Source organism: Pan paniscus, chromosome 3 (assembly GCF_029289425.2).
Source record: "Pan paniscus chromosome 3, NHGRI_mPanPan1-v2.0_pri, whole genome shotgun sequence".
In the NCBI taxonomy this organism is placed as follows: domain Eukaryota; kingdom Metazoa; phylum Chordata; class Mammalia; order Primates; family Hominidae; genus Pan; species Pan paniscus.
Window position 1 is genome coordinate 46,927,574 of NC_073252.2, and position 69,385 is coordinate 46,996,958.

General features: G+C 41.9%; 1 protein-coding gene and 1 long non-coding RNA gene across 3 annotated transcripts; one reads left to right on the plus strand and one right to left on the minus strand.

The window, feature by feature from the left end:
* Positions 1–20,230: 20,230 nt before the first annotated feature.
* LOC134730267 (uncharacterized) lies at positions 20,231–35,936 on the minus strand. Its single transcript, XR_010111962.1, has 3 exons — positions 34,132–35,936; positions 26,443–26,590; positions 20,231–24,120 (listed from the first exon to the last, which is right to left on the minus strand). It is a non-coding gene; the product is annotated as an uncharacterized LOC134730267 (long non-coding RNA).
* Positions 29,713–54,936, plus strand: PLAC8 (placenta associated 8). Of its 2 annotated transcripts, none has more exons than XM_003832248.5 (5): positions 29,713–29,865; positions 36,560–36,706; positions 39,470–39,594; positions 50,820–50,933; positions 54,655–54,936. In XM_003832248.5, the coding sequence occupies exons 2-4, from the start codon at positions 36,589–36,591 to the stop codon at positions 50,922–50,924; spliced, it is 348 nt and encodes a 115-aa protein (XP_003832296.1). In that variant the 5' UTR covers positions 29,713–29,865; positions 36,560–36,588; the 3' UTR covers positions 50,925–50,933; positions 54,655–54,936. The 2 variants fall into 2 exon arrangements, with proteins under 2 accessions (XP_003832296.1, XP_054967302.1); XM_055111327.2 differs by lacking the exon at positions 29,713–29,865 and adding an exon at positions 36,086–36,208.
* Positions 54,937–69,385: the final 14,449 nt, after the last annotated feature.

Below are 69,385 nucleotides of genomic sequence, written 5' to 3' on the forward strand. Positions count from 1 at the left end.
GCCAGGCTGGAGTGCGGTGGTGCAATCTCGGCTCACTGCAACCTCCGCCTGCCAGGTTCAAGTGATTCTCCTGCCTCAGCCTCCCCAGTAGCTGGGACTATGAGCGCCCGCCCCCACACCCAGCTAATTTTTTGTATTTTTAGTAGACAGGGTTTCACCATGTTGGCCCAGATGGTCTCCATCTCTTGACCTCGTGATCCACCTGCCTAGGCCCCCCAACAGGCGTGAGCCACTGCGCCCGGTCTCATTTTTGTATTTTTAGTAGAGATGGGGTTTTGCCATGCTGTCCAGGCTGGTTTCCAATTCCTGACCTCAAGTGATCTGCTCCCGTTGGCCTCCCAAAGTGCTGGGATTACAGGCGTGAGCCACCGTGCCTGGCCTCTAACTTGGTTTTAAATGACAATTATTAACAGTTGTGTCTCAGCCTGAACAAACAAAACCATAAGCTCTCTCCTCCAGCAGCCATTCCTGAGTCTACAGGCCAGACTGAAAAGACCTGATAAGCACTGTCTCCTGAAAGACAGCAGATTGGGGGTAAAACAGAGGATAAAGGAGCATAAAAGGATAATCATTTAGGGGAAAGGGTATTGGTTTCTGTTCTTCAAATTTAAAACTGGAGATCCATCAGCCTCAGCATCTCAGAATCTAACACATCTGCTCTGTTCTGTTTCAATCAATAAAAACAAAAAGATGAACAATGAGACATTTTTGGTCATACAAATGTAAGATCAGTCTCTGTCCCCCACTTCCTGTCTTTGGGAACTTTCTGGACTTTATGAAGTTGTCCAAAGGCAATTACATCAGATTAGAATATTAAATATACTGTTTAATAATCTAGAAGTCTGTCCCCTGCTGGTGGTGTGGGAGCTTGGTGAGCAGGGGAAGGAGTACAGCAGGAAGATGTTTTTCATGAGATGCCATGAGGAGGAGGAAAAGACTAAAACTGCCTTTGCAAAGATTATGACAGCAAGAGAAGTCTAGCATGGCTGACTCCATCTTGCTTCTAGTCTCACTAGGTGACTGTCCTCACTCATTCCCCAGCATACACCAAGCTAACCACAGGAGGAATTCAGTTTATAGTTTAACTTTGAAGCAAGGATAACAGTCTCTCCCTAAAACTAGCCCCCTCCTTTCTCAGGGACTATGACCACCTTTGTAAGACTAATGAAAAGCCACACGATTAGAATTATGGGAGGGACTTGAATTTTGCTAAAACGTAGGCGTGGTTAAAGAATAACCAGCCCTTGTTTTTCTATAATCCCTTACTAATCCCTTACTGCTCAGGAGTCATGAAGCCAGAGTTCACAAGACTTGTGGCTTCCCAGATTGCTCCTATGGATAACATCACTGGCTGACCCCACCTGGACCCATGACTCATGACTCAGCTAGTACTGTGGCCTCTACCCAAAGGCAGACTTAACACATGAGGACTGTTTTCCACATCCCTATGATTCCATCCTCAACCAGTCAGCAGCACCCATTCCCTAGCTCCCTGCCTGACAAATTATACATTAAAACCCTTGCCTCTAAGTTCTTGGGGAGGCTGATTTGAGTAATAAACTCTCATTGGTTGCTTGGCTAGCCATGTGTTAATTAGACTCTTTCTTTACTGCAATAGTGGTGTCTCAGTGCATTGGTTCTATCTGTGCAGTAGGCAAGAAGAACCTGATGGGTGATTACAAAAGGAGGAGGAATTCTGGAGGTCCTGAACCTGGGAGAGGACAGAAGAGGGAAGAAATGCTTTAAGGGAAGTGTGGGGTTCCTGGGTTCTGGCTTTTATTTTTCTCCACTGAACAGTGCTGTAGGGAGGCTTATTTCTGAAAACAAGGACATGCCATTGAACTGCTTATTTGTAAATGTCCTTGCTCATTCTTAAGCTCATACTATGTGCTGTGTGGCTTTGAAGGCAGGCACCTCACTGCTTGGTGTTTCTGCTGAAATCACATGGTCACCAACTGTCTATGAACACGGCCCCTAAACCCTGTCATTCTGCTGCCAGGCCCTCTCTGTGGGCTGTGGCTTTGTAAGGGAAGAGGCAGTCAGGATTCTCCTCCAGATGCAAATATTCAGCCCTCACTCTGACATGTTTCACAGTTTAATTTCTTTCACTACTATCACTGGGTCAAAATTCTTGAAACAAACAAAAGGATATAACCTGACAAATTATTTTGCAGACAAAGTCCACCATGCTGCCAGGCTTTGCTGCTTCCTGAAAATACTGTTTTTTGCTTGCTTTTCTTCCAAATGATAAGCAGATCTCAGATTACATATGTGGCTTTGCTATTATTGTCTTCTTTTCCCTCTTGACAAATGAGAAGTTCAATGCTCATTGAAGCTCTTTGTAAAGCTGTGCTATAAGAACTGGCATTATGGAGTACAGGTCTTTTCCCCGTTCACAGTGTTTGTGACCAAACTCAGGTGAGATTTTAGGCCCAAGAGATTACTGACGCTTAGTGGATTACACTTCGCATTTAACAAACCCTGTTCCTACACCAATATATCATCTCTTTTAACAAAATCTAGGAAATAGTAGGAAGGCCGTATTTCCACTTTTTTTTTTTTTTAAGAGACAAGGTCTTGCTCTGTCACCCAGGCTGGGGTGCATAGTTTACTGCAGCCTCAAACTCCTGGGCTCAAGCAATTCTTCTGCCTCAGCCTCCCAAGTAGCTGCGACTACAGGTGCATGTCACCATGCCTGGCTAATTAAATAAAAAGTATTTTTTTGTGCAGAGGGAATCTTGCCACGTTGCCCAGGCTGGTCTGAAACTCCTGGCCTCAAGTGATCCTCCTACCTTGGCCTCCAAAAGTGTTAAGATTACAGGTGTGAGCCATTGCACCAGCCCTTATCTCCACTTTAGTGGTGAGGAATCTGCAGCTGAGAAAGGCCAAGCAATATGCTTGACTTCACACACTGGCAAGGGGATTGGTGAGGCGTGAATTCCTCTCCAGGCTCTTCTGCCTTTGCCAGCCCCTGCCTATGGGGCCACCCTGGGCTCTGACCATGGCCCCTGCTCTCCACACTCTCACACTGCCCCTGAGCAATCTCATCCTCTTACAGTTTTAACTGTCAGCTGGATGCTGATGATTTTGAAATGTATATCTCCATCCCAGACCATTCTGAGCTCCTGTGTTCAAATTTCAGCTAAATGTCTCTACTTGGGTGTCTCATGGGCGTCTCAAACTCAACATGTCCCCAAGCAAACTCTGAGTTATGTGTTGCACTCAAGCTTTCTCCTCCTCCTATATCATTTCCTCTCCTCCTTCCCTTCCTCTCTCTCACTCTCTCACTTCATTTTTATTTCTGAGAATTTGGGGTTTTTCTGCCTGATTACTCTTCTTAGTTTCAATTTCAGGACTTTAATAGATGAGAACATATGGAATTTTTGTTTAAGAATGGTAGAAAGTGGATGGGTGCGGTGGCTCACGCCTGTAATCCCAGCACTTCGGGAGGCCAAAGTGGGCAGATCACAAGGTCAGGAGATCGAGACCATCCTGGCTAACACAGTGAAACCCCATCTCTAATAAAAATAGAAAAAATTAGCCGGGCGTGGTGGTGGGTGCCTGTAGTCCCAACTACTCGGGAGGCTGAGGCAACAGAATGGCGTGAACCTGGGAGGCGGAGCTTGCAGTGAGCCGAGATCATGCCACTGCACTCCAGCCTGGGCAACAGAGCAAGACTCCATCTCAAAAAAATAAATAAATAAAAGAATGGCAGGAAGTAAAAACATCCATTTGAGGAAAAACAAAGCAATCGAACTTTAAAGACTAGATATTACAACTCTGAAACACTTAACAAAAAGTAAATTCACCATGAAAGTACTAATTTGTCATTTGAATACAAAATGTTTATCACTATAAACTAAGGGGAAATGACTAAATTTATATGTATGTGTGTCCTCTGTAGATATGTCCTGTTCTCTGACACCTGTGGGAAGTAATTGTCCGCTGTTTAGCAGAAATTCTGATTTGCCTCATTTTTTCATTTCTCTCTTACCAAAAATAACTCTTTTTGTTCCTGTTGTTTTCTCCTGACATTTACTTTTTAGGGTCTAGCTTTATCCAGATCTGAAAATCCAGACAATCCAGCTACTTCTGTCTGTATCAGGAAACAGAGGCCTGGGTCTAGAGACAGGGTCTTGGTGAGGGAAGGACTCAAAACCATGGGATACAGCATGACTGGGCAGCACCACAGCTGTGGAAGGTGAGAAAGTTTGGCAGCATATGAGTCAAGGCATATGGATCTACATAGAGAGGAAAAGTATCCTGTCCTTGGGTAGGAGAGCTGGGTTGGGCATTAGTTGGTAGTTTTGTGTTTACTGATCTCATCTTGTTAAAACCATTTCATGATGGTTGTAGATTCTGGGGACCCAGAGTGTGGAGGGCCTGGAGAAGTGGTGATATGGTTTGGCTGTGTCCCCACCCAAATCTCATCTTGAGTTTAACTCTCACAGTTCCCACGTGTCATGTGAGGAACCCAGTGGGAGGTGATTGAATTTTGGGGACAGGTCTTTCCTGCACTGTTCTTGTGATAGTGAATGAGTCCCCCAAGATCCGATGGTTTTAAAAATGGGAGTTTCTCTGCACAAGTCCTCCCTTTGCCTGCTGCCATCCACATAAGATATGACTTGCCTTCCACCATAATTGTGAGGCTTCCTGAGCAACGTGGAACTGTGAGTTCTCCATTAAACTTCTTTCTTTGTAAATTGCCCAGTCTCGGGTATGTCTTTATCAGCAGCTTGAAAATGAACTAATACAGTAAATTGGTACCAGTAGAGTCAGATGTTGCTGAAAAGATACCTGAAAATGTGGAATCAACTTTGGAATGGGGTAACAGGCAGAGGTTGGAACAGTTTGGAGGGCTCAGAAGAAGATAAGAAAATGTGGGAAAATTTGGAACTTCCTAGAGATTTGTTGAATGGCTTTGACAAAAATGCCAATAGTGATATGAACAATAAAGTCCAGGCTGAGATGGTCTCAGATGGGGATGAGGAACTTGTTGGGAACTGGAGCAAAGGTGACTCTTCTTATGTTTTAGCAAAGAGACTGGTGGCATTTTGCCCCTGCCCTAGAGATTTGTGGAATTTTGAACTTGAGAGAGATGATTTAGGGTATCTAGCGGAAGAAATTTCTAAGCAGCAAAGCATTCAAGAGGTGACTTGGGTGCTGTTAAAGGCATTTAGTTTTATAAGGGAAGCAGATCATAAAAGTTTGGAAAATTTGCAGCCTGACAATGCAATAGAAAAGAAAAACCCTTTTTCTGAGGAGAAATTCAAGCCAGCTGCAGAAATTTGCATAAGTAATGAGGCGTCGGATGTTAATACCCAAGATAACAGGGTAAATGTCTCCAGGTCATGTCAGAGGTTTTCACGGCAGCCCCTCCCATCACAAACCCAGAGGCCTAGGAGGAAAAAGCAGTTTCATGGGCTGGGCCCAGGGTCCCCATGCTGTCTGCAGCCTAGGGACTTGGTGCCCTGAGGCCCAGCCGCTCCAGCCGTGGCTAAAAGGGGCCAACATAGAGCTCAGGCCGTGGCTTCAGAGGGTGCAAGCCTCAAGCTTTGGCAGCTTCCACGTGGTGTTGAGTCTGTGAGTACACAGATGTCAAGAATTGAGGTTTGGGAACCTCCACCTAGATTTCAGAAGATGTATGGAAATGCCTGGATGTCCAAGCAGAGGTCTGCTGCAAGGGCAGGGCTCTTGTGGAGAACTCTTCTGCTAGTGCAGAAGGGAAATGTGGGGTTGGAGCCCCCACACAGAGTCCCTACTTGGACACTGCCTAGTGAAGCTGTGAGAAGAGGGCCACCATCCTCCAGAGCCCAGAATGGTAGATCCACTGACAGCTTACACTGTGCACTTGGAAAAGCTGCAAACACTCAACACCAGCCCATGAAAGCATCTGGGAGGGAGGCAAAAGCATCTAGGAGGGAGGCTGTAACAGGGGCTGAACTGCCTAAGACCATGGGAACCCCCCTCTTGCATCAGTGTGACCTGGATGTGAGACATGAAGTCAAAGGAGATCATTTTGGAGCTTTAAGGTTTGCCTGCCTTGCTGGATTTCGGACTTGTATGGCCCCGGTAGCCCCTTTGTTTTGGCCAATTTCTCCCATTTGCAATGGCTGTATTTACCCAATGCCTGTACTCCCATTGTATCTAGGAAGTAACTAATTTGCTTTTTATTTTACAATCTTTCCAGCTCATAGGCAGAAGGGTTTTGCCTTGTTTCAGATGAGATGTTGGACTGTGGGCTTTTGAGTTAATGGTGAAATGAGTTAAGACTTTGGGGGGACTGTTAGGAAGGCATGATTGGTTTCGAAATGTGAGGACATGAGATTTTGGAGGGCCAGGAGCAACATGATATGGTTTGGCTGTGTCCCCAGCCAAATCTCACGTTGAATTATAACTCCCACAATTCCCACATGTCATGGGAGGAACCCAGTGGGAGGTGATTGAATTATGGGGATGGGTCTTTCCTGCACAGTCCTCATGATAGTGAATGAGTCTCACGAGATCTGATGGTTTTAAAAACAGGAGTTTCCCTGCACAAGTTCTCTTCTGTTGTCTGCCTCCATGTGAGACATGCCTTTCACCTTCTGCCATGATTGTGAGGCTTCCCCAGCCACATGGAACTGTAAGTCCAATAAACCTCTTTCTTTTGTAAATTGCCCAGTCTTAGGTATGTCTTTATCAGCAGCATGAAAACAGACTAATACAAGTGGGCAGAACTGAATAACAAACAGAGAAAGAGGAGTGGGGGGTCCTCCACCATACAGGGATTGTATCCACTTCTGAATCAAGGTGAAGGTAAACTGCAACAGGTCATAGTCCTTAGACCCCAGGACTAAGAAGAAAATTAAAAAACTATGCTTACAACACTCTAGTTCTAGGTACCAGGGTTTTTAGTGCTGGGAAATGCCAGTGAAAACATATGAAAACTTTCAAAACTAAGCCCAATCAGTGGTTCAGGGGCAAGAGGGTTGATATAAGAACATTTTGTCATCTGTTTTCCAAGAGTTAGAACAACCGACTAGGGGGAATAACCTTGGCTGTGTCATATTAAGAATATCATGGCCAGGCACAGTAGCTCACACTTGTAATTTTGGGAGGCTGAGGCAGGTGGATCACCTGAAGTCAGGAGTTCAAGACCAGCCTGGCCAACATGGTGAAACCTCATCTGTACTAAAAATACAAAAAATTAGCCAGGCCTGGAGGGGGGTGCCTGTAATCCTAGCTACTCAGGAGGCTGAGGCAGGAGAATTGCTTGAACCTGGGAGGAGGAGGTTGCAGTGAGCCAAGATCATGCTATTGCACTCCAACCTGGGTGACAGAGAGAGACTCCGTCTCAAAAAAAAAAAAAAATTCTGCTGCAGTCCGCCACTTTTCCCTTTTCGGACACCTCTCTCACGAGAGAGAGGGGGCTGCTCTCCTCTATCCTTTCTTCTGCCTATTAAACTTTCCACTCCTCAGCACACTCAGTGTGTGTGTCTGTGTTGTTAATCTTCTACGGGCGAGATGACGAATCCCAGGTATTTACCCCAGACAACGGTGCTGCTTCACTATGACAGGAAATGTCCTCTCCATAGGGCATAGACCAAGTAAACGACTTTGTAACTTTCCTTCAATCTCTTCATTTACATAGAGCGTACAGCAAGCAACCAATGGAATCCTCTAGATGGTATTTAAACTCCCAAAAATTCTGTAATGGGGCCCTTGAGCCTCTATGCTCAGGACCACTCCCACACTATGGAGTGTACTTTCATTTTCAATAAATTTCTTCATTCTTTCCTTGCTTTGTGTGTGCATTTTGTCCAATTCTTTGTTTAGGATCCAAGAACCTGGACACCCTCCACTGGTGTCCAGTACCGATGACACCCTGGAGCGCCCTGCCCTGATCTCATCCTCTCTTTCAGAGGCAATCTGAATTTTGCACTACAATTTCCTTGATTTTCCTTACAGTTTCACCACATATGCAGGTATTGCTGACCAACATACTTTTGATTTAAAAGTATATGTTATCATATAACATGTATTCATTATATGGAATTTCTATAAACATCATCAAATACCATATGTTTTCCTCTGTCTTGCTTTTTTCCACTCATTGTTATATTTTTGAGCTCACCCATATTGATCCGGAAAGCTAAGGTTCATTCACTTTCACTACAATATAATATTATTTGTCTGATATTAATATAGCCACAGCAACTTACTTTCAGTTCATTCCCTGGTAGACCATTATCCATCTTTTGACCTACTAAGGTTCTATGTAGTATGCTGGGGCAAATCTTGATAAGAACATACAGCTAGATGTATTTGTTCACTTTTAAAATCTGATATGGCAATTTTTGTGTTTTAACTGAGGTATTTAATGTGATTGCTGTTACGTTTGGGGAGAAAAATCTGCCATCTTATTTTGTGCTTTCTATTTATTTCTTTTTCTATTTCTCTGTCTTTCCCCTCTTCTTTCTTGACTTCTTTAGACTTGATTGAGTCCCCACTTCTAGTTCACCCCACAGATAGGAAATTTTCAAAACACAGAATTTTAAATGTAATCAAACTATAAAATGAAAGGGAAAAATAGAAATATGTTCAGACACAGAAGGACTCAGAAAATGTACTTCTCACTCCCACCCCGTCTTAGGAGGTCACATTCATACGTCACCCAGCCAAATGAGAGAATAAACCAATGAAAGAGGATGTCTAGAAATCTATATAACCCCAGGAAACAATAAAGAAAAGTTTCAGATGGACAGAAGCACAGCAAGTCTAGAGAAGAATCCATCCAAATTGGAGCAAGAGGGTAGAGGTTTCAGGGAGAAGCTATGCAGGGAAAACAATTCCAAAGATTTGCAACTAGCATTGAGGAAATGATTAAGATGGGTAAGGTAAGGAAACAAAGAAAAAGGATCTGAAACTTCAGAAGAAAAAAAATGTCCTGACCTCATCAGTTAACTTTATTGTTATTTATTATTAATCTTATTTTATGAGCTGTGAAGCAACTTGCCCAAGGTTAATGCTTCCTCACAGGGCTATTGTTGAGGATTGAGTTAGTTAACAGAGTAATTAGAAGAGTGTCCCACAATTAATAAAGGCTACATAAGTATTTATCAAATAGATGATGGGAAATGAAGCTTGGCTCTGCCCTTAGCAATAGTCACATAGTCACAATAATGTTACTATTGCTTTTTAAACTAAATTCAGCCATGAGGCAAAGCACAAATGACTTAATTATGGTTACAGAATGAGATGTAAAGTTTTATCAACTTTGAAAATATATAAAAGCTTTGAATATATAATATAAAATATCAAAAACACAGATGACAGAAGTTGGGCAGTAGAAATGAGGGTAAGAGAAGGAAGGGAAGGTAAGGACACTGCTCACCTCCTAAAATGGGAAGTCAAGGGATACTGTCTAAAGTAGAAGAAGCCAAGGATAAAGGTCCAGTCAGGTATTTAAAGTTATAAGGGAATTGGGTGGAGTGCAGTGACTCACGTCTGCAATCCCAGCACTTTGGGAGGCCGAGGTGGGCAGATCACTTGAGGTCAGGAGTTTGAGACCAGCCTGGCTAACATGGTGAAACCCCGTCTCTACTAAAAATACAAAAACTAGCCACGTGTGGTGGCGCACGCCTGTAGTTCCAGCTACTCAGGAGGCTGAGGCAGGAGAATTGCTTGAACTCAGGAGGTAGAGGTTGCAGTGAGCCGAGATTGCGCCACTGCACTCCAGCCTGGGTGACAAAGCGAGACTCCATCTCAAAAATAAATAAATAATAAATAAATAATAAAATAAAATGAAGCTATAAGGGAATTAAAGTAGGAATTAAAAATAGTGCTGTAGTTTTATTGGGGGGGAGAAAGGTGACTCTGTAAATGAGCTTAATCTTCCTCTATCATGCAGAAAGTCATAGTTAACATCTAAAATTATTAACCAAGACATAAGAGTATAATATGTTATTCAGAGACATGAAGATAAATCCCAGAAAAACTAAGAAAAGAAACAGAAACAATTAAAAGAATTAAAAGTAGTTCCCTCTATGTAGCAGGATTGAGACCATGGAAAAGTAGGGGAGGAGACTGCTGCTTTTCATTATAAATCCTTCTTTATTATTTGAAAATATTTAATCATTTATATGTACTACTTTAAAGAAAAATGAAAACTTTTTTTTTCTGAGATATGGTCTTGCTCTGTCTTCCAGACTGGAGTGCAGTAGCATGATTTTAGCTCACTGCAACCTCTGCCTCCTGGGCTCAGGTGATCCTCCTACCTTAGCCTCCTGAGTAGCTAGGATCACAGGCGTGCACCACTATGCCTGGCTAATTTATTATTATTATTATTTGTAGATATGAGGTGTCCCTATGTTGCCCAGGCTGGTCTTAAACTCCTGAACTCAAGCAATCCACCTAGGCCTCCCAAAATGTTGGGATTACAGGCGTTAGCCAAAACACCTGGCCTAAATCTTGCAATTTTTAAGTTTTTAAGTAGTTACTATAATTTACCATCATTCGTATCCTAAATTGTTTTCAACTTTTTTTTTTTTTTTTTTTTTTTTGAGATGGAATCTCACTCTCTCGCCCAGACTAGAGTGCAGTGGCGCAATCTCGGCTCACTGCAAGCTCCGCCTCCCGGGTTCACGCGGTTCTCCTGCCTCAGCCTTCTGAGTAGGTGGGACTACAGGCGCCCGCCACCACACCCGGCTAATTTTTTTGTATTTTTAGTAGAGACGGGGTTTCACCGTGTTAGCCAGGATGGTCTCGATCTCCTGACCTTGTGATCCGCCCGCCGCGGCCTCCCAAAGTGCTGGGATTACAGGCGTGAGCCACCGCGCCCGGCCTTGTTTTCAACTTTAAATAAAGATTAAATTTCTCCATGATATTGTAGAGAAAAGGCTGGAATGTTGAACAAATATTTTTAAGTTTTAAAGTGTATCAAATTACTAGCTTCCGTAGGGAGCCTTTAAGCCTTGGTCTCTCGTTGTTTTAATTATACTGTTCTTTTTTTTTTCCTTGGTCAAGAATTGGCAGGTTTGCACAATAATTAAAGTTTTCAAAAGCCTCTGGAAACTTCCATCATAGTTACATTTTCTCACATACACCTTGGTTTCCTTTCCTGGTTGGGGTGGGAAGGAAGGTAAGAAGAATCAGGAGGCTTCCTTGATATTGAAGAGGAGGTTCAAGATCTCTGGAGGGTCCAGGGTCCAATAACAGAACCGAGTCCAACAGTATCAGTGGTATGATGTCAGTCAAGTTATTAACACATAGCTAAGATCCCAGGTTCCTACTAAGCCAATGGACAAGGACCAAGGGACACTCTGGGGCAACTGCACCTGCATCACACTTTTCCCAAGTGCCAGACAAGCCCGTGATGTCACAGGCTGAATCTTTGCAGTTTCTGCTCCAGCCTATAGATAGGAATCCTGTCATTTTAAGTGACTGATTACCCAGGGCCTTAACACTACTCCCTATTTCAGAAAAGCCAGTCGGCAATTAAAAAGAACAAACACAGGTAGTCCCAACCCTGTTCCAGTTCCTGGTTCCAGTCATTTATAAGGGCTATTTATATCTCTGCCCTTAGACTTTTGTTTCTTTCTATCTTGTTTTGCTTAGGTGGGAGCGGGGAGGGAGTACCTAAGTGGGTTTCTATTTCATAGCCTCTCCCTAACAAGAGTTCCCAGATTTCATGAAGAAAGCACAGCCTATCTACAACTCCACAGCTATTGAGTACGGAGACAGTGTCCCCCATCACCAAAATGAAGTCTTCCATCTGGCTGCAGAAGGTGGTCAGGAATTTAATCTGTAGTTAGGGGCTCCACAATAAAGATATAGCTGCAATTTTAATTTAAATTGTAGATAAATTGTTTATCTACAATTTAATCTACAATTGTAGATATATCTACAATTTTATAACAAATGTCATAACTTCTTCCATAACACATACTCCTAATCATAAAACCATATTCTCAGTTGTAACCTTCTGGGAAGATACTTCCATCAGACATAAAGTGACTCAGGTTGCTGGCATGAGCTTGAATTTCACCAGAATCTAACCACAGAAATAGGTTTCCACAGACGTTACTATTGCAATACATATCTTCTCCTTTACCAAGTGAGTTGTAAATGATATGGTCTTAGACTGGGCATAACGGCTCATGCCTGTAATCCCGGCACTTTGTGAGGCCAAGATGGAAGGACTGCTTGAGCCTGGGAGGTCAAGGTTGCAGTGAGCCATGATGGCGCCACTGCACTCCAGCCTGGGCAACAGAGTGAGACCTTGTCTCAAAAAATGAAAGGAAAAGGGAAAGGGAAAGAGAAAGGGAACGGGAAAGGGGCAGGGAAGGGGAAGGGGAAGGGGAAGGGAAAGGGAAGGGGAAGGGGAAGGAAGGAGGAAGCAAGGAGAGAGAAAGTACAAAAGAGCATATAAATATAGCAGCCACTTGCCATATTGGCATCAACCCTAGAGTAAGAAAAGGCAGATTTTGTGACAGTGTAAAAGTGCTTTATGTAAATATAGACCACAGATTAGTGATGACAGAAAAAGAATATATCATAATTTCTTTACATTTAGATTTCTTTGGATTTAGATTTGGAATTTAGATTTAGAATGGATAATAGTATGGAGTGAATTTTTTCCCTTTTCAATTTTCTTTTTTTCTTTTTTCTTTTTTTTTTTTTTTTTGAGACAGAGTCTCGCTCTGTCACTCAGGCTGGAGTGCAGTGGCGCGATCTTGGCTCACTGCAAGCTCCACCTCCCAGCTTCATGCCATTCTCCTGCCTCAGCCTCCCGAGTAGCTGGGACTACAGGCGCCCGCCACCACGCCTAGCTAACTTGTTGTATTTTTAGTAGAGACGGGTTTCACCATGTTAGCCAGGATGGTCTCGATCTCCTGACCTCATGATCCGCCCGCCTCAGCCTCCCAGAGTGCTAGGATTAGGCGTGAGCCACCGCGCCCGGCCTTCCCTTTTCAATTTTCATGTCATTTGTTTGTTTGTTTTGAGACGGAGTCTCGCAGTGTCGCCCAGGATGGAGCGCAATGGCATGATATAATCTCACTGCAGCCTCCGCCTCCCGGGTTCAAGAAATTCTCCTGCCTCAGCCTCCTGAGTAGTTGGGATTACAGGCACACACCATCATGCCTGGCTAATTTTTGTATTTTTAGTAGAGACAGGATTTCACCATGTTGGCCAGGCTGGTCTCGAACTCCTGACCTCAAGTGATCTGCCTGCCTCGGCCTCCCAAAGTGCTGGGATTACAGGAGTGAGCCACCGTGCCCAGCCTTCATATTGTTTTTTAAGGCTATTATTCATGGTGAACTGGAGTCAGCAGGAAGAAATTTGTTCAAGTGTGCCAAATTCCTGTTTCATAATGAAATTTTTTGAGAAATCTATATTATATTGTTTGCCTTTAGTTTTATCAGTTATCTATTTCTGGAAACAAACCACCCCACAACTTAGTGGCTTAAACCACCAACCATTTATTTTGCTCACAAATCTGCAATCTGTGCAGAGCTCAGAGAGGACAGTATATCTACTCCAAATAGCATCAGCTGGGGTCGTTGTACAAGGAGGAGCTATTACCAAGATGGCTGGCAAGCTGGTGCTGACGCTTAGCTGGGAGTTCAGCTGGGGATGTGGTCTGGGTTTCAGCTTTTCTCCACATAGGCCTCTCATGGGCTGCAGGGTTCCAAGGGCAAGCATTCCAAGAAACAGAAAGTAGAAGATGTTAGTTTCATAAGGCTGGCCCAGAAAGGGGCACAGAATCAGTTCTGCTGTTTTCTATGGCCAAGAAGCCACAAAGTTCAGCTTCAAGGGGAAGAGGGCATAGACCTCTCCTTTAGATAAAAGAAGTATTAGGCCGGGCGCAGTGGCTCACGCCTGTAATGCCAGAACTTTGGGAGGCCGACGCAGGCAGATCACTTGAGGCCAGGAATTTGAGACCAGCCTGGACAACAAAGCAAGACCCTCGTCTCTAATTAAAAAACAAAACAAGCTGGGCGCAGTGGCTCATGCCTGTAACCCCGGCACTTTGGGAGGCTGAGGCAGGCGGATCACTTGAGACCATGAGTTTGAAACCAGCCTGGCAACATGGTGAAACCCTGTCTCTACTAAAAAATACAAAAATTAGCCAGGTGTGGCAGTGCACTCCTGTAATCCCAGCTACTCAGAAGGCTGAGGCACGAGAATTGCTTGAACATGGGAGGCTGGGGTTGCAGTGAGCAGAGGTTACACCATTGAACTCCAGCTTGAGCAACAGAGGGAGACTCGTCTAAAAAGAAAAAAAAAAATGAAAGAAGCATCAAAAGAAGTAGTGAAGAATTTGGGGAACATATTTCAAAACTGAAACACCAGCTCTTCCTTTTTTTTTTTTTTCTTTTACATGGTATGCTAAGTCTACATGGCCTGTTCAGAAAATCTAGTGCCAAGAGGAAAAAACATATATAGACATATGTCATATATCCAACTTCAGAGCTGTAAAGTGACTTTAGGGTCAAAGTGAGGAGTTTGGGGGAAGAGGGATAAAGGGGTGAGAGAAGTATGCAAAGTGTAATAAATGTTAAAGAAAAGAGAAGGCAAGTCATAGACTATATCAGAGATTAAATACTGGGGATCAAAACCAAAAGATGATGGAGTAAAAATAATTATCTGGACTTAGTCATCTTTCTGTCTTTCAGATTTGTGCTTATCAAATTTAGGCACTTGGTACATGTAGAAATGTATGCGATAAAGATGCCATCTTAAATCCCCGGATGGAGCAAAGTAGACTTTTAATAAATAGTGTTGGAATGACTGCTTAGTTGTTTGAAAATAAGAGAAAATTAGATCTAGAGCTCACACTATACACAAAAATAAACTCTAGATGGATTAGGGAGCCCAGTGTAAAAAATGAGACCATGAAAGTACTAGAAGAAAACATGAGGCCGGGCACGGTGGCTCACACCTGTAATCCCAGTACTTCGAGGGGCCAAGGTGGATGGATCACTTGAGGTCAGGAGTTTGAGACCAGCCTGACCAACGTGGTGAAACCCCACCTCTACTAAAAATACAAAATTAGCCAGGTACGGTGGCCCATGCCTGTAATCCCAGCTACTTGGGAGGCTGAGGCAGGAGAATTGCTTGAACCTGGTAGGCAGAAGTTGCTGTGAGCCGAGATCACGCCATTGCACTCCAGCCTGGGCAACAAAAGTGAAATTCCGTCTCAAATTAAAAAAAGAAAACATGGTTGAATTCCTCATTAATCTCAGTGCAGGGGAACGCTTTTAAACTATAACTCAAAAATCTAGATGCAATAAAAGAAAAGACTGATACATTTGACTACATAAATTTTTGTTAATTACATGCTAAAAAATGCCATAAACAAAGTCAAAAGACAACAAACTGGGAGAAAGTATTTGCAACATATTCCACATTCACAGGGTTAATATCTCTGATGTATAAAGAACTCTTAAAAACTGAGGCCGGGTGTGGTCCCACAGGCCTGTAATCCCAGCACTTTGGGAGGCTGAGACTGGAGGATCACTTGAGTCCAGAAGTTTCAGACCAGCCTAGCCAACATCAGAAAACCTCATTTCAAAAAAATAAATTAAAAAAAAAAAAGCCTGGTATAGTTCCAAGTGTGGTCTCAGCTACTTGGAAAACTGAGGCAGGAGGATTACTTGAGCCCAGGAGTTCAAGGCTGCAGTCATTGAGCTGTGAACATGTCATTGCACCCCAGCATGAGTAACAGAGCAAGATTCTGTCTCTAAAACAAAAGAAAATTGAGGAATAAGGGCCAAAACTCAATAGAAAAATATAACAAAAATATGACCTGACGAGTCTCACACACACACAAAATAAGATTTTAAAACAGCCCCAAAACATGAAAAAATAATCAAACTCGAAATTAGAGAAATACAGCTTAAAACACAAAAACACAATTTTTCACTTATCAAATTGGCAAAAATTAAAAAGCATGAAACACATGCAACAGAGTGTTTTGGTGAGATGAGGAAGCAGATACTCCCATACATTTCTAGTGGGAATACAACTAGTATCACCTTTCTAGAAGAAAGCTTGGCATTACCTAACAAAACTACATACACACTTACCTTTTGACCACAATCCCACTTCTAGAACCTATTCTGAAGATAAACCTCCAACGATAGGAACATACACATGCATTCAGTTATTTCTTGCAGCACTGTTTATAATTGCAAACTATTAAAAACAAACTAAATGTCCACACATAGGAGATGGCTGAATAAACTATGGTATTCCCACACAATGGAGTACCCTATAGCTACTAAAAAATAATGAAGAAGATCTCTATTAGCTAATATGAAATGTTTTCCAGGATTTAAGTTTTAAAAAGCAAAGTGCAAAAGAGTAGCCATAGTGTGCTTTCACTTAAGAAAATATGCAGGTATCTGCTCATTTGTACAAAAGAAATAGGAGGATAAACCAAAAACTAAAGAAATTGGTTACCTTTAGGGGATGGGTAGGAAAGGAGTGGAAAGAAGGGGGGAATAGGAATAGGCAGCAGAGATGAGGAGGGTATAGCTTACTTAACCACACTAAAGGGGGTAGGAAAGGAAAGAACTACCCTAAGGAAGTTTGAAAAACAGTATTTATTTTATTTTATTATTTTTATTTATTTATTTATTTATTTAGAAACGGAGTCTCATTCTGTACCCTAGACTGGAGTGCAGTGGTGTGATCCCAGCTCACTGCAACCTCCGCCTCCTGGGTTCAAGCTATTCTCCTGCCTCAGCCTCCTGCGTAGGTAGCGTAGCTGGGATTACAGGCGCACGCCGCCATGCCCAGCTAATTTTTGTATTTTTAGTAGAGACAGGGTTTCATTCACCATGTTGACCAGGCTGGTCTTGAACTCCTGACCTCAAGTAATCTGCCTACCTCGGCCTCCCAAAGTGCTGGGATTACAGTCGTGAGCCACCATGCCCAGCCTGGAAAACAGTATTTTGACTGGATATTGTAAGGCTAAAGATGAAAGGAACTGTACACAAACTCTGTAATCTAATTAGTAAATTTGCTTCTCATAGAGGTATGCATTAGCAATTCTGAAATCATTTTAAGATTGGACAGAAAATGATGATGATGATGAAGATAGATGGATAGATAGGATAGAGATGTATGTATGCAGCATGTATGTATACATATTCACGTATATATGTAAATATACATACTTATCCTAGCTGTACTGAAGTGGCCTAAAAGTACTGATAACCCAACAGCAATGAGCCCAGCTAGCAACTAAATCTTGGTTTCTAAATACCATTCTCCAGCACAAGGAACCAAGGCTCCTTGAGGAAGAGGTTAATTCCAGGGCTGGGGAAGGGAAAATACAAGATGAACCTGGAGTATCTTGTGATGCCAGAGAGCAAGAAAGTGCTCATAATGGATGAGAGCATGTGAAAAGGACACAGGAGCCAAGCCAAAGGACCTCTCAATAGCCAAAGTGGGAACACTTTGAGCAATAAAATAAATAATGATAGTATTAGATTATAATCCAGAGAATAAAATAAGTAAATAAATAATCTAATGGGTAAATAAACGGGAAAAAAGGAAGAACTTTTCCTCGCAGAATAATTTTAATGAATGAATGAACAAAAAATGAGGAAATAGAAAATTACTTTTGCAAGCAAAATCTACCAAGGAAACTAAAATTAGTAAGTGAAAGTGACAGGAGAAACAGGATATTTGCATAGTTTCAAGTAGCTCATCCAAGATGTTTATTGATTACAAAGGGGAAAATAGTAACTTTATAGTGGAGACAGACAAACCCCACCTTAGCCAAGTGATCAAGGTTAACATCACCAGTAATAAAACACATTGACATCATATATGATCTGATATGATTACTGAGAAAATGGCAGAGAAACCCAAATTGAGATATATTCTACAAAATAGCAGACCAGTGTTCTTCAAATATGTCAGTCATGAAAGATAAGGAAAAACTGAGGAACTTCTCCAGATGGAGGAGACTAAGGAGAGATGACAACAAATGTAATGTGGAATCCTGGATTAGATACTCAAACCAATAGAGAACATTCATGGAAAAACTCTTGAGATTCAAATAATGTCATTAGTCATTAGTATATTACTGTACCAATGTTAATTTCCCATTTTTAATCATTGTATTATGGTTATAGGAGATGTTAATTTTAGGGGAAGCTAGGTGAAGGACATATGGGAGCTTTAGCCTATTCTTGCAACTTTTCTGTCCAAAATTGTTGCAAACTTAAAAAATATGTAGACATTTGGAGGAAAAAAATTATCTCATGTTTCTAACATATATCTAACATATATATATCCTTCAATCAATAGCCAGTTACCACAAAGATCTTGTGGGTAGAATGCTAAAAAACGATCTTCCCTCAATGAGGTGTTTTTTGTTTTTTTTTCTTTTGAAACACGATCTTGCTCTGTCACTCAGGCTGGAGAGCAGTGCCGCAATCTCAGCTCACTGCAACCTCCGCTTCCGGGTTCAAGCCATTCTCCTGCCTCAGCCTTCCAAGTAGGTAGGATTACATGAGTGTGCCACCACTCCAGGCTAATTTTTGTATTTTTAGTAGAAACGGGGTTTCCATGTTGGCCAGGCTGGTGTCAAACTCCTGACCTCAAGAGATCCGCCCACCTCGGCCTCCCAAAGTGCCGGAATTACAGGTGTGAGCCACCGCGCCCAGCTCCTCAATGACGTTTTTATTGCTTACTCACAAGTTCAAATCAGATAAGAAACAATGTCTGCTGATCTCTTAAAGAGCAACTTTCCACTGCTAGGACAGTATAATTTTTTTTTTTCTTTTGAGACGGAGTCTCACTCTGTCGCCCAGGCTGGAGTGCAGTGGTGCGATCTCGGCTCACTGCAAGCTTCGCCTTCCAGGTCCACATCATTCTCCTGCCTCAGCCTCCCAAGTAGCGCTGGGACTATAGGCTCCCGCCACCACACCTGGCTAATTTTTTTTTTTTTTTTTTTTGTATTTTTAGTAGAGACAGGGTTTCACCGTGTTAGCCAGGATGGTCTTGATCTCCTGACCTCGTGATCCGCCCGCCCGCCTTGGCCTCCCAAAGTGCTGGGATTACAGGCGTGAGTCAGCGCGCCCAACCAGGACAGTATAATTTTAAGTATATTATTGCTCAAGAGTTTTTCAGCTGTAAAGTGATGGGAATGAAATTCAACTTGAACTTTTTTTTTTTTTTTTTGAGATGGGGTCCTGCTCTGTCACCCAGGCTGGAGTGCAGTGGCGCGATCTCAGCTCACTGCAACCTCCGTCTCCCGGGTTCAAGCGATTCTCCTGCCTCAGCCTCCCGAGTAGCTGGGACTACAGGCAAGCGCCACCAAGCCCGGCTAATTTTTGTATTTTCAGTAGAGACGGGGTTTCACCACGTTGGCCAGGATGATACCGATCTCTTGACCTCGTGATCCACCCGCCTCGGCCTTCCAAAGTGCTGGGAATACAGATGTGAGCCACTGCGCCCGGCCTTATTTAACCAAAGTAAAAAAGGGCCACCGCAGGGGAGGTAGAAGTTGGTAATTTTTGGCTCATGTAGCTGTGAGGATTTGCGGGGCAGGTCATAGAATCTAAGGGAGAGCTACCAGAAGCCAGGACCTTGAACTCCCTTCCCTTCCCCTCCCCTCCCCCACACCCCTCCCCTCCCCTCTGCCCCCTCCCCTCCCCTCTGCCCCCTCCCCTCCCCTCTGCCCCCTCCCCTCCCCTGCCCTCCTCTCCTCTCCTCTGCCTGAACATTGGAATCATTCTCCCCTGCTATAGTCAGACTTCCTCCACGTAGCCAGGGAAGATGGCCACCAGCAAGGCAATGCACTCAATCCAAGTAAACAATTCCAACAGAAAAGAGAGAGCAGTTTCCTTCCAGCCACTTCTTTTTTTCGTTTGTTTGGTTTTTTTTGTTGTTGAGTCAGAGTCTTGCTCTGTGGCCCAGGCTGGAGTGCAGTGGCGCGATCTCGACTCACTGTAAGCTCTGCCTCCCGGGCTCACGCTATTCTCCTGCATCAGCCTCCCAAGTAGCTGGGATTACAGGCATCCGCCTCCACACCCGGCTAAGTTTTGTATTTTATAGCATTTTTCAGAAAGAATTTTAATTGGCCCTGCTAAGGTCACATGCTCAATCTTTTGGTCCAATCAGTTTCCAAGGATATAGAGCTCTATGATGGGCTAAGCCTGGGTAATACTGTTGCTGGCATTGAAATGCACCTCCCAGATTCTCCTCAAGAAAAGACTGGCTGCCCAGCTGCAAGCAGTGTGGTTAGCTGGTGCCCAATTCTTCTTCCTCTTTTCACAGATGTTACTCAATAATCTTTCACAAGCATAACCAACCTGGGACCCATGCCCTGCCTGGGGCTGCACCACATCACCAGAACCATATATAATGTGGGTGAACAGGCTTTTCAAAGAAATGCATGATTTGTGTTTAATAATTATTTATAAACAATTGTAAGACAGGTTGTTTTGACCAATGGGATATTAACAATCATTGTAATGGTAACTGAAACCAGAATAAATTTTTGGTATTTAGATTTTTATTTTATTTTTATTTTTTAGCGATGGGGTCTTGCTGTGTCACCCAGACTCAAGTGCAGCGGCATGATCATAAAAAGAGCTTAATTTACATACCTACTTTTGTTGCAGAGAACTATGACAGAGTGATCAAATAAAAGGCTTTCAGAAATAAAAATACCTATATTAGGATAATATTCTGTGGGAAAATCAGAAGTGAAATGGAAGTTGGCAAGGAACAGGAATAATGTAAAATTTCTGACTATTAAAGAGCTTGTTTGAGCATTTTTTAAATAGGTGTGTATAGGTTGTAAATTGCCATGGAGCAATCTGGAGCTGAAGAGCTGGCACAGGGGACCAGCCACCACCAAACAGGTGTGTGGACTCCTCTAGGATTCTCAGAAATACTTTCAGAATGAATGAGAGCTTAATCAATGGCTGGACATCTTGCATTTGGGACCTCAAATTATCATTATTGGTATTGAGGAGAACAGAGACCCCTATGAACACTTAAGAATAAGCAGACATGGAGGTTCCATTATGTACATAATATATGTATTACTACTTTTCAGTTGAAAATAAGTGCCATATTAATTAATTAAAAATACATTTCCTTAATCCATTCAAGAATCCCTTGAAGCCACCTCCTGCCTAAAGGTCTGATAAATACATGTGCTATGGTTTGAATGTTTGTGTCCTTGTAAAATTCACATTGAAAATTAATCCCTATTGTGATGGTATTAAGTGGTAGGGCTTTGGGGGAAGTGATTGAGTCATAAGGGCTGCCTGGCCCTCCCACCTTTTCTGCCATGTGAGGACACAGCTTTCATCCCTTTTGCCCCCTTCACCATGTGAGGACACAGCAAGAATATGCAAGCCCTCACCAGATACTTTTAATAAGTATCCCAAGTGATTTTGTTATATAGTCAAGATTAAAAACCACTGAAGATCCCTTCTAACCCAGAGGTTACTTAATTCTAACTGTAGCTGGTGCCTTCCTTATGGCAATCAAAGGTATTTGAAAAAATCATTCCAGTTTAGTATATAACAAAAGTGACAAGTCAGGAAAATATGAACTTTGTGGTAAGCAGCATTGTTATAACTGTATACTCTTAAGATAAAGATAAAATTGGATCTGTTTCTCATATTGTACGTGAGAATAAATTCAAATTAGATGAGAGATTTAAATGTAAATAAACAATATAAGATCTAGAAGAAAATAGGAGTAAATACCTTTATAACCTAAAAGTGAGGTAAATTTTCCTAAAACTCACATTTCAAAAGAAATAAGAGAAAAGATTAACCATTTTTACTATCTAAAACCTTAATTTTAAAAATGTATAGCAAAAAAAAATGAGCAAAGTATCAATTTGAAATCACTTTGTATTTTATTCTTAAAATGTGTATTTGTTTCTTTGCTCTAACCCCCGAAAAAGCCCAGTGACAATGAGCACCTCTAGTATCTAAATTATGGTCTCTAACTAACATTTCCCACTAAAAGAAGCCAAGACTCCTTGGGAAAATTGTCAATGTCAGGTCTGAGTCAGAAAATATATAAATTGATCTGGGAACATCTTGTTGTACAAGAAAGCAAGCAATATGGTTTAAAAGAACAATTTTAGCATCAATAAGAATAACTGCAATGGGCCGGTTGCAGTGGCTCACCATTATCCCAGCACTTTGGGAGGCCGAGGCGGGCAGATCACTTAAGGTCAGGAGTTCAAGACCAGCCCAGCCAACATGGTAAAACCCCATCTTGACAAAAATACCAAAATTAGCCAGGCATGGTGGCACATGCCTGTAATCCCAGCTACTCCAGAGGCTGAGGCATGAGAATTGCTTGAACCCAGAAGGCAGAGGTTGCAGTGAGCCAGGATCACACCATTGCACTCCAGCCTGGGCGACAAGGAGAGACTTCATCTTAAAAAATAAAACAATATAACTGCAATGGATCAAAATGCACCAAATATGTTTAAATTCATGAGTTCATAATGAAGCTAAAAAAAACTTTCCGTCATTGGATACTTTTGAAAAATGCTAGGAAACAACTCATTATTTTGAAAACTGGTGAATAAAGGGAATAAATAAAATATATATTTGCCTTTTTATAGGAATTATACCTCAAGGTAACCAAATGGTTGATGAGGAGAATTTTGGTTTTTTTTTAGAATCATTTCAGCTAATAAATGAAAAAGGAATATGTGTTAGTTCTTGTCCGTTAAGAAGCAGATGTCCAGACTGGATGAAATGCAAAAGGATTTTACTTGAGGAAATGATTGTGTAAAAGGAAATATAGAAGGAGCAAGAGAAGGCTGGGAAGGCTGTCAGACTGTGGTGCAAAAGGGTGAAGATGAAGAGAAGGCTGGTTAAAGCATCCTAAACTGCTCTGCAGTATAAGGAGGTTTGCCAAAGCCATCGAGCCAAAGTCAACTTACAAAGGCATCCCATGTCTCCCAGAAACAGGCTACCGTAATATCCCCATTGCACTCAGTTATTGCTGGAAGGAATGGCCTCAGTACAAATGCAGCACTGTATTTCAAAGCATAGCAGCTGGGGCCTGACTTCACTTACACTCCATGCAGTAGGAGGTCTCCTAGGCATATTCTCACGGCCATCTCAGCATGATATAATTAGAATATGACTATTTTGCAGCCTCTACTGAAGGAATGGATCCAGGCAATGATCATCAACCAACATTAGAAAAAGAAAATCAACTAAACATATGTGTCTTCTTAGGACAGTATATGGTAATACCTATGAAGTATTCTTGCCAAAAAAATTTTACCTGAATCTGATCAAGCTTCTAGGGCTAATTACCACTATACAGGAAATACAAGGGAACAGAGGAAGGGGTTAAATGACATAACGGGGGTAGAATCTGCCAATCTAGACCATAGGAAACACTGGAGACAAACAACCAGGTTTATTCCATATATAAATTGTGTGCGTTGAGGCCGGTGGTTGTTAAGAAGTAGGGAAAGGGAGAGGACACCTATAGATTTTTAAAGACTTAAGACATGTCAGCAAATGGCAATGTATACACCTTATTTAGATCTTGATTCAAACAAAAACAAATGTTTAATATTATGAGACAATCAGGAAAATCTGAACACTGAATAGTTGATAATATAAAAAACTCGGGGGGCTAGGTCTGATATATTTGGTTTGTAGTTTTATAAATGGAGGTTTTGTTAGATATACATACTAAAATACTTAGTGATATTTATCTACTAAAGATGTATACTAAAATATTAACTGATGAAATAATATGATGTCCAGAAATTGCATCAAAATAATCCAGGGAGAAAGAACTAATAATCTGGTGTGGCAATAGACCGAATAATATTAACCATAGTTGAAAATTGTTGAAGTTGGATGATGGGTCGATACAGTTCTCTCAACTTAATTCTAGGTTAAATACAATGATTGTAACAATATGCGAGAGCCAAGAAGAGGTGTATGAAACCTTCTCTACATCATGGTCTATGAACCACAGGAGTTCAGTAGGGCAGCCATCCTGTTGTCCACCTTTTTCCCAAGCAGGAGCACCCAGTTCCAAGGGAGCTCTCCTGGCTGAAGCGAAGAATGCACACCAGCCTGGGCAACATGGAGAAAGCTGTCTCTGTAAAAAAAAATACAAAAATTAGTTGGGCATGGTGGTGCATTCCTGTAGTCCCAGCTACTCGAGAGGTTAAGGTAGGAAAATCACTTGAGCCCAGCAGGTTGTGGCTGCAGTGAGTCGTGGTGCACCACTGCAGTCCAGCCTAAGTGATAGAGCGAGACCCTGTCTCCAAAAGAAAAAAAAAGAAAGAATGCACAAAATGATCTATACCTACATGCAAGGATATAAGTGAATCTTAGCAATATGTGTTAGATCTTCCTTGCAAATTATATGAAGTGTCTACTAAGTGGAAGAGAAATAAAATGAATAAGAAAATAAGGCCAGGCACAGTGGCACACACTAGTAATCCCAGCACTTTGGGAAGCTGAGGCGTGTGGACCACTTGAGGTCTGGACCAGCCTGGCCAACATGTTGAAACCCCATCTCTACCAAAAAATACCAGAAAAAAATTAGCCAGGCATGGTGGCACAGGCCTGTAGTCCAGCTACTCAGAAGGCTGACGAAGGAGAATCACTTGAACCCAGGAGGCAGAGGTTGCAGTGAGCCAAGATCACACCACTGCACTCCAGTCCAGGCAACAGAGTGAGAATCTGTCTCAGAAAAAAAAAAAAAAAAGAAGAAGAAGAAGAAGGAAAGGGAAGGAAAGGGAAAGGGAAGGGAAGGAAAATGATCCCCCTGCTTGAGCCTCCCAAAGTGCTGGGATTACATCCTCTTAAAGTGCTGGCTTAATCCCAGCACTTTGGCAGGCCAAAGCAGGGAACTGCTTGAGCCCAGGAGTTCAAGACTAGCCCAGGCAACATAGGGAGACTCCAATCTCTAAAATAAATTTAAAAATTAGCCAGGCGTGGTGGTGTGGTCCCAGCTACTCGGGAGGCTGAAGTGGGAGGATCAGTTGAGCCTGGGAGGTTGAAGCTGCAGAGAGCTATGATGGCACCACTGCACTCCAGCCTAGGTGACAGAGTGAAGTTAAGTAGTCCCCCTGCCTAAAAAAAAAAAAAATGCCAGAATTATGTGATGAAGGGTAACGAGGACCTACTTCAAGTAGGACTGAAGGAAAGGTGTGGAGACCTGAACAAGAGTTCAGATAAGATAGATAAGAGTTCTAGATAAGAACATTCTAGACAGAGGAAACCAGAAGTGCAAGGTCCTAAGGAAGAGTGAGCTTTGTTTCGGGAACAGAAGGAAGGCCAGTGCAAATGGAGAATGGCCATGATGGAATTTGGATTTTATTCCAAGTGCAAGGGGAAGCAATTGGAGTGGTTTTGTTGGAGTTACAAATTTGATTTACATATTTGAAAGATGATCCTGGCTGCTATATTGGAGGGCAGGAATGCAGGCAGGGAAACAAACAAGGAAGCTTTTGCAACACTCCAGATGAAAGTTATAGAGGCTGACGGTGGAGATGGAGAAAAGCAGATGGATTAGTTACACATGTCAGAGGTAAAACCAACAGCTCTTGCCAGTTGAATGGATGGGAAGTGAGGGATGACTTTTAGACTTTTGGCTTAATCAATGAGTAGATTGTGGTGCCAATTACTGAGATGGAGAAGGTTAGAAGGTGTGTGTGACAGAGGATGAGAACTGAAGGTTTCAATGGGGACATGCTAACCTTGAGGTCCTAATTTGAATATTTACATATTCAAAGATATGTAAAGTTGGCAGTTTTTCTGGAATGGTCCCTATTTCAAGTCTATCCCATTATCTGCATAAGTCAAGATTTTGGGTCAGCAAAGTAGTTACCTGTCTCTTCTGCTGAGTCCTGCCTCTTCATCTTGGCTCATTCTATTCCACCTCTGCATCATCACCAGTTCAAAACCTATCCTTCAAAGTTAGCTTCATATAGAAAAAAATCATTTACTTTCCCAACCCACAGGGAATCTTACCAGTAGTTAATTCCTATTATATTGTATTCTGTCCTCATTTTCTTTCCGCTGGTATGGCTTCACAAATTTTCTTTGATCTTTTTTTTTTTTTTTTTGAGACAGCGTCTTGCTGTGTCACCCAGGCTTGAACACAGTGGCAGAAACACAGCTCACTGCAGCCTTGAGCTCCTGAGCTCAAGTGATCCTCCTGCCTCAGCCTCCCACGTAGCTGGGACCACAAGTGTGCACCACCATGCTCAGCTACTACATTTTTTGTAGAAACAGGTCTCACCATCTTGCCCAGGCTGGTCTCAGACTCCTGGGCTCAAGTGATCCACCCACCTCGGCCTCCCAAAATGCTGGGATTACAGGCATGAGCCACTGCATCTGGCTCTGTTCACGTTTTCTAGTTGTCTGCAATATATCACCTTGTGTTGCCCTCCAATTGCTCCCAGCATACCTTAAAAAGATGGACTGAACATAGAAGATCCATTATTCCCCATTCTGGGTAACATAATGGTAAAGATGGACATGGCCTTGATGTAATTTGACCTCTTTCCTTCATGCATTCATTCAGAACCAGGACCAGGGTGAGGCAAACAAGGTCCCTACGGGCACAGAATTTAAGAAGGCACTCACTCTTGATGAAACTGGAGGACCAAAATATAAGTATTTTTTTTTGTTCTTCTATATACTATGTGGCCAATATTGCCCTTCTAAAAGATAGTACCAATTTATAATGCCACCAAAAATCAACCAGTCTACTATCAGTTTGTAAAACTTTGTCAAGGCTGGGTGGTGTTTTTTTTTTTTTTTTTTTGAGACAGAGTCTTGCTCTATCACCCAGGCTGGAGTGCAGTGGTGCAATCTCGACTCACTGCAACCTCCACCTTCCGGGTTCAAGCAAGTCTCCTGCCTCAGCCCCCCGAGTAGCTGGGACTACAGGTGCCCACGACCATGCCTGGCTAATTTTTTTGTATTTTTAGTAGAGACGGGGTTTCACTATATTGGCCAGGCTGGTCTCGAACTCCTGACTTTGTGATCTGCCCACCTCGGCTTCCCAAAGTGCTGGGATTACAGGCGTGAGCCACTGCGCCCGGCCTGGATGTCATTTTTTTATTTTTTATTTTATTTATTTATTTATTTATTTTGAGACAGAGTCTCGCTCTGTTGCCCATGCTGGAGTGCAATGACGCAATCTCGGCTCACTGCAACCTCTGTCTAACAGGTTCAAGTGATTCTCCTGCCTCAGCCTCCCAAGTAGCCGGGATTACGGGCATGTGCCACCAAGCCCGGCTAATTTTGTATTTTTAGTAGAGACGAGGTTTCTCCATGTTGGTCAGGCTGGTCTCGAACTCCCGACCTCAGGTCATCCGCCCGCCTCGGCCTCCCAAAGTGCTCAGATTACAGGCATGAGCCACCCCGCCCAGACATATTTTTTATTTTTTTGAGACGGAGGTTTGCTCTTGTTGCCCAGGCTGGAGTGCAATGGCGTGATCTCGGCTCACCACAACCTCTGCCTCCCGGGTTCAAGCAATTCTCCTGCCTCAGCCTACTGAGTAGCTGGGATTATAGGCATGCGCCACCACGCCCAGCTAATTTTGTATTTTTAGTAGAGACGAGGTTTCTCCATGTTGGTCAGGCTGGTCTCAAACTCCCGACCTCAGGTGATCTGCCTGCCTCGGCCTCCTAAAGTGCTGGAATTACAGGCATGAGTGACCATGCCCGGCCAAGCTTACCGATTTTTAAAATGTACTTTCCCCCTTTAATACAATAAATAACTAGTACATATTTGTTGACATCTTTTTGATTTTTCAATTTTTTAATTTTTTATTTTATTTATTTATTTGAAAAAAGGAGATGAGATCTCACTATGTTGCACAGGCTGGTCTCAAACTCCTGGGCTCAAGTGATCCTCCCGCCTTGGCCTCCTAAAGTGCTGGGATTACAGGTGTGAGTTACCACACCTGGCCATGTTGCCATCTTTTTATTGTGGAGTTTATACATAGTATTTGGAAGAAAATAGGCTATCTGGAATTCCACATGTCTCTTTTTCTTTCTCCTTCTTCAGATTTCTTTGTTTCTTTGTTTCCCCTAATATTGATTATGTGTTAGGCACTGTTTTAAATGTTTTGCGTGTATTAATTTTTTGAATTTTCCCTACAATCCTGTGGGGTAGGTGCAATTATTACGCTCATTTGACAAGGAACCTGAGGCATAGAAATGTTAAGTGGCTAGCAGATGGCAGCTAGGAATTGGGACTGAAAAGGGACTCTAAGCACTTAGAGTCTGCCATAATGCCACACATTCTCACTGTACAACCTCACACAATAGCCTTGTTCTAGTGGGAAAGATTTCCCATCCGCAAAAACTTCAGAGTGAATGACAGGAAAGCTGGCCACTCTCATTTCTTAATTTTTTTTTTTTTTAGAGACACGGTCTTGCTGTCACTCAGGCTGGAGTGTGGTGACACAACACAGCTCACTGTAACCTCAAATTCTTGGGCTCAGGCAATCCTCCTGCCTCAGCCTTCCAAGTAGCGGGGACTACAAGCCTACGGGCGCTTACCACCATGTCTGGCTAATTTTTTAATTTTTTGTTTTTGTTTTTGTTTTTGTTTAGAGACAGGGTCTCACTGTGTTGGCCAGGCTTGTCTTGAACTCTGACCTTAAGGAGTCCTCCGCCTGGGCCTCCCACTGTGCCGGCCCACCCTCATTTCTGAAAGGTTTTGTTAAACAAAGTTTATGAGAGGCCATTGTTATGGACTAGCCTCCTGCTCTAGGCCCCAGAAAATCAGACCAAACCAGAATGAAGTCGCTTGTGCTAAGTGACATATAATCAAACTGAACTTTGAAATGGACCAGTTTTCCAAAAAACAGGAGATTTCAGTCAACCTCAGTCAGTGTAGTAAGGAAGTCCTCTCTGTTTTAGTCCTATAAGGAAAGTAACTTTGAAACAACCAATCTACCTTTTTTTCTCTGTTTCCGCTTTCTTCATACTCACCAGAACACTCATTCTATTTTATAGAATGATGTGTTGCTTGATTCTAGAATTGCAAATAAAAGGCAATTACATCTTCTAAACTAAATTTGTTGTAATTTTGTCTTTTGACAGTTTAAACTATGGGATCAGAAATTCAAAGACTATGAATAAAAATTTCAAAAGAAAGAAATAGTAATACCACCAATAAGAAGAATAATTAAAAAGGTACAAAGAAATTGGATGCAACATTGTAAAAAGAGCCATAGTTTGGAGCTGAGCTGACATGAGCTAAAATCCTAGGTGAGTAACTTGTTAGCTATGTGGCCTCTGAAAGTCAACTCAAGAATCTGAGCTTGTTTCCTCACCTCTAAAATTGAAAAAAATAAGGCCTAACTATCAAAGTCATTAACAAGTCATTGATAATGCTTGGCCTATTTTAATGTTCAGTATCTGTAAGTTGATACCATTAAAGGATGCTTGAGATGCCAACTACTATATAATCTGAAACAATAATGATCTTTTTTTTTCCCCACAAAGATAACAAAAAACAAACACAAAAAAACAACAGTAAGCTCTGCCAGACATGTAAAACCAATCAAACTATATAATGAATTAAATCCTTTCCCCATTAAAAAGACGTATCAGTGTACCTAACACAATATAGGAAAAGAAACACACCTTATTTGGCAAGAGATATATTCATTCTCCAGATAAGAGAAACACACATTGAAACTACTTCTGCTGGATTACGCTGGCCAATAAGAGCGTCTGAAACTGTTCTATGTACTATGCCCTGCGATAGAAACACAGTTACCTCTCCCCTTTCACGTAGTTTTCATTTGTGGTGAGATTCTCTCCCAGGCCACAAGACATTTCCTGCTCGGAACCTTGTTTACTAATTGTAAGTACTTTACAAGTAAGAACTTGTTTTAAAAACTTAGCATTCAAAAAAAAAAAAAGCTTTCTTTAAAAGTTATTTGATTTTCTTGTTTTTTTCTTAGCATGTTATATTTTGAGTTTCAGCTAAAAGACTAAGGTTTTCTTATCTAATTGCTTTAAATTTATACATTTAGTCAAATTCAACAATTTCTTGCTAAGCATTTTGCCAAATGCCAGGCTTTTCAAAGTGGTGTAAGATCCCCGCCTTGAATCCTCATCAATTGCTGCTTTCTGCAGCAAACACATATTATACATTGTATTTAGTAACATGATCATTAATTTCACTCTTTATTTCAATATGTATGCATGTTGACTTATGCCGGTCTAATTTCTTTCTGCTTTACAAATATTCTATTTTATCCATTCAAAGTATTTAGAAACAAGATATGGAATTTTGTAGATTTAGCTAATGAATTATAAGAATTCTTGAATTCTCACTATGAAAGTAAGAAAAACAGACTAGAATGCTTCAAAATTAAATTCTGGTGCTTCATTTATATGTATAAAGAGAGACGGAGAGATTATGAAATGGAAATGTTTCAATCAAAGCAAAAACATGAAATTTAACATCAATAAACAGTAGAAAGAAGAGAAAAATCTCAATAATATATCTAGTATCTGGATTAATCAATATTAATAATATGTATTAATATTACTATAATTAATATCATGTATTATATTAATATTAATGTATTTTATTAAGATAGTGGGCTGTCCTCAGGAGTGAAGTGCTCATAGAAAGGAGAGACAAATACAAGATTGATTCTTAACTAATAGATAAAATTAAGGTGTTTAAAATATGAGCCAAATACTGCAAGATTTCCTGACATTGAGACCATTCCACAGAACTTCCTAAAGAAAGGTATTCTAGTCTCATTCTCCAAAGCTTGCCCACCAAGATTCCCATTTCACTACCTCCTGCCCCCATTTTTCCTGCATTTTCCAAGGTGGCCCCTGCCAACTTTTTCTTAATCACTCTCTCCGCTCCTGTGGGGTTAAAGATGGCATGGAACAAAACAGCTGTGTGGTCACACCACAACGGGCAGAACTGCTGGCCACAGATAGGAAACCTCAGGCATCTCCTTAGCCCTTACCAAATCCAGCCCAACACGTTTACACACCCTGGCACTCAATAAAATATTTGCTGAATTAAATTGGATCTGTAGTTATTAGTAACAGAAGAAAAATAAGGCCACTGGTCGTGGGTTACAAAATGCGCTCTGCAAGGCCACTGGCATTAGAATCTTGTGAAGTGCCCAGGATACTGCACAGGCCCGCACCTGAAGGGAGAGGAGCTAGTTTGGAATGTGCTCCCGGGAATGCGAGAGGGTCTAGCATGGGCTTCATCGCATGGAGGAAGGTATACCGTTTTTCGAATTCTCACCGAAGCAGCTACGTGCTCACCAAGCCGTGTCTGTGAGAAGGGCCACGTTTTTCTAGTTCATAGGACAAAACCCTATGGCATAAGGGCAGCAGCCCTGCGGGTGCACGTTACAGACTTTTAGACCCTAGCTCATTCTATCTAAACCACAATCTCTGAACAGTGTGTAGAATTCTACATTGTACAGATTCCTCAACCCTAGCTCATTCTATCTAAGTCACAATCTCTGAGCAGTGTCTAGAAATCTACACGTTAAAGAGCAGTCCAAGTGGTTTTACTAATAGTAAGCTTTGAGGACCACTGAACTAAGGAGACAAGCTGGTACCTAAGGTCCTAGGAACTCTAGATTTTCAAGGACGTTTTCTCTCCACTTATTGCTGACCTTTTACCTTGAATGGCTAAGGCTAAAGACTTCATGGCTGAAGCAAAGAGAATTGTGGTTGTTTGAACAAGCAACAATTTTACGTTTGTTTCTGTTTTACATTTGTTGCAACTTAAAAGATACCTTGAATTTTTAAATGATCACAGAGGCGCCTACAAATGAGTGTGTTTGCTTTTTCATCTGTTTTATAACTTTCAAGAAGGTATTTCTTTGAATAAGATATGTCATGGGAGAAGGTATTAGACCCTTTTTAGAATCAGCTAGAAGTGACAGATGGAAGTCCTGGATAGCAGTTCCCTTTAGGACTACTCTTCTACGCAGGGATAAGCCGAGTAGACTTCTCCACCAATACAGGTAATCTGTGCTAGAAAGGAATTTATAATAGCATCAGAAACCTCCTGGGACCCCCCATTCTGCTCCAGTTCCTAGTGCTAATATTCACAGAAGCACCTGGGTCCCTGCAATCTCCCACATTCAAAAGAGGAAGTCAAAAGTACAAAAGTAGTGAAGGAAACAGAAACATACAATGTTGACTGTTGGGCTAAAGACTGTTGAGGCTTCTAGATGGAGGAAGTAATGTTCACACAAACTAACTGGCAGTTAGCATATGGATATTTGAGATACAGCTGATATATATATATATATATATATACAAAAAAATTTTTTTTTTTTTTGAGACGGAGTCTCGCTCTGTCATCCAGGCCGGAATGCAATGGCACGATCTTGGCTCACCACAACCTCCACCTCCTGGGTTCAAGCGATTCTCCTGCCTCAGCCTCCCGAATAGCTGGGATTACAGGCATACACTACCACACCCAGCTAATTTTGTATTTTTAGTAGAGACAGGGTTTCTCCATGTTGTTCAGGTTGGTCTCGAACTCCCGACCTCAGCCTCCCAAAGTGCTGGGATTACAGGCGTGAGCCATCGCACCCGGCCAATACAGCTGCTTACTATAGAATATAGAGATGGCCACTGAGTGGATTTCAAAGGCACTCAGAAAATGTTCAGGACTCAAACTGCTATGAAGTCTAACATTAGCCAATTTGAATACAAAAACACATATGCCATACACTAAGTAAATACAGTCAGGTAAAGGAAAAACAATTAGATAATTGCAGGGTGGTTTTTATTCTGAAATCTTCAGATTGCTGTTATTATATTAAAAAACACAATATAGGCTTCTTGAAAAAATAAGGGTGTTAAATGAACATGTTTTTCCTCTGAAAGAGTTGTAGGATCATCTTTATTTATTGAATACCAGTTTCATGCCAAGCATTGGCTAGGGGCCAAGAGGGAAAAAAATACAAACAGCTATAGTATCATTTGTATGACTTGCCCCCTCCTTTTTTTTATTTTTTTATTTTGTTTTGGAGATAAGAGTCTCGCTCTGTCACCGAGGATCCACCTGCCTTGGCCTCCCAAAGTGCTAGGATTACAGGCGTTAGCCACCGTGCCTGGCCTGGTATGACCCCTTAAAAATTTTTTTTCTAGTCACTGGATTTGCTTTTTGTTTCTAAAAAGGATATTTCTTGTTTTGCTTATAAAAGAAATAAATGCTAATTATAAAAAAAATTATCGGCCATGGGTGGTGGCTTACACCTGTAATTCCAGTGTTTTGGGAGGCCAAGGCAGGAAGATCACTTGAGGCCAGGAGCTCAAGGTCAGCCTGGGCAACATAGTGAGACCCCCATCTCTACAGTAAACGAAAACAAATTAGCCAGGCATGGTGGTGTGCGCCTGTAATCTCGGCTACTCAGGAGGCTGAGGTGGGGGGATCACTTGAGCTCAGGAGTTCCAGGCTGCAGCGAATTATGATCGTGCCATTCATTGCACTCCTGCCTGGACAACAAAGAGACCTTATCACAAAACAACAACAACAAAAAGTCTATCAGCCAATCACCTAGGGATAGCCACTTGACATTACGGATAATTAGCCTTTCATATTTTTTCTGGTATTTGATAACTAAGATGAAATGCAGAAGAAATTTGAACACATATTCTCTAGCATTTCCTGTAATGCTTCTTCCTCCAGGATTTCAAATGTGGGAAGCCATCACCCAAAAACATGGTTTCGACCATGTTAGTACTGGAGTTGGGATTTAGGGAAGATCTGGGCCCCACCTGTGGAGGTCTGCAGAGTCAGGTGAAACATTAGCCTTGTTTGCGTTTCCAGGGCTGGGCTCTCGCCACTGTTTGCTATGCACCATCTGGAGCCTGCATCACGCATGGCCTCAGCCAGCCCGGAAGCGGAGAGCGTGGTGGCGGGGGCGCTAGTGAGCTCCTCCTGTGTACCAGGTCCCGAGCTAAGGTTTTGAGACACCTCAGTGAACTTGGCCCACAAAATCCCCTGCCTTTGTGGAGCTTACCCTCAGTGTTGGGGATTTGGGACTTACTTTTCCCAAAGCCAAGCTAAGTATTGTAAAAGGGGTGAGTGACGAAAACGGAATCATTGCAAGGTCCTTACCTCTTATTTCATGAGATTGGCGGCATGAGTGTGTCTAGAGAGCTGTGGTTGCTTCCTCTTACACGTGGGCGCGTACACCAAGACTAGAATCCAGGGTCCATCTAATAACCATTCAAATCAGCGGGCGGGGGAGGGGGTGGGTGATAGTTTCTTGTCTTACTTTCCAATCCCAGCGTTGCTCAGCCCATACCATCTGATAAAAACTTTTTACAATTTAGAAATGCCCGGTGAGCCTGGGCGCCCGGAGCGACAGAGCGGCGGGTGCCCGGGTGGAAGCGGCGCCAGCCCTGCCCAGCGTTGCGGCTCCTGGCGCCTGCCGCTGGGGCTGGGCTCCGAGCGAGACCGCGCGCCCGCTGCCCGGTTCACGCCGAGTCCCCAGCGGCGCGCCGCCCCGGCGAATGGTCCCCCGAGGGCAGCCATCCGCAGGCGCAGTTCCCTGATTGCCCCAGCAACAATGGGCGGTCTCCTTGGGATAGATTCTGCGCGGGCTGCTCCAAGAATTTACCGGCAGGCAGGTCTGGTCCCAGCAGAGGAGACCCAGGGGTCCCAGAGCTGCGCTGGCGGGAGGCGTAATCCGGCGGGGTGAGGGTTGACCGAAGAGCCCCGCGCGCAGCTGCTGCTCACAGTCCCCTTCCCGAGTGCAGAGCGGGCGGAGAAGGTAAGAAGCCCACCCACCCACTCCCCGCCTCCTGAAGCCCGTGCTTCAGACCTGTCCCTGCAACTGGGGAGCAGCCAGGCGGGCTCTCCGCCTCCTCGATCCTCCTCCCTGGAAGAGGCCCGAAGGCAGCGGCCGCCAGACACACGTTCGCCTCGTCCATCACCCGACGGCTCTGCCCCTCAACAGGGGCTCCTCCACCGCCACGTACACATCCGCGGCTCATGCACGCCCTGAATGATCGGCTCAGCCGGACCCCCTGGTTTTTTGTTCACTTACTGGAACCTTCTTTTGCAGAAAATCTTGTTTGCTGTGGGATCCACAGATGGGTCCGCCTCCCTCTTTTAGTGTAAAAAAGCAGTGAACGGCTATTATGGTACATTTTTAAAAAAATCAAACAGAAGCCAAAACCACTTTAATGTCTATAGAAGGACACGTCTAATACATTTAAAATAAGCTTCAGCTGTTCTGAATACAGTTCATGGTATTTTTATTTAAAGACAAATTCTTTAGAATGAGCCTGTAAGGTGGGTAGGTCAGAAACCCCATTTTACAGATTAACAAGTGGACATTTAAATGACTAGTTAAATGATGAGTCTAAGATCACAGTTTCAGAAACTAAGACTTGGGCAAAGCCGCTCTCACTCCGAATCTAATTCATATTCCATGACCCTACACTGCCTCTCATGATGTAGAGAAATGAGTAACCTTACCAAATGTACTTCTTAATAAACTGCCCCTACCACACAGCAGGGTCCGTCAGGCCAGCGCTGACACAGGTTTGCAGGCTCCCAGTAAATATGAAGTGAAGCACAAGTCAGGAAGTGGGAAGACTGGAAAGGATTGCTCATCGGAAATCAGTCCAAAACAAAAAGAATAAATTAGGAACAAGAAGTGGGGATATACACAAAAGTTTAGGATGATGCCATTTTAGAGAATGCTATTTTCCATAATTCACTACTTTCGGCCATGATCACAGGTTGCTCGTTTGTTTCGCAGCCTGTGTGAATACCAGGTACCTGTCTAAAAACAGTCCACGAGCAACATTCTTCAGCTCCCTTACCCCACGAGAAGCAACTGTTCACCTTCCCAGTTCCGTGAATTCTGTGGTTTTTGTTTTGGGGGGGTTTGTTGAGGTGGAGTCTCACTCTGTCGCCCAGGCTGGGGTGCAGAAGTATGACCTCGGCTTAATGCAACCTCCACTTTCCCGGTTCAAGCGATTCTCCTGCCTCGGCTCCCGAGTAGCTGGAGTTACAGGCACGCGCCACCAAGCCTGGCTAATTTTTTGCATTTTTTGTAGAGGCGGGGTTTCGCCATACTGGCCAGGCTGGTCTCGAATTCCTGACCTCAAATGATCCGTCCGCCTCGGCCTCCCAAACTGCCGGGATTACAGACCTGAGTCACCGCGCCCGGCCCAGTTCGGTGAATTCCTTCCTCTCACCCCCAGGGTCTCTATCTTGTGAAGGGTGGAGATAGAAATTCTGTTCTTCAAACAGAGCAACTTCCTCTACACTGCCTCAGCATCCTGCCCCTAAAGTGGGCCTTTAAAGAGCAACCTCGAGATTTCTTTTATATATACATATTTATTATTATACTTTAAGTTCTAGGGTACATGTGCACAACGTGCAGGTTTGTTACATATGTATACATGTGCCATGTTGGTGTGCTGCACCCATTAACTCGTCATTTACATTAGGTATATCTCCTAATGCTATCCCTCTCCCCTCCCCCCACCCCACAACAGAGATTTCTAACACCACTCTGCCTTTTCAGTCCACTGCTTTTAAGGCCCTGCACTGAAAATGCAAGCTCAGGCGCCGGTGGTCGTTGTGACCCAACCTGGAGTCGGTCCCGGTCCGGCCCCCCAGAACTCCAACTGGCAGACAGGCATGTGTGACTGTTTCAGCGACTGCGGAGTCTGTAAGTGTGGGGGGAAAGAGCCCCCTTATTTGATACCGAGGTGAATTACCAATGACTCAATCCTTCCCCCATTCCTCCCTTATTTTGTAGAAAAAGTTTCTAACTTATTACAAGCACTCTGCATGTCAGGCAATGGTATGTTTAGCAAAAAAAAAAAAAAAAGCCTCCGTATGGATAAGTTAATTTTCTCCAGCCCTTCAAAGAAAAGTCTTACTCCTAAAATAAGTTCTGGGTTAAGATAATAGCAAAAGAGCTGATTGATTCTAACAACGAGCAGGTCTGGCCTGACTAAATAGAACTTACATTAATTTAAAAATTCCAAGTTGAACTTGATTTTTTTAGAAAGACTGTTCTTGCAACATATAAATTAACCTCATTAATTTATAGTTACATTGTGTCCAGTACCCAAGGGTTAGATTCATGGTTTCCATATGCGTTCAGAGAAAACTATTTTAATGTATATATTTAGGTTTTTTACACACCTGAGAATAAAGAATTCTGGAGGCAATTAGCTTGTCACTGGGAAAAAAAAAAATCTCTGACTGCTTTGTTTTTTTGTTTGTTTTTTGTTTTGTTTTTGAGACGAAGTCTCATTCTTGTCCCCCTGGCTGGAGTGCAATGGCATGATCTCCACTCACTGCAACCTCCGCCTCCCAGGTTCAAGAGATTCTCCTGCCTCAGCCTCCCGAGTAGCTGGGATTACAGGCACCCGCCACCACACCTGGCTAATTTTTGTATTTTTAGTAGAGACAGGGTTTCACCATGTTGGCCAGGCTGGTCTCAAACTCCTGACCTCAGGTGATCCGCCTGCCTGAGCCTCCCAAAGTACTGGGATTACAAGCGTGAGCCACCGCACCCAGGCTGTTTTCTTTTTATAAGATCTCCTTAAAAGATCTCTTACTTAGAGATGTCTCTAAATGAACTTGGAGGAAAGAAGTTTGGGGTGTGATGGGCGTTGCAGTGAGGAGCAAGGTGCTTAGTTCTCAATAATGACCAAGAAATAAACAAACCCACCTGCAGAAAACTTGCTCTGAAGTCTATTTGCTTGTCTTGGTCCACATAGTACTCTAAGACAAGAAAATAAAATACATTATCCTTTAAAGTTGAAAATGACTTTGAATGAGAGTTGAATTGAACCTTGTTTTTGTTTTTTGCTTTTTTTGAGACACAGTCTCACTTTGTCACCCAGGCTAGAATGTAGTGGTGCAATCTCAGCTCACTGCAATTGTCTGTCTCCCTGGTTCAAGTGATGCTCCTACCTTGGCCTCCGAGTAGCTGGGGTTACAGGCACGCACAACCACACCTAGCCAATTTTTGTATTTTTAGTAGAGATGGGGTTTCATCATGTCGGCCAGGCTGGTCTCAAACTCCTGACATCAAGTGATCCGCCCACCTCGGCCTTCCAAAGTGCTAGGATTATAGGCATGAGCCACCATACCTGGCCTGAAATTGAACTTTGAATGTGATAAGAATTACACTCAGGCTGGGCGTGGTGGCTCACACCTGTAATCCCAGCACTTTGGGAGGCCAAGGCGGGCAGATCACAAGGTCAAGAGTTCAAGACCAGCCTGGCCAAGATGGTGAAACCCCATCTCTACTAAAAAATACAAAAATTAACCGGGCATGGTGGTGGGCGCCTGTAGTCCCAGCTACTTGGGAGGCTGAGGCAGAAGAATTGCTTGAACCTGAGAGGTGGAGGTTGCAGTGAGCTAAGATCGCACCATTGCACTCGAGCCTGCATCTCAAAAATAAATAAATAAATAAATAAATAAATAAAATAAAATAAAAATAAAAAAAGAATTACACACTCAGTAGCATAGCAAGGGAAAATTACCTAGGGAATGAAACAATTGTGTTTGTTTTTTCACTCTCATTGTCTGGGGTGACGACTTAAGCTTCTCAGGGCACCAGTTCAACATCTGCAAATCAAAGTGAGAATTAGACTACATTGGTGAAACTCTCTAAAGATGAACATTTTAACCCTCTCACCCCTAGTATTATTATTACCCAATTAAATGAATACACAAGTTCCAATCAAAGCTTAATTGCTTAATAGCAAATTTTCTTAAATGTAGATCTGATCAAATTATTCTCCCCTCTTAAAATGTTTCAGTGGTTCCTCATAACTCTCATGGCACACTCTTAACGCTTACAGTTTTTCATCATCTGGTCCCCAACCTGCCTCAACCCCCGGTTAAATCCTCATCCCATCCCAGGGCTCCAGCCATATTGAATGAACACTAGCCTTTGCCAGGATATGCCAGATTAACTCGAAGAGGCTCTTTTCCTTTTTGTCCACCTTTAAAACATCTAATCATCCTTCAATATTTCCTGAGCATTTCCTACTCAGGGCCTTGTAGGCCCCATTTTTCTGGGTGACCTGTTGGTATTTCAAACATGTTTCTGTTGGAGAACTTTCCCTATGATCTGCCTTCACTACTAGACTTGAGCCAGGGGCACTGTCAGTATTGAGGATAATGTCTGGAAAATGAATAAGTTTTACTGCATCAATGAACAAATGAATGAAGGCAGAACTATGACAAGAATGATATACTTTGCAAAGGCGTGGTCATTCCTGAAATGATTTGCAGGTGGAGCGAGAAATTGATGCAAAGCTGAATAGAAACATTGAAGATGGACTTAGCAGCAGGCTTTGCGGCCAAGGCCCCATGACTTGGACTGCCATTTGTGAAAGCAAGCTAAACTTTCAGCTGTGGCAGGGGCAGAGTGGAGTAATATGTACCCCTGGTTTCATGTGTCTAGGTCTCTGTGGCACATTTTGTTTCCCGTGCCTTGGGTGTCAAGTTGCAGCTGATATGAATGAATGCTGTCTGTGTGGAACAAGCGTCGCAATGAGGACTCTCTACAGGACCCGATATGGCATCCCTGTGAGTCTCTTACCATACCATCTCACTCAAATATGCACCCCATTCAAAATAATTATTATAAACATGGAGATCATTTGATGTATACATCTTCTGAAATTGATTGATAAGAGTTCCCTAGCATGTGCAATCTTGCATTCAGTTGTAGCAACAGATCTTCTGGTTATGTGGCCTCCTTCTAGGTTTCTGCTGAAAACCTGAGAAAATTGATAACTCATATTTGCAATGGATGTCATACCATGGAAGAGGCTTATTTAGGATCTACTATGGCGTGGATGCATTACATGTATTATCTCACTTAATCCTCACATCATCTCTGTAAAGCGGGTAGGTCCACAACATTTTGCCGAAGAGAACTTTAAAGTTTTAAGAGGTGGAGTAATTCCCTCAAAGATAATAGTAGAGAAAGAGTCGATACTCAATTCTAACTGTCCATTCATACACTTTCCATTACACCAACTCCACTTTGTGTAGGTGAGAGATTATATTACTTAGAGTCCTCCTAAGTGCATTAGAAACGGAACCAATAAGATTGGGAGTGGATGTGTGTATACACATATATATATATACAGGCAAACCTCAGATATACAGGTTTAGTTCTAGACCACCACAATAAAGCAAATATTGCAATAAAGCAAGTCACATGAATTTTTTTGTTTCCCAGTGCACATAAAAGGTATGCTTATACTACACTATAGTCTGTTAAGTATGCAATAACATTATGTCTCAAAAAACAACATATGTACCTTAATTTTAAAATACTTTATGGCTAAAAAATACTAATAATAATCTATCTGAATCTTCAGCAGTTCATAATGTTTTTGCCTGTGGAGGGTCTTGCCTCAGTGTTGGTGGCTGCTGATTGATCAGGGTGCTGGATACTGAAGGTTAGGGTGACTGTGGCAATTTCTTCAAGTAAGGCAACAATGGTCTGGGCGTGGTGGCTCACACCTATAATCCCAGCACTTCGGGAGGCCCAGGAGGGCTGATCACTTGAGGTCAGGAGTTAGAGACCAGCCTGGCCAACATGGTGAAACCCCTGTCTACTAAAAATATAGAAATTAGCCAGGCGTGGTGGCAGGTGCCTGTAATCCCAGCTACTTGGGAGGCTGAGGCAGGAGAATTGCTTGAACCCAGGAGGGAGGCTGCAGTGAGCCCAGATTGCGCCTCAGCACTCCAGCCTGGACAACAGAGCAAGACTCCATCTCAAACAAAACAAAACAAAAACAAAAAACAAATAAGGCAACAATGAAGTCTGCCTCATTGATTGACCATTCCTTTCATGAAAGGAAAGATTTCTATGCTATTTGATAGCATTTTACCTACAATAGAACTTCTTTCAAAATTGGATTCAGTCCTCTCAAACCCTGTCACGGCTTTATCAACTAAGCTTATGGAATATTCTAAATCCTTTGTTGTTATTTCAACTATGGTCACAGCATCTTCACCAGGAGTTGATTCCATCTCAAGAAACCACTTTCTTTCTTTCTTTCTTTCTTTGTTGAGATGGAGTCTCACTCTGTTGCCAGGCTGGAGTGCAGTGGTGAGATCTCGGCTCACTGCAACCTCCGCCTCCCAGGTTCAAGCGATTCTCCTGCCTCATCCTCCCCCGCCTCCCAGGTTCAAGCGATTCTCCTGCCTCATCCTCCCGAGTAGCTGAGATTACAGGTACCCGCCACCGTGCCCAGCTAATTTTTGTATTTTTAGTAGAGACGGGGTTTCACCATGTTGGCCAGGATGGTCTTGATCTCTTGACCTTGTGATCCGCCCGCCTCGGCCTCCCACAGTGCTGGGATTACAGGCATAAGCCACCGCGCCCAGCCTCAAGAAATAGCTTTCTTTTTTTTTTTTTAAAGGGAGTCTTGCTCTGTCACCCAGGCAGGAGTGCAGTGGCGCCATCTCGGCTCACTGCAAGCTCCGCCTCCCAGATTCACGCCATTCTCCTGCCTCGGCCTCCTGAGTAGCTGGGATTACAGGTGCCCGCCACTACGCCCGGCTAATTTTTTGTATTTTTAGTAAAGACGGGGTTTCACCGTGTTAGCCAGGATTGTCTCAATCTCCTGACCTCATGATCCGCCCGCCTCGGCCTCCCAAGGTGTTGGGATTACGGGCGTGAGCCACCGCGCCCGGCCAAGAAACAGCTTTCTTTGCTCATCCATAAGAAGTAACTCCTCAAGTTTTATCATGAGATTGCAGCAATTCAGTGACATCTTTAGGATCCATTTCTAATTCTAGTTCTCTTGCTATTTCTACCACATCTGTAGTTACTTTCTCTACTGAAGTCTTGAACACCTCAAAGTCATCCATGAGGGATAGAATCAACTTCTTCCAATCTCCTTTAATGTTGATATTTTGATCTCCCCCCAGGAATCATGAATGTTTTTCTGTTTTGTTTTTTGAGACAGGGTCTCACTCTGTCACCCAGGCTGGAGTGCAGTGGCGCCGTCTCGGCTCACTGCAGCCTTCCCCTCCCAGGTTCAAGCAATTCTCCCACCTCAGCCTCCTGAGTACCTGGGGCTATAGATGTGCAGCATCACACCCAGTTAATTTTTTATTTTTATTTTTTGGTAGAGATGGGTTTTTACCATGTTGGCCAGGCTGGTCTCGAACTCCTGACCTCAAGTGATCCGTCCGCCTGCCTTGGCCTCCCTAAGTGCTGAGATTACAGCTGTGAGCCACCACACCTGGCCAGGAATCATGAATGTTCTTAATGAAACCTAAAATTATTAATCATTTCCACAAGATTTTCAATTTATTTTCCCTAGATCCATCAGAGGTATCACTGTCTATGGCAGCTACAGCCTTCAAAAGTGTTTTTTTTTTTAAATAATAAGACTTGAAAATCAAAATTACTCCTTGATTGGCTGCAGAATAGGTGTTCTTTTAGAAGGCATGAAAATAACATTAATCTCTTTGTATGTCTTCATCAGAGTTCTTGGATGTCTAGGTACATTGTTAGTGAACAGTAATATTTTGAAAATAATCTTTCTATGTGAGTATAGGTTTCAGTTGTGGGCTTAATATTTGGTAAACAATGCTGTCAACACGTGCTGTCATCAGGTTTTGTGGTTCCATTTATAGAGCACAGGCAGATTTAGCATAATTATTTTTTTTTCTCATGGGGTGGGGGAAAGAAAAGTGATTAGAATAATTCTTAAGGGCTCTAGGATTTTGCAAATAGTAAATGAGCATTGGCTTCAACTTAAAGTCACCAGTTGCATTATCTCCTAACAAGAGAGGCAGCCTGTCTTTGGCACCTTTGAATACAGGCACGGACTTCTCCTTTCTAACTTTGAATTTCCTTGATGGCATCTTCTTCCAATAAGGCTGTTTCATTTTCATTGAAAATCTGTTTTTTAGCGTAGCCACCTTCATCAATTATCTTAGCTAGGCCTTCTGGATAACTTGCCACACCTTCTCCATCAGCACTTGCTGCTTCGCCTTGTGCTTTTATGTTACGGAGAAGACATCTTTCCTTAAACCTCATGAAGCAACCTCTTTTAGCTTCAGACTTTTCTTCTGCAGCTTTCTTTTTTGTTGTTTTTGTTTTTGTTTTGAGATGCAGTCTCGCTCTGTCGTCAGGCTGGAGTGCAGTGGGGCACGATCTTGGCTCACTGCAAACTCTGCCTCCCGGGTTCAAGCGATTCTCCTGCCTCAGCCTCCCCAGTAGCTGGGATTACAGGCACGTGCCGCCACACCCAGCTAATTTTTTTGTATTTTTAGTAGAGACGGGATTTCACCATGTTGGTCAGGATGGTCTCAATCTCCTGACCTCGTGATCTGCCCAACTCGGCCTCCCGAAGTGCTGGGATTATAGGCATGAGCCACCACGCCCAGCTTCTTCTGCAGCTTTGTCTCTCTTATCCTTCATAGAACCCGAAGAGCACTGGGGCCTTGCTGTGGATTAGGCTTTGACTTATGGGAATGTTGTGGCTGGTTTGGTCTCCTATCCAGACCACTCAAACTTTCTCCAGATTAGCAATAAGGTTGTTTTGCTTTCCTATCATTTTTATGTTCACCGGAGTAGCATGTTTAATTTCCTTCAAGAACTTTTCCACTGCATTCACAATTGGCTAACCATTTGGCACAAGAGGACTAGCTTTCAGCCTCTCTCTGGTTTCAATATGTTTTTCTCACTAAGCTTAATTATTTCTAGCTTTTGATTTAAGTAGGAGATATGTGACTCTTCCTTTCATTTGAACATTTAGAGGCTATTGTAGGGTTATTGGTTGACCTAATTTCAGTATTGTTGTGTCTCAGGGAATAGAGAGGCCCAAGGAGAGGAAGAGAGATAGGAGAACAGAACAGCTGGTCAGTGGAGCAGTCAGAATACACACATTTATCAATTAAATTTGCTGTCGGTATTAGTCCGTTCTCGCATTGCTATGAAGAAGTACCTGAGACTGGGTAATTTATAAAGAAAAGGTTCTTGCATTGCTATAAAGAAGTACCTGAGACTGGGTAATTTATAAAGAAAAGGTTCTTGCATTGCTATAAAGAAGTACCTGAGACTGGGTAATTTATAAAGAAAAGAGGTTTAATTGGCTCATGGTTCCACAGGCCATACAGGAAGCATAGTGGCATCTGGTTCTAGGGAGACCTGTGGAAGCTTACAATTATGGCAGAAAGCAAAGGGGGAGCCAGCACTTCACATGACTGGAGCAGGAGGAAGGGAGACAGAGGTGCTACACATTTTTTTTTTTTTTTTTTGAGATGGAGTCTCGCTCTGTCACCCAGGCTGGAGTGCAGTGGCACGATCTCGGCTCACTGCGAGCTCCACCTCCTGGGTTCACACCGTTCTCCTGCCTCAGCCTCCCATGTAGCTGGGACTACAGGCGCCTGCCACCACGCCCAGCTATTTTTTTGTATTTTTAGTAGAGACGGGGTTCCACCGTCTAGGCAGGATGTTAGGCAGGATGGTCTCAATCTCCTGACCTTGTGATCTGCCCGCCTCGCACGCCTGGCAGTTTCTTTTTTTTTTTTTTTTTGAGACAGAGTCTCGCTCTGTCACCAGGCTGGAGTGCAGTGGTATGATCTCGTCTCACTGCAACCTCTGCCTCCCAGGTTCAAGCAATTTTCCTGCCTCAGCCTCCTGAGTAGCTGGGAGTACGGGTGTGCGTCACCACACCCATCTAATTTTTTTTTTTTTTTTGTATTTTTAGTAGAGATGGGGTTTCACCATGTTGGCCAGGATGGTCTAGATCTCTTGACCCTGTGATCCGCCTGCCTTGGCCTTCCAAAGTGCTGGGATTAAAGGTGTGAGCCACCATGCCCAGCCTCTGCTACACACTTTTAAACAACCAGATCTCACGAGAACTCACGCACTATTGGAACCCAGTACTAAAGGGAAAATCTGCTGCTATGATCCAGTCACTTCCCACCAGGCCCCACCTCCAACATTGGGGATTACATTTGATGTGAGATTTGGGTGGGGACAACATCCAAACTATATCACCATCTTATATGGATGCGTGCAGTTCATGGTGCCCCAAAATAAATAGTAACATCAAACTCTTAATGATCACAGGCGGCCATAACAGATATAATAAGAATGAAAAAAATTGAAATATTGCAAGAATTTCCAAACTGTGACACAGAGACATGAAGTGAGCACACGCTATTGGAAAAAATGGCAACCTTAGACTTGCTTGATGCAGGGTTGCCACAAACCTTCAATTTGTAAATTGCAGTGAGCCAAGATTGCATCATTGTACTCCAGCCTGGACAAGAATGAAACTCCATCTCAAAAAAAAAAAAAGTTATAGCTGATTATAAAATCATCTTTTAAAGAGGACCAAAGTGAGAAAACAATTGTCTGTGGATGACAAAAATATTTTAGGGCAGCCACAGTTAAAGGCACAATTGACAAGGAAATTTACTTCTGTGGCACACAGTCATTTAACATAATAATTATAATTATTATTGTTAACATATACTAAGTCATATTAGAATTATAGCAGTTTTATATAATTTTGGAACATACACCAATAACACATTTACACAAATATAGACCAAAGAAAGTCATTTGATATTTGACAATGCTTCCTGTATGATTTTTGTACCAAATAAGCCATTTTGAGACTTTAGAGGACCTAATATCTAAATATTAGGTTAGAAAGAGAGCATAACTTATAATTTGATTTTGGAAAGCTTGTCAAATATCAAAGGTTTAAAACACCAGATATCACAAAATAGAATCCCAAGTCACCATAAGTCATTCTTTTGGCAAAAATAACTCAAACAAATTAAAAACAAAAAACCTTTATTCTGATAAAAGGAGACTTAGCTTTCCAAACAAGGCTCAATGAAGATAGCATGAAGCCAGCTGAATCTGTCTCTTCTTTCTGTCCTCCTTTTTTTCCCTGCCATTTACCCAAAGGAGAAAACAAAACTCTTTCATTATCTTTCAACATTACATAAAAATCATCTTTGAAAGAGAAAACCAAATTTCATGTTTGCATTAGTGCATCTTTAATGCTAAAACTAGTTTTTACATAAAATTGTATATATCTATCCAGTTTTAATTAGTTTGACCATAAGGTAAGATTTTCATAAACTTTTTAGAACGCTTTATAATTTTCCATCAAACAGAAGATCCATTTTCTAAGAAAACCCTGTTATTTGGACACATGGGCCCAGATTCTGGCCCCACATCAGTGTGATTTTAATGTTTTAACCTATGGAAAAATGCTAAATAATTTTTTTTAGCTCTTGGCCAACTTGTTTATACCCACAGAATTTTTTACAAGATCAACCCTTTACAAACCCTTTTCACTTTACTTCAACCTTCAGTTTCGTCCCGTTACTCTTTTAGGTTAAGACAATCTTTAAAACCCTCAGGCCTGGCGCGGTGGCTCACGCCTGTAATCCCAGCACTTTGGGAGGCCGAGATGAGCGGATCACAAGGTCAGGAGATTGAGACAATCCTGGCCAACATGGTGAAACCCCATCTCTACTAAAAATACAAAAATTAGCTGAGCATGATGGCGCGCACCTGTAGTCCTGGCTACTCGGGAGGCTGAGATAGGAGAATCACTTGAACCCGGGAGGTGGAGGTTGCGGTGAGCCGAGATCACGCCACTGCACTCTAGCCTGGTGACAGAGTGAGACTCCATCTCAAAAAAAAAAAAACCCTCAAAACTAGACAAAATTACATTCCCTTTAACAAAAGCCATATTCCTATGCCTTCTTATAATCTTTTACCAAAAACACATTCCCTACACACCTTGTATGTAAAACTGTTTCTCCAGTGGTCTCAATTACATGTTACAATATTAACTCTTAGCAATTTTTATTTTTAGTGAAAACTCTGATAAGTAAGATATTTTAATTATGTATTAGGGGTGGAGCCTAGGACATTAAACAGAAATGAAGATAAGGTCAGACTCTTTTTAGCATAGCTAGCGGGCATGGCTCTCCATATGTCCCCAGGCCTTATATATTATCTAAGCCTCTAAAGTAGGTAAATCAAACAATTTTCAAAAGTCAAGAAACAGTTTGACCTTAAAGCATTTAGCAAATCTGACCTTAATTTAGGGCAAATGTCTACATTTTCAAGACAACTTATTTTACCAATAATCTTTAAAACTGTCCTTATTTCCAAAAGATTACTAAAGCCACGTGAACAAAAAGGCATTAAAGTTTCTATTTTTCTGACAAAATATTTTATTTAAGTGCTTTTTTCCTAAGCCAATTAATCAGAGCTCTTTTATATATAAACATCACACACACACACACACACACACACCCACACACACAACACCCCACATGTAAATAGAGACAGACAGAAGATTGGGCACTTGTAAGATTTTTCATTTGCCAGTTTCTTAATTGGATGACTGGCTTCAGGGTGGAGATCTTGGAGGAATAGAGCCGGGACAGCATGCGTTTCTAGGACCAAATAAGTAGCAAATAAACAGCTGAAGGCAAGACAGATCTCCAAAGTTAGAGGTACCGTTTTATACTTGTTTCTCAATCCCCAAAAGGAGGGAAATACTACGGGAGAAGACAATGCAGTGCTTTTACCGACTGTGCATTTCATTGCAAAGCAACCCAAAGCCAATCAGCCCATTTTGTAATCAGCCCATCTTCATGAGAGTCTCATCTCCTAGTGAGGGGTGAGGATGTTGCCTTATCTTCCAGGTGGCCAAGAGCATGCTTCTCTGATCCAAGTGTGCAGAGTCAAGTATCCCTCCATAATTACTATTAGCCACCCCTTAAAGTACATTTCCTACCTAGTTATTACACACCAAAGCTCTCTCATAACGCAAAGTAATTGCTGATACCTCCCTGCCACAAACTGAAGAACCGTCAGATAACACAATGCAAGACAGAACGGAGCCTTTGATTTTGAGAAGGATCTATCCACTCTGAGTCCATCCAATTCCTGGGGTTTCATGAGGAAAACAGTGGGTTTTTTCCAAAACGTGGTCTCTGGTGCCTCCTCTGTTTTTCCCAATGAGTCCTAGGCTACCAGAAGTTATCTTAGGGCTTCTCATGTGCCTTAAGGATGACAAGACCAAAAAAATAAAAAATAAAAAAAAAATGGAGAAAAATAATTCAGTCAACTGAGAAGAAAAAAATCTTTTTTCAGAAAAATAAGTTCCAAGAAGAGAAAAACATAAAGGCCTTTTAAATATACCTACAGCTTGTTTATCCACTTTTAATTAAGCTGACATTTAATCATAGTACTCTTTAAAAAATAAATCCTTTCAGATATCTTATTACCCGAATTTAGCCATGCCAAGTGGCCAATATTTCTGGTTTCTGAACTTTACCAAAGGTAACCTCCTAGGTTCCTCAAGAACATGGTAAACAGTTTCTTTTTTACAAGATTTACAAACTCCACAAGGTAGTTCAGAGAAAGGAAAATTCAAGAGGGGAAATCAGAAGCTATCCATTGGTGGAAAAACACCTAATAAATGGCAAAGTTACACAAATAACAAACCAGAAAGGAATCATTCCAGAAGCCAACAATTGAACCCAGGCCACCACTGTCAAAAAGATAAAGCCTTAGTTGCTGAGCTATATAGCATTAAGCAGTTTCCACTGCTTTTTCCAGAAGGAGCCTAAAGAAGCCAATTTCAAGCTTACAAGGCTTTTATCTGCTCAAGAAAAAATTTTTGGACTATGACATGAACCCCCAAATTTCTGTCCTCTGGATGGTGGAAACCAAAAGAAAGTATCCCCATATGGTCACAAGATTTAGCTCTGAAGGACACAAAACAAGACATAGAAATTTCTTACAGTATTGGCTATCATATATCAAGTAGGAAAAATAAGTTACAGGATAGTATGACCTCATTTTTAAAAAACAAAAGAACTCCTGAAATGCCAAACTCTATATGTCTATGTCCATAGCTGTATCTTCGTCTAATCTATATTTATATGAGTCATAGGCATAGAACAAAATCTAAGGAAAGAGGCTACACAGCAAATTATTAATAGTTTATCTCTGGTAGTGACATTGGGTAGAAAGGGATTAGATTGTTATTTTCACTTAATATTGTTCTGTGTTTCAATTTGTCATTAAAATTATCTATAGCATGCATTTGAAATTGTTTTAATTTTTATTTAAATTTTGTTCACAAGTGCTGTCAATAAGCATTTTTTTTTTGTAATTCACAAAATGATAAATATTTTTAAGTGAAAATAGAAAATAGTTTCAGCTAGGTGCAGCTGAGCATGCCTGCAGTCCTAGCCTGAAACTCTTTTTCAGGAGGCTGAGGTGGTGAAACTGCCTTTGCAAAATTATGACTGAGACAGTGAAAGAGATCTAACTTAACTGACTCCATCTTACTTCTAACTGCCAAGCTGTCCTTGTTCATTCCTGGGTGTAGGCTGAACTAACTTTGGGAGAAACGTAGTTTATAGTTTAAACAAACATGGTAATAGCCCTTTCCCAAAGCAGACCTCCCTTTTGCCTGGGGAATAGATTGCCTTTGTAGGACTAACATTAGCCGCAAGATTAAAATTATAGTTTAGAAGTCATGGAGCTGGAGGCTACAAGGTTCTGACCCTCCCTAAACTGTTCCTAAGATCAGTGCTTAATATAGTTTGCAGACCCTGCACTTGATGGAGATGAGGGTTCATCTAGTGCCCTGCCTGTGACTGTGTTCAGTTTCAAGTCTATTAAATGCCAGGAATGTAAATGCCACTGTTTTCTAATGCAGCTTTAATTTTTTTATTTATCAAAACCCTGAAACAAAGTGTTTTTAAAATCATCTAATTTTACAAAGTAGTCCCCAAAAGTTTCTTCCTTACTTCTTCCCTAGAGCTGATGTCTTGGGAATTTTCCTCCATGTCTCCAAATCACACACTTGTATTGCTACTTCTTGACTTTTAGTTAGAGGCATTATCTGTTAACCTCCCACTAGGGAAGATGTGAATTTAGTTCTATTTTCTCCTCCTCCCCCACCACACACATGTGCCCTCTCCCCCTACCCCTTTCTTTCCAATATAGTTATATGGTTAATTCCATATTCAGTGTTTACATTTTGATACTTATATTTGTTTTATTCAACTTCAGAGCTGAGTCATATAGTAAATATGATTCCTTTTTCTGCTTAATTTTGTTTTTCCTGGTATTGGTAATTATTGAGTTTTTGTTAGTATTTTTCCTCCATTTACTTATGAGTCCTTTAACCCCAAATTGTTTGCCAGTTTTCTAAATTTCTTCCCAACAACTTCAACACATAGATGTTTTATCATTTTCATCTTCATGATGAAATCACTTCCAGTCCTACTACCTTTTAAACTAGTTGCCCATTATTCCTAGTGCTTAGCTCTCATCCTGGGATCTCCCTTTACCATGACCCTGGAGATTCCATTAGCTTCTCTCCTGTATTAGACTCCTTCTTATCTTCCTCTTTCTTGGTTTACACCCTCATTTTGGTGGAGCACATCCCCTACTAACTTCCTATGACAGAGAGGAGGTCCAGGAGAAAAGAGTTTTGAAATTCTACTTCCTAAGGATATTTAACTCTCATACTTGATAGTTTGGTTGGACATCTCCTTACATTTTCAGAAATGTAAAGTATAGAAAAATATTTTCCATCATAAAATGAGACAACATTTATGTGAAAAAGTGAGGTAATATTTTCCTAAATGTATCCATCCAAACTCTGAATCTGAAAGATCAGTGCCTTCTGCTTCTCTTCAAGATGTGGCAAGTCTTAATTCCAAATAGGTGAATTTTATATTTTTATTTCTTTTTGGTTTTCAAACAGGGATCTATTTGTGATGACTATATGGCAACTCTTTGCTGTCCTCATTGTACTCTTTGCCAAATCAAGAGAGATATCAACAGAAGGAGAGCCATGCGTACTTTCTAAAAACTGATGGTGAGTCAATGCAAACATGCCTCTCAGAATATGTGGGTTTTTAGAAATATCACTAAAGACTTTGTCAATTATTTGTTGTTTTGAATAATTCAGCAATAACTATTTCTTAAGTCTCCTGAAGTGCTATCATAATATCAAGATTGGCTTTAATTTTCTTCTTATGAAGAAGATAGCTCTATACTTTGAAACCATATTTTAGTAAATAAAGGAATGGTGAATTTTCTAAACTTCTCAGAATTCTGGTGATCTATTAAGGAAGCACTTACCACTTGTAAAATACCAGAGTATGATGAGATACAAAAGAATTAGAAAACATGTTCCCTGCTAAGACAAACAAGTTGACAAAAGGAATTCGTAAATAATTATAAAATAGAAGAGTAATGAAAATAACATACTGTATGATAGTTGGATTGATTATGGCATAAAGCATCTATCATAGCAAGGTGAGGTTAAATAGAAAACTCCTATTGGAGAAGCTGAACTTTGAAGGAGGTGAACATAGAATTTAGAATGTTTGGAAATGTTATATAGAATTCACCATCTGAAATTCAATCAAGTCATTTTCAACTAATTTTTCTCAGGACTATCTATTGAGGATGTAGTTAAGTAGAAATCAACATGATTTACTCCATCCCCTGTAGAATATATCTTAAGTATGGGAAGAACACAATTTTTCTACTCTTTGTAATATCCAGTTTCCTTCCTGAAGTGATAAGGACTCTGTATGGGTTAATAAAAATAACTCTTGGGAGATATGTAAAAAAATGTTCATTTACTTAGTAAGTAATGTATCAAGGATCTAGGATCAAGTATATATTATCTTAGCAACTAATGTATCAATGTATCAATATCTAAGACTAGGTAAGATACTGTTAGGTATTGTAGTAGGGTTGGGGAACAAGATAAATAAGCTAGTCCCTCTGTCATTATAGAATTTATACTAAAAAAGGGGGATTAGACAAACCCCTAACTAAAATGCAGAATTCAATTAATGCCTATAGACAAAGCGGTATTTTATGTTCAGAGGAGGAAAAGATCACATCTTGTAAGATGTATAAGTGAAAGTTTCTTGAAAGCAGTGATTTTTAATTCTAAAGGGGAAGTGCGTATTAGTTCACAACAAGAAACAGATGGCACTCAAACTGTGATAGTTCAAAGATTTAATGAAGACTAATTATAAAGGTGTGGGTGGGGCATTGTAGGGAAATGACAAGGGATGGTGTAATAACCAGCCTGGCAACAGCCCCAGGGAGGAGAAGAGGGAGCAGTGACCTGAATCCTTAAGGAGAGAGCTGTGTGAAGAGGCCTGCCCTGAAAGAAACAGTATCCTCTCAAGAGAGGGTTGTGAGCAGCCCGAGGCAACCCATAGAACTGAAAAAGTACCCTGACCTCACTTTCAGATGTCCTTCTGGTTTTCCCATTGGCTGAACCCACCAGAAAGGCAGAGGGCAGCAAAGTGTCACAGTAGTCCGCAGGTCGCTTCCCAGGGCACACAGCAGGATGGTCAAGGGAGTTAAGTAAATCAGATAGGGGCAAACAGAGGATCACTGACTCAAGATGTGGTTTTAATTAATAGAAATGGAGGCTGAGTGCAGTGGCTCACGCCTGTGATCCCAGCACTTTGGGAGGCCAAGGCAAGAGGACTGCTTGAATCCAGGAGTTCAAGACCAGCCTGGGGAACATGTTGAAACCCTGTCTCTTGAAAAAATACAAAAATTAGCTAGGTGTGGTGGTGCACGCCTGTAGTCCCAGATACTTGGGAGGCTGAGGTGGGAGGATCACTTGAGCCTGGGAGGTAGAAGCTGCAGTGAGCTATGATCACACCACTGCACTCCAGCCTGGGCAACAGAACAAGACCCTGTCTCAAAAAAAAAAAAAAAAAAAAAGGAAAAGAAAAAGAAAAGAAATGAAATGTTGCTTCTAATCAGCAATATTAATGAAACTAGAGAGGCAAAAACAGAGAAAATATCTTTATGAGCTTAGGTCCAACTTGGCTAGAACATATGGCATAAGTAGAAAAATAATGAAAAATAAAAGATTTTAAAGTCCTTAGCATGCAATGTCTGAATACTAAGCTAATGACTTGGTAGGAATTGGGAAATTATTGCAGGCTTGAAGTAAATGAATAGAACTACTCTTTAGAAATATGAATCTAAGGCTGGGCACAGTGGCTCATGCCTATAATCCCAACACTTTGGGAGACCGAGGTGGGAGGATCACTTGAGCTCAGGAGTTCAGCACCAGCGACCAGCCTGGGCAACATAGCGAGACCTCATCTCTACTAAAAAGTAAAAATAAAAATAAATAAAATTTAAAAATAATAAATATTAATCTAATAATAGTATATAGTACAGACTACAGGATGAGGCCAGAAGCAAAGATGGGGAGTTAGATCATTCCAACACTGTTTACTTAAATAAATACATGAAACAATTTGGATCAAATATCTACCCACACATTCATAGTAATGAGTCCTGATAGCTCAAGTGTTTTCTTTAACCTCAGGGAAAATATCTCACTGAATCTTTAGGTGGGTTTGAAGTAAAATGCCTTGGCGGTCCTGACTCCTTCTCATCAACTTGGACCCTACATCACTCACTGGCAATAAAACTTTAGACACACAGATATCGAAATGGGGAGAAACAAGAGAGAAAGAGCAAGGAATAACAACATGATTTACGTTAAAATAGATTGAGATGAAGGACATAGGAATCCACTGGAAAAGCTCCCCATAGTCCAAACTGGGGCACTTTGAGGAACAAAATAAGGTCATGTTAGATTATAACCCAAAGTATAAAATATCTATGAGTTTATGCTGACATAAATGATTGAATAAAATTTGAAAATTGAAAAAAAGTATGTATGTTGAAAGCAGGGAAAACTGGGAATTTTGAGAGCAAAGAAGTGGCAGGAGAATTTCTGTATGGGAGAAGTGACACATCTCCCATATGGAACTCCAAATATTTAGGTACATACTCCTTCCTCAAGGAGAGCGGCATGATTCCCCACCCTGAAGTGGGGGTTTCCATAGTGACTTCCTTCCAAAAAGTACAGCATGAAAAGTACAGTATGCAAGTGCACTCTCTATACTGTATGGAGTAACTCCACAATGGAGAAATCTGACACAATGACCTGAGCCAGGTAATCAACGTCACCATCATTGGTAATAAGTCATATTGATAGTTTGCACCCCTGATTTGATGTGATGAGAATGGCACTTTACCTTTGTAGTCTTCCTCCCAAAACCTCTTAACTCCAGTCTAACCATGAGAAAAACATCAGACAAATCTAAACTGAGGCACATTCCACAAAATACCTGACTACTCCTCCTGAAAACTGTCAAGGTCATCAAAAACAAGGAAAGGCTGAGAAACAGTCACAGTTTAGAGGAGCCTAAGAGAAGATGACAATTAAATGTAATGTGGTATGCTGGATGAGATGCTGGAACAGAAAATTAAAGTAGGTAAAAACTGAGTAATCTGAAGGTAGTATGGCCTTTGATTAGTAGTAATGCATCAGTATGGGTTCATTAGTTTTGACAAACCTCCCATGGTAATGTAAGATGTTAACCAACAGGAAAATTGGGTGCCAGATACATGAGAGCTCGCTGTACTATCTTTGCAACTTTTCCATCAATCAAAAATGATTCTGCAATTAAAAGTTTATTAAAAATTATAAAAGTATATTAAGAAAATTCAAAACTCTTGTGTGTCCTTTATAGGTGAAAAGCTCTTACCGAAGCAACAAAATTCAGCAGACACCTCTTCAGCTTGAGTTCTTCACCATCTTTTCCAACTGAAATATGATGGATATGTTTAAGTACAACTGATGGCATGAAAAAAAACAAATTTTTGATTTATTATAAATGAATGTTGTCCCTGAGCTTAGCTAAATGGTGCAACTTAGTTTCTCCTTGCTTTCATATTATCGAATTTCCTGGCTTATAAACTTTTTAAATTACATTTGAAATATAAACCAAATGAAATATTTTACTGATAAGATTCTTCATGCTTCTTTGCTCTCCTTAAAATGTCTTTTTCACTAGTTAGTTCCAAGGGTCAGTCTCACAATTTTGTTCTTATACTTTGATTTCCTTTTTCTTTCTTTTTTTTTTAATAGAGTTGGGGGGTCTTTCTTTCTTTCTTTCTTTCTTTTTGAGATAGAGTCTCGCTCTGTTGCCCAGGCTGGAGTGCAGTGGCATGATCTCAGCTCACTGCAACTTCCACCTCCTGGATACAAGCGATTCTGCTGCCTCAGTCTCCCGAGTAGCTGGGATTACAGGTTCCCGCCACCATGCCCAGCTAATTTTTGTATTTTTAGTAGAGACGGGGTTTCACCATCTTGGTCAGGCTGGTCTCGAACTCCTGACCTCGTGATCCACCTGCCTCGGCATCACAAAATGCTGGGATTACAGGCATGAGCCACCGCGTCCAGCCTAGAGTTGGGGGTCTTTCTATGTTGCCCAGGCTGGTCTTGAACTCCGGGCCTCTAGCAAGCCTCTCATCTCAGCCTCCCAAGGTGCTGGAATTACAGGTGTGAGCCACTGCACCATACTTTGGTTTCTTAGCAGGAGATTTTGGTTCACAGTAACCCAGCTCTCTTTCATCTAAGAACTTTAGATGAGAAAAAAAAAAAATAGACTACAGATAACTATTCCCAGGCAGTTATGGTACATTTAGCCAACACTTTTGCCTCTTCTCATGTTATCTGTTAGTATTAATACTGACAAAGCAAGATTTTATGCGAAACAACACACCAAGCCTTGCTTTTCCACTGCATTCCTCAGGAGGTTGTTTATTGTGTTGTTGATTTTCTTTCCCTTTTGAATATGAGATATCAGAGTAAGAAAACTCTGATCAGAGTTTTCTGAAAACTCTTATTAGAGTAAGAAAAATTTGATCAATGATCAAATTCAGTGACTCAATTTTGGTTAAATTTTATCCATCAATAGATGGATAAAAGTGTAAAATGATTTTTTTCACATTTCTTGTCCCATTTGATCCGTCAGCATCATTTTGCCCTGATGAAAATCTCACTTCCTAATTTCCCCTAGTTCTCCTCCTACACTTCTGATTCCATTTCATTTGTTGGGGTGCGGGAAGTAAGGGGCAAAACTATTTATCTTATACACTTATTGTGAAATCTCAGTGAGACAAAATGTCAAAGCACCTGGAACTTAGTAGGCACTCAATAAATTCAAGCACTCTGCCCTTTCCTCCACTTACCCTATAGCTGTGGGTGCTTTGCAGGGTTCTAGCTTGAGTCCACTCCTTTCACATCTCACGTTCCTAGATAGCATCATCTACTCCCATGGTTCTAACTGCCTCTTAGGACCCCAAAGTCTGTACTTTCAGTTTCTCCCTCACTATTGATCTTCAGAATGTCTCTCTTGCTAGCTGTGAAAATGAGTCCATCTGGATGTCCCCTAGACCTTGTCTACCCAACAAGTCCAATGATATCACTTAGTTGTTCAAGGTGAAAAATCCAGGTACCAATGACCCCTGAATTGCCTCATCGCACCTTTCTCCTTTTCCCCGATATCCAATCAGACACCCACTCTGTCACCGATACTCCACTTGAAAGCCCCAAGGGGTGATGTATTTTGTTTGCTGCTGTATTCCCAGTGCCTAGAACAATGCCTGACACCAGTAGGTATCTACTCAATCATTTATTGAATGAATTAATCTGTCCTCTCGTCTTTGCTGACATAAATGTAGTCCAAACCTTATTACCTCTTTGGCAAATCATGTTCATACCCTCTAAACTAACCTTCCTGCCTCTAGAAACTCCAGCTTCCCTTGCCTTCTCTCCAGTCCATCCTATACACTGTGTACCATGAGTTAAATTGTGAATTTTTTGTTCTTTTCTTTTTCTTTTTCTTTCTTTCTTTCTTTTTTTTTTTTTTTTTTTTTTTGAGATATAGTTTCGCTCTTGTTGCCCAGGCTGGAGTGCAATGGCGTGATCTCTGCTCACTGCAACCTCCACCTCCCGGGTTCAAGCAATTCTCCTGCCTCAGCCTCCTGAGTAGCTGGGAATACAGGCATGTGCCACCACCCCAGCTAATTTTGTATTTTTGGTACAGACACGGTTTCTCCATGTTGGTCAGGCTGGTCTTGAACTCCCGACCTCAGGTGATCCACCCGCCTCGGCCTCCCAAAGTGCTGGGATTACAGGCATGAGCCACTGCGCCCAGCCAAATTGTGAATTTTCTAAAACAAACAGACCCCAGTATTTTCCTTGGTTCTTCACAGTGTAGCCTCATTTTACCTCTTTAGCCCACTCTCCTGCCAATTCTTCACTCATAAAATTCCCAATCTTCCCTGCCTTCAACATACATACTTTTTTAAAATTTCAAATTCCAATTGTTCATTGCTGGTATATAGGAAAGCAATTGACTTTTGTACATTAACCTTATATCCTGTGACCTTGCCATAACTGCTTATTAGTTTCAGGAGACTTTTTGTATGTGTTTCTATATAGACAATCATGTTGACTGTGAACAAAGACAGTTTTATTCCTCCTTCCCAATCTGTATAAAGCTACATTTCCTTATCTGGTCTTATTAGCTAGGATTCTGGTATGATATTAAATAGGAACATGAGAGTAAACATCTTTGCCTTGTTCCTGACCTAGGGGAAAATCATATAGTCTCTCATCATTAAGTATGATGTAGGTTTTTTGTAGATATTCTGTATATGATTGATGAAGATCCCCTCTATTTCTAGTATACTGAGCTTTTTTTTTTTTTTTTTTTGAGATGGAGTCTTGCTCTGTCGCCCAGGCTGGAGTGCAGTGGCGCGGTCTCAGCTCACTGCAAGCTCTGCCTCCCAGGTTCACGTCATTCTCCTGCCTCAGCCTCCTGAGTAGCTGGGACTACAGGCGCCCGCCACCACGCCCGGCTAATTTTTTTGTATTTTTAGTAGAGACGGGGTTTCACTGTGTTAGCCAGGATGGTCTTGATCTCCTGACCTCGTGATCCACTCACCTTGGCCTCCCAAAGGGCTGGGATTACAGGCGTGAGCCACTGCACCCAGCCTTTTTTTTTTTTTTTTTAATTAGAGACGGGGTCTTGTTTTGTTGCCCAGGCTGGTCTCAAACTCCCGAGCTCAAGTGATCCTCCTGCCTTGGCCTCCAAAAGTGCTGGGATTACATGCATACCTGGCCTACTGAGCATTTTTATCTTGAATGAGTGTTGGATTTTGTCAAATGCTTTTTCTGTACCTATTAATACAATCATGATTTTTTCCTCTTTAGTATGTTGATGTGATGGGTTACATTAATTGATTTTCAAATGTTGAATCAGTCTTGCATACCTGGAATAAATCCCACTTGGTCATAATATATCATTCTTTTTACACATTATTGCATTTGATTTGCTAATATTTTGTTAAGGATTTTTGCATCTATGTTTATGAGAGACTGTAGTTTTCCCTTTCTTGTCATGTCTTTATCTGATTTTAGTATTAGAGTAATGCTGGTCTCCTAGAGTCAGTTAGGATGTGTTCCCTTAGCTTCTATTTTTTTGGAAGCTATTGTAGAGAATTGGTGTGATTTCTTTCTTAGAAAAAAAATTTTAAGGAAATATTTCTGGGTCAAAGATTTATTTCTTAAATGTTTGATCAATCATCAGTGAACCCATCTAAGCCTGGTGCTTTCTATTATAGAAGGTTATTAGTTATTGATTTAGTTTAACAGGTATAGGCCTATTCAAATTTTCTATTTCTCCTTGTGTGAGTTATGGAACACTGTTCCTTTCAAAGAACTGGCCCATTGCATGGGTTTGGGCCATAATCCCAAAAGACACAATCTTGAATGTTATAATCCCAAATGATGAAATCCTGAAAGATCAAAATCCCTGAAGTCCAAAATCCCCAAAATTCCAATCCCAAATGATTAAAATCCTGAAAATATAATTCTTGACAAAATAATTTTAAAAATTCTTTAAAATTCTTTATTTATATTTTTTAAAGGAGATTTGAGAAACATAAAAACACAACAGAGCACTTCATAGACCATTTTAGACAATAAAACAGGAAATAATAACATACTTTTTTTATTTTTATTTTTTATTGAGACAGGGTCTCACTTTGTCACCCAGGCTGGAGTGCAGTGGTACAATCTCAGCTCACTCCAACCTCCGCCTCCTGGGCTCAAGTGTTAATTTTTGTATCTTTACTACAGACAGGGTTTCACTATGTTGGCCAGGCAGGTCTCCAACTCCTAACCTCAAGTGATCCGCCCACTTCAGCCTCTCAAAGTCAGGGATTACAGGTGTGAGCCACTGTGCCCGGCCTCCTCAGTCCATTTTTAATACTGAAGGTATAAATTGTATAAAGATGTTTAGAAAGTTCTAATTCATTTTATGCATTTTTGCAAATTTGACTCCATGAAAGTGCATTATCATGAAGCTGAATTTGTGTAAGCATTGTGCATGTATGTAAAAACATTGCAACTTCCTCAATAAAAGATCTTTTTGTACATCCATATTTGTGAAAGATAAAATATTTTGAGATGTTGGCTTTTTGGGCAACTGCATGTGTGGTGGTAACTCACTGCGGATTTTTATTGATTTTGTCAAAAGACTTATATTGTCCATCTTGGTATTTCAGATGACCACAGTTATAAAGTTGAGTGCACACAATTACCAATCATATATGTTAATACATTTTGCTTTTTGGCCTATTTCTTTATGAATACAGTTCATCTACTCATAACTCTTATACTTATGAGACTGTTGTTAGGATACCTGAATGTTTATGCTTGCAAAGATATGTGTATTATTGGCCGGGTGTGGTGTGGCTCATACCTGTAATTATAGCACTTTGGGAGGTCGAGGTGGGAGGATCACTTGAACCCAGGAGTTAGGGACTAACCTGGGCAATATAAAATAAATATATTGTAGAGTTGAGGCCTACGGGGCTTAGCAGGTGTTCTCGCCATGTACGGAGATGAGAGATTGTAATAAATAAAGACACAAGACAAAGAGATAAAGAGAAAACAGCTGGGCCCAGGGGACCACTACCATTAAGACACGGAGACAGGTAGTGGCCCCGAATGGCTGGGCACGCTGATATTTATTGCATACAAGACAAGGGGGCAGGGTAAGGAGGGTGAATCTTCTAAGTGATTGACAAGGCGAAGCAAGTCATGTGATCATAGGACAGGGGGCCCTTCCATTTTAGGTAGCTGAAGCAGAGAGAAGGTGGCATACATCAGCGTTTTCTTCTATGCACTTATAAGAAAGATCAAAGACTTTAAGCCTTTCACTATTTCTTCTACCATTATCTACTACGAACTTCAAAGAGGAACCAGGAGTGCTGGAGGAGCATGAAAGTGGACAAGGAGCGTGACCACTGAAGCACAGCACCACAGGGAGGGGTTTAGGCCTCCGGATAACTGTGGGCAGGCCTGGATAACATCCAGCCTCCCACAAGAAGCTGGTGAAGCAGAGTGTTCCCTGACTCCTCCAAGGAAAGGAGACTCCCTTTTGCGGTCTGCTACATCGTGGGTGTCTTCCCAGACACTGGCATTACCGCTTGACCAAGGAGCCCTCAAGCGGCCCTTATGCGGGTGTGACAGAAGGCTCAGCTCTTGCCTTCTAGGTAACTTGTCACAATGTGCCTTCAGCACCTGACCCTATACCCGCTGGTTATTCCTAGGTTATATTAGTAATGCAACAAAGAGTAATATTAAAAGCTAATGATTAATAATGTTTATAATAATGATTGATAATTGTCCATGATCATCTCTATATCTGATTTGTATTATGACTATTCTTATTCTATTTTCTTTATTATACTGAAACAGTTTGTGCCTTTAGTCTCTTGCCTCAGCACCTAGGTAATCCTTCACCCACAATATATAATAATATAATAAATTAAATTTAGCTGTTCATGGTAGCACCTGTAGTCCCAGCTACTCAGGAGTCTGAGGCAGGAGAATCGCTTGAACCTGGAGGCAGAGGCTGCAGTGAGCCGAGATCATGCCACTGCACTCCAGCCTGGGTGAAAGAGCAAGACTCCGTCTCCAAAAAAAAAAAAAAAAAGAGGAGACAGAGAAAAATGGAGGAATAGAAGACTGCAGCTATCATCCCCCTCCACAAGGACACCAATTTAACAACTTCATGAGGTGTTAAAAATCAGGTGAGCACTCATAGTACCTGCTCTTAACTTTATAATGCTGAAAGAGACACCGAAGAAATAGAAAAAACAGTCCTGAATCACTGACGCCCCTCTCCCCCTGCAGCTGTGTTGTGGTACTGAGGATATCTCTGGGGGCAGGGGAGGGAGAACACAGCAACTGTGATGCACTGAACTCAGTGCTGTCCTGTTATGGCAGAAAGGAAAACCACACCCAACTCAGCTGACGCCTGCCCATGGAGGGAGCATTTAATAACAGCCCTACCCAGAGGGGAATCACTGATCCCAGTGGTCTAAACTTGAGTTCCTGCAAACCTCACCACCGAGGGCTACAGTCTGGGTCTCCAAGTAAACTTGAAAGGCAGCCCAGGCCATGAAGACTGCAGATCTTAGGCGAGTTCTAGTGCTGAACTAGGCCCAGAGGCAGTTAACTGGGAGGGCAGGTGACATACTGAGACACCAGCTAAGGCAGCCAAGGGCATGCTGGCATCACCCCTTCCCTAACTCCAGTCTGCACAGCCCGTGGCTCCAAAGGAGACCCTTTCCTTCTGCTTGAGGAGAGGAGAAAGAAGAGTGGGGAGGACTTCGTCTTGCATCTTGGATACCAGTTCAGCGGCGGCAGAATAGGGGACTGGGAAGAGTCGTGAGGCCCCCATTCCAGGCCCTAGTTCCCAGATGACATTTCTAGACACACCATGGGTCAGAAGGAAACCCACTACCTTGAAGAAAAGGACTCAGTCCTGGCAGCATTCATCACCTGCTAACTGAAGGTTGGCAGGACCCTGAATAACCAGCAGTTACATTTAGGTACTATGTCAAGGCCCTTGGTTGAGCCTCTGAGACTTGCTGGCTTCAGGTGAGACTCAGCACATTACTAGCTGTGGTGGCAACAAGGCAAAACTCCCTCTGTTTGAGAAAAGCAGAGGGAAAAGTAAAGAGGGCTTTGTCTTGCACCTTAGGTACCAGCACAGCCACAGTGGGGTAAAGCACCAAGTGGGCTCTTGAGGTCTCCGATTCCAGGACTTGACTGTTGGACAGCATTTCTGCACCTGCCCCAGGCCAGAGGGGAACCCGTTGCCCTGAAGGGCGAGTCCCAAGGCAGGAAGCATTCAACACAAGCTTGACTTAAGATACCTCGATGCTTAAGGGAATATTGGAGGTAGCCTGGCAGTACTCCTCGTGGCCTGGGGTGACAGTGGCTATGGGGTGAGGCTCCTCTGCATTTGGGAAGGGAAAGGAAGAGTGGGAAGGACTGCATCTGGTGGTCTGAATACCAGCTCAGCCACAGTACAATAGAACACCAGCTAGACTTCCAAGTTTTTTTACTCTAGTCCCTGATTCCCAAACGGCACCTCTGGACTCACCTGGGGCCTGGGGGACCTCTCGGCTCTGAAGGGAAGGACACAGGCTTGGCCGGCTTTGCCACAAGCTAATTGTAGAGCCCCAGGGCCTTCAGCAAACATAGGCAGTAGCCAGGAAGTGGTTACAGCCGGCCTTGGCAAGCCCCACTGCTGTGCTGGCTTCAGGTCTGACCCAATGCAGTCATAGTGGTGGTGGCCACAGGGATGCTTGTGTCACTCCACCGCCGGCTTTATGTGGCTCAGAACAAGGAGAGTGAGACTCTTTTTGCTTGGAAGAAAGTAACAGAATGGAACAGGAGTCTCTCTGCCTGATAATGCAGAGAATTCTTCTGGATCTTTTCCAAGACCATCAAGGTAGTACCTCCATGAGTCTGCAAGAAAACAGTGTTACTGGGATTGGGGTGCTCTCTAAATCAGATACAGCTTACATCACAATATCCAAATACTTTCAAATATCTGGAAAGCCTTTCTAAGAGGGATGGGTACAAATAAGCCCAGACAGTGAAGACTACAATAAATACTTCACTCTTCAATGCCCAGACACTGAAGAACATTTACTAACATCAACACCATCCAGGAAAACATGACCTCCCAAATGAACTAAATGAGCCACCAGGGACCAATCCTGGAGAAACAGAGATGTGTGACCTTTCAGGCAGAGAATTCAAAATAGCTGTGTTGAGGAAACTCAAGAAATTCAAGATAACACAGAGAAGTAATTCAAAATTATATCAGATACATTTAACAAAAAGATTAAAATAAAAAGAATCAAACTGAGATTCCGGAGCTAAAAATGCAATTGGCATACTGAACAATGCATTAGAGGCTTTCAGTAGCAGAATTGATCAAGCAGAAGAAAGAATTAGTGAGCCTGAAGACAGGCTATTTGAAAATACACAGTCAGGGCCAGTCATGGTGGCTCATGCCTGTAATCACAGCATTTCAGGAGGTCGAGGCAGAAGGATCACTTGAGCCCAGGAGTTTGAGTCTAGCCTAGGCAATGTAGTGAGACCCCCCCTTAAAAAAATAAAAAAGACCAGGCGCGGTGGTTCATGCCTATAATCCCAGCACTTTGGGGAGGCCAAGGCAGGCGGATCACCTGAGGTTGGGAGTTCGAGACCAGCTTGACCAAGATGGAGAAACCCTATCTCTACTAAAAATACAAAATTAGCCGGGTATGGTGGCACATGTCTGTAATCCCAGCTACTTGGGAGGCTGAGGCAGGAGAATAGCTTGAACCCGGGAGGCGGAGGTTGCAGTGAGCCAAGATCATACCACTGCACTCCACCCTGGGCAACAGAGCCAGGCTCCATCTCAAAACAAAACAAAACAAAAAAAGAGCTAAAGAGAGAGTTAGGCCCCAATACAATAATAGCTGGAGACTTCGACACCCCACTTTCAGCACTGGATGGATCTTCCAGGCAGAAAAATCAATAAAGAAACATCAGACTTAATCTGCACAATAGACCAAATGGATCCAGTAGATAATTACAGAACATTTCATCCAATGGCTGTGGAATACACATGCTTTTCCTCAGCATATGGATCATTCTCAAGGATGGATCATTTTAATAAGAAATTTAAAAATTTCTTGGAACAAATGCTAATGGGAGCACAACATACCAAAATCTATGGGATACAGCAAAAGCAGTACTAAGAGGGAAGCTTATCGTTATAGTGCCTACATCAAAAAAGAGGGAAACTTATAGTGCCTACATTAAATAAACAATCTAATGATGCATCTTAAAGAATTAGGAAAACAAGAGCAAACCAAGTCCAAAATTAGTAGAAGAAATAATAAAGATCAGAACAGAAATAAATGAAATTAAAATGAGGTAAACAATACAAAAATCAATGAAACAAAAAGTTGGTTTTTTGAAAAGTTAAGCAAAATTGACAAACTTTTAGCCAGACTAAGAAAAAAAGAGAGATCTAAATTTACCTTCAGTATTGAAAATAATGCGAAGATGAAATACATAGCATAGCGAGTTGGCATTATGTGTAAAGGGGCAGAAGCCATACATGATTAAATAATTTGGCATAAGAGATTTCTTGTATTTTTGGCCTGTGTTTTCACTTCTATGATCTTCAAAACACTCACAGTACTTGTATTTGGGGAGTGGTTGTGGTCTACAAATTTTGTAAGTACATGCTGTCCATCTGAAAGTCTGGTTATTTCTCAGCCATTGCAATTAGGTGGTTTTCTACGTTTGCAGCACGAATAACAATTAACTTTTAAACTGTTTCACTGTTAAGTAGCCTCATACACTTAACACAGCCTTTTCGCAAGGGAACAATTTCACAGATCTCTTCCATTGTGTGGTAAGCAATACAGTAAGAAGAAATGATGTTCAGCTTCCCCAATACCAAATCTGTATTAGTCAGGGTTCTCTAGAGAGACAGAACCAATAGGATATGAGAGGAAATTTATTAGGGAACTTGGCTCATGCAATTATGGTGGCTGAAAAGACCCATGATGAGGCCATCCGAAAGCTGGAGACCTTGGGATACCGGTAGCATGGCTCAGTCCAACTCCAAAGGCCTCAGAACCAGGAAAGCTGATGGTGCAACTATCCATCTGAGGCCAAAAGCCTCAGGATCCAGGGGGCCACTGGTGTAAGTTCCGGAGTCCAAAGGCTGGCAAACCTGGAGTTCTGGGTCCAAGACAGGAGAAGAAAAGTCTGTCCCAGATCTCAGAGAGAGACCAATTTGCCTTCTATATTTGTTCTGTTTGGGACCCTGGTCAAGTAGTTGGTGCCTACCAACAATGAGGGCAGATCATCCCCCACTTAGTCCACTCAGACTCACATTCTAATCTCTGAAAACACCCTCACAGCCACATCCAAAATAATGCTTTACCAGGTTTCTAGGTATTCCTTAATCCATTCAAGTTGACACCTAAAATTATGTCCACTGTCCACCCCTTGTCAATTTGGCACTCATTTGCATCCCCTTAAACCACACTTAATTTCCAAATAAAGACAAAAAGGCTATGGTTCTGCTTGACATGACACAACTAACATGATGCAACCATCCTGTGTACAACCAAAAAATACACTAATCCCCTTCCCCAGAATTTGGCTTTCAGGGTTTCAACATCGAGGATTTTAATCTTTTGGGATTGTAATTTTCAGGATTTTAGACATGAGGGATTTAGACTTTAGAAATTTTGAACTTTAAGGATTTTGATCTTTTGGGACATCAACATTTGGGGTTTGGCATTCAGGATTGTGTCTTTCAGGATTATGATTATGAGGCAGAATTGCTTGAACCCGGGAGGCAGAGGTTGCAGTGAGCCAAGATCACACCACTGCACTCCAGCCTGGGTGACAAGAGCAAAACTCTGTCTCAAAAAGAAAAAAATTCCATTGTTGTCTGAGAACATACAGTGTAAAATTTCTATTCTTTTACATTTTGAGGTGTGTTTTATGGCCCAGGTTGGTCTACCTCAGTGAACGCTCCAAGTGAGCTGACAAGAGTGAGTACTCTGTTGGTGCAGGACGAAGCAGTCTATGGATGTCAATTATATTCAGTTGATTGGTGGTGCTGTTGAGTACAACAATGTCCTTACTGATTTTCTACTTACTGGATCTGTCCTTTGCTGATAGGCATTGAAGTTGAGATCTCCAACTATAATAGTGGATTCATCTATTTCTCCTTGCAGTTTTATCAGTTTCTGCCTCATGTATTTTTTGATACTCTTGCTGACACTCTGATTTTATTTTATTTTATTTATTTATTTTGAGACGGAGTTTCACTCTGCTGCCCAGGCTGGAGTGAAGTGGTGTGATCTCAGCTCACTGCAACCTCCACCCCCAGGATTCAAGTAATTCTCCTGCCTCAGCCTCCCAAGTAGCTGGGATTACAGGCATCCGCCACCATGCCTGGCTAATTTTTGTATTTTTAGTAGAGATAGGGTTTCGCCATATTGGCTAGGCTGGTCTCAAATTCCTGACCTCAGGTGATCCACCTGCCTCAGCCTCCCAAAGTGCTAGGATTACAGGCGTGAGCCACCACGCCTGGCTGACACTCTGGTTTTAAATAAGCATTTTATCATTCTATTTCTCTCCTCTCTTAGCATAACAATTATATTTCTTTAAAAAGTTTTTAAATAGTGGTTTAGAGTTTGCAATATACATTTACAACTAATCTAAGTCAAGTTTCAAATAACACTATACTGTGTCATGGTTGTGCGGATACTTCATAACACGGTATTCCCAATTCCTTCCTCCCATCACTTACACTCCAGTCATTCACTTCAGTTATCCCTAGGCTATAGCTATCCACACATTGTTGCTATAATTCCTTTAAATAGAGTCATCTATTAAATCAATTAAATTTTTTAAAAAGATTTTACCTTCCTGTTTTTTTGCTCTGATACTCTTCCTTTCTTTATGTAGATCTGAGTTTCTAATCCATATCATTTTCCTTCTCTCTGGAAACCTTACTTTAACATTTCTTGCAAAGTATGTCTCCTGGCAAAAAAAGAATCCTTTTTTTTTTTTTTTTTTTTTGAGACAGGGTCTCACACTATCACCCAGACTGGAGTGCAATGGTGCAATCTCAGCTCACTGCAACCTCCACCTCCCTGGCTCAAACAATCCTCCCATTTCAGCCTCCCAAGTAGCTGAGACCACAGGCGCACACCACCATGCCTGGCTACTTTTATATTTTTTGTAGAGACGGGGTTTCGCCATGTTGCCCAAACTGGTCTTGGACTCCTGGGCTCAAGCAATACACCTGCCTTGGCCTCCCCAAATGTTGGGATTATAGGTCTGAGCCACTACCCTGGCCTTAAATTTCCTTAGTTTTAGTCTTCATTTCTCCTTCACTATTTCTTTTTTTCAATTTGATTTTCTCTTTGCTTTTCTCCTTCACTTTTGAAAGATAATTTTGCTGGATAAAATCCTATGTTTGTGAAGTTTTTCTTTTAACATCATAAATATTTCCTTTCTGGCTCTTGCTTGCATGATTTCAGACAAGAAATCCAATGTTATTCATGTTTCTCTATATGTGTTTTTTTTCTTCTGGCTTCTTTCAAGATTTTATGTTTTTGGTTTTCTACAGTTTAGATATACGTCTAGGTGTCAATTTTTTGGTAGTTATTCTGCTTGGCCTTTTCTTAGCTTCCTGGATCTGTGGTTTAGTGTCTATTATTCATTTCAGAAAATGCTTAAACATTATTTCAAATCTTTCTTTCTTTTTTTTTTTTTTTGAGAAGGAGTCTCCCTCTGTTGCCCAGGCTGGAGTTCAGTGGTGTGCTCTCGGCTCACTGCAAGCTCTGCCTTCCGGGTTCACGCCATTCTCTTGCCTCAGCCTCCCGAGTAGCTGGGACTACAGGCGCCTGCCACCACTCCCAGCTAATTTTTTGTATTTTTAGTAGAGATGGGGTTTCACCATGTTAGCCAGATCTCCTGACCTTGTGATCCGCCTACCTCGGCCTCCCAAAGTGCTGGGATTACAGGTGTGAGCCACCGTGCCCGGCCTATTTCAAATATTTCTTCTCTTCCTCTTTCTTTTCCTTCTGGTATCCCCATTACACATGTGACATGACAGAGTCTCGCTCTGTCACCCAGGCTGGAGTGCAGTGGCGTGATATCGGCTCACTGCAAGCTCTGCCTCCTGGGTTCACGCCATTCTCCTGCCTCAGCCTACCAAGTAGCTGGGTCTACAGGCACCCACCACCACTGGCTAATTTTTTGTATTTTTTAGTTGAGACAGGGTTTCACCGTGTTAACCAGGCTGGTCTCGATCTCCTGACCTTGTGATGTGCCCGCCTCGGCCTCCCAAAGTGCTGGGATTACAGGCGTGAGCCACCACACCTGACCACATGTGACACCTTTTATATTGTTCTCCAGTTCTTGGATATTCTGTCCCAATTTTTTTTTTTTCATTCCTTTTTCTCTTTGCATTTCAGTTTAGGAAGTTTCTATTGACATATTATCAGGCTGTTTCTTTCCTTGGCCAAGTAGACTAATGATAAGCCCATCAAAGGCATTCATTTCTGTGAGAGTGTTTTTTTCTTTATTTCTAGCATTTCAAATCTTAAGAGTTCCCATCTCTCTGCTTATATTACCGATCTGTTCTTGAACTTGTCTATTTTTTTCCATTAGAGTCCTCAGCATGTTAATCATAGTTGTTTTAATTTCCTGGTCTGATCATTCCAGCACTCCTGCCATATCTTAGTCTGGTTCAGTTGCTGGTATAGCTCTTCAGATTGTGTTTTTTCTAACCTTTTAGCATGCTTTATAATTTTTTGGTTGAAAGCCACACATGATGCATCAAGTAATAGGTAATGAGGCTTTTTTTTTTTTTTTTTTTTTTTTTTTGAGACAGTCTTGCTCTGTGTCCATGACTGGAATGCAGTGGCACAATCTCGGCTCACTGCAACCTCTGCCTCCCAGGTTCAAGCGATTCTCCTGCCTCAGCCTCCCGAATAGCTGGATTACAGGCGTGCACCACCACACCCGGCTAATTTTTCTGTTTTTAGTAGAGATGGGGTTTTGCCATGTTGCCCAGACTGGTTTTAAACTCCTGGTGTCAGTGATCCGCCCACCTCAGCCTCTCAAAGTGCTGGGATTACAGGCATGAGCCACCGCACCCAGCCAGTAACTAGGCTTTTAATATGAGGCTTTATATTAATTTGGATAGGAGCTGGGCTGTATTTGAGGTTTACTGTAGCTGTCATTGTTACCATTTTACTTTTTTATATATATTTATTTTTACTGTTTAAGAAAATATCTAAATAATTACCATTTTAGTGTTCCTACCAGTCACTGACCAGCAGCCTCTTCTCCCAGTAAGCTGATCCCAATTGTGATTCTCTGTATTTGCCTGTCTCTCCAGGGTTTTGAGTGGTGGTTTGTCCTATGACTTTAATTCTTCCACGGATCTAAGAAAAGCCATTGATATTCCAATCTGTACAGTTTTTTGTTTGTTTTTGCTGTGAGGA

Excerpts from the sequence above, each read along its gene's own strand:
- PLAC8 (XM_003832248.5), top strand. The coding sequence starts at position 36,589 with ATGCAAGCTCAGGCGCCGGTGGTCGTTGTGACCCAACCTGGAGTCGGT. Across the intron at positions 36,707-39,469 it reads TTTCAGCGACTGCGGAGTCT|GTCTCTGTGGCACATTTTGT; the intron begins GTAAGTGTGGGG and ends TCATGTGTCTAG. Across the intron at positions 39,595-50,819 it reads GGACCCGATATGGCATCCCT|GGATCTATTTGTGATGACTA; the intron begins GTGAGTCTCTTA and ends GTTTTCAAACAG.